The 72,089-nt window shown below is 47.0% G+C and overlaps 1 protein-coding gene across 1 annotated transcript; it reads right to left on the reverse strand.

Moving 5' to 3' along the window:
* Positions 1-18,972: 18,972 nt before the first annotated feature.
* LOC120998907 (vomeronasal type-2 receptor 26-like) lies at positions 18,973-36,393 on the reverse strand. The gene is made up of 3 exons (XM_040429786.1): positions 36,367-36,393; positions 35,602-35,725; positions 18,973-19,892 (listed from the first exon to the last, which is right to left on the reverse strand). Exons 1-3 carry the CDS (start codon positions 36,391-36,393, stop codon positions 18,973-18,975), a joined length of 1,071 nt encoding a protein of 356 aa, XP_040285720.1.
* Between the last annotated feature and the right edge of the window lie 35,696 nt (positions 36,394-72,089).

The following is a 72,089-nucleotide window of genomic DNA, read 5'->3' on the forward strand; positions in this document are numbered from 1 at the left end:
CTCCAAAAGACTTCATTCTGTGATCGATCTGCAGCTGTGGATCATTGAAGTGCTATTATTGACTTGCTCACTTTTTTGAGGCTGCCCAGAGCGTTTTTAGATCACTTTTTTTCTGGGGTGATCGGCGGCCATTTTGTGACTTGTGGTGCGCCAGCACGAGCTATCACCAAGTGTATTTAACCATCGATAGTGTGGTTATTTTGTGCTATATCCTACATCAGCTGCAGGCTGAGCCTGTGTCACCGAAGTGCATTTAACCATCAACAGTCTGGTTATTTTTTGGCCATATACTACATCAGCTACAGGCTGAGCCTGTGTCACCCAAGTGCATTTAACTATCAACAGTCTGATTATTTTTTGGCCATATACGACATCTGGTGCAGGCTGAGCCTGTGTCACCCAAGTGCATTTAACCATCAACAGTGTGGTTATTTTTTGGCCATATATTACATCAGGGGCAAGTTGAGCCTGTCACCCAGCGCCTAAAAAATAGACCTGACATTTCTATTCAACCAAATCTGTACTGTTTTAGCTGGTCAAGTTATTTGTATTGACCGTAAAAGCACACTTTTTTTTCTGGGTTGAAAAAGCATTCCCAAATTTGCCATTCTCAAAATAACTAGTTTCTGGTATTTGAGGCCTACTTGAAATCTATCCCAAAAAGAAAATCTTACATTGAAGGTATTGATAGTGTCATTCAGAAAAACCTAAGACACCACGCTAGCGTGCTGATAGAAGTGTGATTCTGTGATTAAACCTATACCTGTCACACAGCGCAAAAAAAAACAGGTCTCACATCTCTATTCAACCAAATCTGCAGTGTTTTAGCTGGTCAAGTTATTTGTAGTGACCGTAAAAGCAGACTTTTTGTTCTGGGTTGAAAAAGCATTCCCAAATTTGCCATTCTCAAAATTGTGGTGAACGGGAACAATGAGGAAAACATCTAATAAGGGACGCGGACGCGGACGTGGACATGGTCGTGGTGGTGTTAGTGGACCCTCTGGTGCTGGGAGAGGACGTGGCCATTCTTCCACAGCCACACGTCCTAGTGAACCAACTACCTCAGGTCCCAGTAGCCAGCAGAATTTACAGCGATATTTGGTGGGGCCCAATGCCGTTCTAAGGATGGTAAGGCCTGAGCAGGTACTGGCATTAGTCAATTGGGTGGCCGACAGTGGATCCAGCACGTTCACATTATCTCCCACCCAGTCTTCTGCAGAAAGCGCACAGATGGCGCATGAAAACCAAGCCCATCGGTCTGTCACATCACCCCCATGCATATCAGGGAAACTGTCTGAGCCTCAAGTTATGGAGCAGTCTCTTATGCTGTTTGAAGACTCTGCTGCCAGGGTTTCCCAAGGGCATCCACCTAGCCCTTCACCAGGGGTGGAAGAGATAGAATGTACTAACGCACAACCACATATTTTTCCTGATGATGAGGACATGGGAATACCACCTCAGCACGTCTCTGATGATGACGAAACACAGGTGCCAACTGCTGCGTCTTTCTGCAGTGTGCAGACTGAACAGCAGGTCAGGGATCAAGACTGGGTGGAAGACGATGCAGGGGACGATGAGGTCCTAGACCCCACATGGAATGAAGGTCGTGCCACTGACTTTCACAGTTCGGAGGAAGAGGCAGTGGTGAGACCGAGCCAACAGCGTAGCAAAAGAGGGAGCAGTGGGCAAAATCAGAACACCTGCCGCCAAGAGACTCCGCCTGCTACTGACCGCCGCCATCTGGGACCGAGCACCCCAAAGGCAGCTTCAAGGAGTTCCCTGGCATGGCACTTCTTCAAACAATGTGCTGACGACAAGACCCGAGTGGTTTGCACGCTGTGCCATCAGAGCCTGAAGCGAGGCATTAACGTTCTGAACCTTAGCACAACCTGCATGACCAGGCACCTGCATGCAAAGCATGAACTGCAGTGGAGTAAACACCTTAAAAACAAGGAAGTCACTCAGGCTCCCCCTGCTACCTCTTCTGCTGCTGCCGCCTCGGCCTCTTCTGCTGCTGCCGCCGCCTCGGCCTCTTCTGCTGCTGCTGCCGCCGCCTCGGCCTCTTCCTCTGCCTCTGGAGGAACGTTGGCACCTGCCGCCCAGCAAACATGGGATGTACCACCAACACCACCACCTGCGTCACCAATCATCTCAACCATGTCACACGGCAGCGTTCAGCTCTCCATCTCACAAACATTTGAGAGAAAGCGTAAATTCCCACCTAGCCACCCTCGATCCCTGGCCCTAAATGCCAGCATTTCTAAACTACTGGCCTATGAAATGCTGTCATTTAGGCTGGTTGACACAACACAGCTTCAAACAGCTCATGTCACTTGCTGTCCCACAGTATGTTGTTCCCAGCCGCCACTATTTCTCCAAGAGAGCCGTGCCTTCCCTGCACAAACAAGTGTCCGATAAAATCAAGTGTGCACTGCGCAACGCCATCTGTGGCAAGGTCCACCTAACCACAGATACGTGGACCAGTAAGCACGGCCAGGGACGCTATATCTCCCTAACTGCACACTGGGTAAATGTAGTGGCGGCTGGGCCCCAGGCGGAGAGCCGTTTGACGCACGTCCTTCCGCCGCCAAGGATCGCAGGGCAACATTCTTTGCCTCCTGTCTCCTCCTCCTCCTACTCAGCTTCCTCCTCCTCTTCTTCCACCTGCTCATCCAGTCAGCCACACACCTTCACCACCAACTTCAGCACAGCCCGGGGTAAACGTCAGCAGGCCATTCTGAAACTCATATGTTTGGGGGACAGGCCCCACACCGCACAGGAGTTGTGGCGGGGTATAGAACAACAGACCGACGAGTGGTTGCTGCCGGTGAGCCTCAAGCCCGGCCTGGTGGTGTGCGATAATGGGCTAAATCTCGTTGCAGCTCTGGCACTAGCCGGTTTGACGCACATCCCTTGCCTGGCGCATGTGCTGAATTTGGTGGTGCAGAAGTTCATTCGCAACTACCCCGACATGTCAGAGCTGCTGCATAAAGTGCGGGCCGTCTGTTCGCGCTTCCGGCGTTCACACCCTGCCGCTGCTCGCCTGTCTGCGCTACAGCGTAACTTCGGCCTTCCCGCTCACCGCCTCATATGCGACGTACCCACCAGGTCGAACTCTACCTTGCATATGCTGGACAGACTGTGCGAGCAGCAGCAGGCCATAGTGGAGTTTCAGCTGCAGCACACACGGGTCAGTCGCACTGCGGATCAGACACACTTCACCACCAATGACTGGGCCTCCATCCGAGACCTGTGTGCCCTGTTGCGTGGTTTTGAGTACTCCACCAACATGGCCAGTGGCGATGACGCCGTTATCAGCGTTACAATACCACTTCTATGTCTCCTTGAGAAAACACTTAGGGCGATGATGGAAGAGGAGGTGGCCCAGGAGGAAGAGGAGGAAGAGGGGTCATTTTTAGCACTTTCAGGCCAGTCTCTTCGAAGTGACTCAGAGGGAGGTTTTTTGCAACACCAGAGGCCAGGTACAAATGTGGCCAGACAGGGCCCACTACTGGAGGACGAGGAGGACGAGGATGAGGAGGAGGTGGAGGAGGATGAGGATGAAGCATGTTCACAGCGGGATGGCACCCAAAGCAGCTCGGGCCCATCACTGGTGCGTGGCTGGGGGGAAACACAGGACGATGACGATACGCCTCCCACAGAGGACAGCTTGTCCTTACCTCTGTTATTCTACAAAAAGGCAGCTCTGTCAACTAAGACAGCTATAATGACCACTTGTACCACATCCAGAGTAAACTAAAAACCAAACAAGTGGAGTGTTATATCAAAAAATGTTATTTATTATAAAATATAAAAATGGAGAACAACAGGATGTAATACAGTACACGGAGAAGCACAGGGTGAGTCAAATCAAAAGAACAACCATGAGACTGTGCAAAGTAATGCACAGATAGGTACGATCGAGAGTTAAAGCTAAAGCTAAGGCTCTGGGAAACCAGATAAATATCACATATAATAGTCTCCTCAATAGGGGTATGGTACACAACGCACCACAGACTAAATGTAAAAAAACCAAAGGTCGTAGCTAGCATACACGGAATAATATAGGCGTCACAATCAGCCAAATAAGGTAATATAATAATGAAAAATCACTTGGCTGGGATCCAAAATAATAAAACTGGTATACGCCTAAGTGCAAGGGACCCAGCGTGGATACATACAAGGGTGCCCCACACGCAGTATGAAACCGTGCTAAATACAGAACGTACCTGAAGACATGGTGGCAAAATGAATGACAGGCCCTGGGCGCGAGACCTCGACGCGCGTTTCACCTCAACGGCTTCGTCAGGAGGTGTCCTTACCTCTGGGCAGCCTGGCACACATGAGCGACTACATGCTGCAGTGCCTGCGCAACGACAGCAGAGTTGCCCACATTTTAACGTGTGCGGACTACTGGGTTGCCACCCTGCTGGATCCCCGGTACAAAGACAATGTGCCCACCTTACTTCCTACACTGGAGCGTGATAGGAAGATGCGCGAGTACAAGCCCACGTTGGTAGACGCGCTACTGAGAGCATTCCCAAATGTCACAGGGGAAGCAGTGGAAGCCCAAGGCGAAGGCAGAGGAGGAGCAAGAGGTCGCCAACGCAGCTGTGTCACGGCCAGCTCCTCTGAGGGCAGGGTTAGCATGGCAGAGATGTGGAAAAGTTTTGTCACCACGCCACAACTAACTGCACCACCAGCTGATACGGAACGTGTTAGCAGGAGGCAACATTTCACTAACATGGTGGAACAGTACCTGTGCACACCCCTCCACGTACTGACTGATGGTTCGGCCCCATTCAACTTCTGGGTCTCCAAATTGTCCACGTGGCCAGAGCTAGCCTTTTATGCCTTGGAGGTGCTGGCCTGCCCGGCGGCCAGCGTTTTGTCTGAACGTGTATTCAGCACGGCAGGGGGCGTCATTACAGACAAACGCAGCCGCCTGTCTACAGCCAATGTGGACAAGCTGACGTTAATAAAAATGAACCAGGCATGGATCCCACAGGACCTGTCCATCCCTTGTGCAGATTAGACATTAACTACCTCCCCTTAACAATATATTATTGTACTCAGGGGCACTTCCTCATTCAATCGTATTTTTAATTTCATTTTACCATTATATTGCGGGGCAACCCAAAGTTGAATGAACCTCTCCTCTGTCTGGGTGCCGGGGCCTAAATGTGTGACAGTGGCCTGTTCCAGTGGTGGGTGACGTGAAGCCTGATTCTCTGCTATGACATGAAGACTTATTCTGTGCTGACATGAAGCCAGATTCTCTGTTACGCGACCTCTCTCCTCTGCCTGGGTGCTTGGGCCTAAATATGTGACAGTGGCCTGTTCCAGTGGTGGGTGACGTGAAGCCTGATTCTCTGCTATGACATGAAGACAGATTCTGCGCTGACATAAGGCCAGATTCTCTGTTACGGGACCTCTCTCCTCTGCCTGGGTGCCTGGGCCTAAATGTGTGACAGTGGCCTGTTCCAGTGGTGGGTGACTTGAAGCCTGATTCTCTGCTATGACATGAAGACAGATTCTGCGCTGACATAAGGCCAGATTCTCTGTTACGGGACCTCTCTCCTCTGCCTGGGTGCCTGGGCCTAAATGTGTGACAGTGGCCTGTTCCAGTGGTGGGTGACGTGAAGCCTGATTCTCTGCTATGACATGAAGACAGATTCTGCGCTGACATAAGGCCAGATTCTCTGTTACGGGACCTCTCTCCTCTGCCTGGGCCTAAATGTGTGACAGTGGCCTGTTCCAGTGGTGGGTGACGTGAAGCCTGATTCTCTGCTATGACATGAAGACAGATTCTGCGCTGACATAAGGCCAGATTCTCTGTTACGGGACCTCTCTCCTCTGCCTTGGTGCCTGGGCCTAAATATGTGACAGTGGCCTGTTCCAGTGGTGGGTGACGTGAAGCCTGATTCTCTGCTATGACATGAAGACAGATTCTGCGCTGACATAAGGCCAGATTCTCTGTCACGGGACCTCTCTCCTCTGCCTGGGTGCCTGGGCCTAAATATGTGACAGTGGCCTGTTCCAGTGGTGGGTGACGTGAAGCCTGATTCTCTGCTATGACATGAAGACAGATTCTGCGCTGACATAAGGCCAGATTCTCTGTTACGGGACCTCTCTCCTCTGCCTGGGTGCCTGGGCCTAAATATGTGACAGTGGCCTGTTCCAGTGGTGGGTGACGTGAAGCCTGATTCTCTGCTATGACATGAAGACAGATTCTGCGCTGACATAAGGCCAGATTCTCTGTTACGGGACCTTTCTCCTCTGCCTGGGTGCCTGGGCCTAAATGTGTGACAGTGGCCTGTTCCAGTGGTGGGTGACGTGAAGCCTGATTCTCTGCTATGACATGAAGACAGATTCTGCGCTGACATAAGGCCAGATTCTCTGTTACGGGACCTCTCTCCTCTGCCTGGGTGCCTGGGCCTAAATGTGTGACAGTGGCCTGTTCCAGTGGTGGTTGACGTGAAGCCTGATTCTCTGCTATGACATGAAGACAGATTCTGCGCTGACATAAGGCCAGATTCTCTGTTACGGGACCTCTCTCCTCTGCCTGGGTGCCTGGGCCTAAATGTGTGACAGTGGCCTGTTCTAGTGGTGGGTGACGTGAAGCCTGATTCTCTGCTATGACATGAAGACAGATTCTGCGCTGACATAAGGCCAGATTCTCTGTTACGGGACCTCTCTCCTCTGCCTGGGTGCCTGGGCCTAAATATGTGACAGTGGCCTGTTCCAGTGGTGGGTGACGTGAAGCCTGATTCTCTGCTATGACATGAAGACAGATTCTGCGCTGACATAAGGCCAGATTCTCTGTTACGGGACCTCTCTCCTCTGCCTGGGTGCCTGGGCCTAAATGTGTGACAGTGGCCTGTTCCAGGGGTGGGTGACGTGAAGCCTGATTCTCTGCTATGACATGAAGACAGATTCTGCGCTGACATAAGGCCAGATTCTCTGTTACGGGACCTCTCTCCTCTGCCTGGGTGCCTGGGCCTAAATGTGTGACAGTGGCCTGTTCCAGTGGTGGGTGATGTGAAGCCTGATTCTCTGCTATGACATGAAGACAGATTCTGCGCTGACATAAGGCCAGATTCTCTGTTACGGGACCTCTCTCCTCTGCCTGGGTGCCTGGGCCTAAATGTGCGACAGTGGCCTGTTCCAGTGGTGGGTGACGTGAAGCCTGATTCTCTGCTATGACATGAAGACAGATTCTGTGCTGACATAAGGCCAGATTCTCTGTTACGGGACCTCTCTCCTCTGCCTGGGTGCCTGGGCCTAAATGTGTGACAGTGGCCTGTTCCAGTGGTGGGTGACGTGAAGCCTGATTCTCTGCTATCACATGAAAACAGATTCTGCGCTGACATAAGGCCAGATTCTCTGTTACGGGACCGCTCTCCTCTGTCTGGGTGTCAGGGCCTAAATATGTGACAGTGGCCTGTTCCAGTGGTGGGTGACGTGAAGCCTGATTCTCTGCTATGACATGAAGACAGATTCTGCGCTGACATAAGGCCAGATTCTCGGTTACGGGACCTCTTTCCTCTGCCTGGGTGCCTGGGCCTAAATATGTGACAGTGGCCTGTTTCAGTGGTGGGTGACGTGAAGCCTGATTCTCTGCTAAGAAATGAAGACAGATTCTGCGCTGACATAAGGCCAGATTCTCTGTTACGGGACCTCTCTCCTCTGCCTGGGTGCCTGGGCCTAAATATGTGACAGTGGCCTGTTCCAGTGGTGGGTGACGTGAAGCCTGATTCTCTGCTATGACATGAAGACAGATTCTGCGCTGACATAAGGCCAGATTCTCTGTTACGGGACCTCTCTCCTCTGCCTGGGTGCCTGGGCCTAAATGTGTGACAGTGGCCTGTTCCAGTGGTGGGTGACGTGAAGCCTGATTCTCTGCTATGACATGAAGACAGATTCTGCGCTGACATAAGGCCAGATTCTATGTTACGGGACCCCTCTCCTATGTCTGGGTGCCGGGGCCTAAATATGTGACAGTGGCCTGATCCAGTGGTGGGTGACGTGAAGCCTGATTCTCTGCTATGACATGAAGACAGATTCTGCGTTGACATAAGGCCAGATTCTCTGTTACGGGACCTCTCTCCTCTGCCTGGGTGCCTGGGCCTAAATATGTGACAGTGGCCTGTTCCAGTGGTGGGTGACGTGAAGCCTGATTCTCTGCTATGACATGAAGACAGATTCTGCGCTGACATAAGGCTAGATTCTCTGTTACGGGACCTCTCTCCTCTGCCTGGGTGCCTGGGCCTAAATATGTGACAGTGGCCTGTTCCAGTGGTGGGTGACGTGAAGCCTGATTCTCTGCTATGACATGAAGACAGATTCTGCGCTGACATAAGGCCAGATTCTCTGTTACGGGACCTCTCTCCTCTGCCTGGGTGCCTGGGCCTAAATGTGTGACAGTGGCCTGTTCCAGTGGTGGGTGACGTGAAGCCTGATTCTCTGCTATGACATGAAGACAGATTCTGCGCTGACATAAGGCCAGATTCTCTGTTACGGGACCTCTCTCCTCTGCCTGGGTGCCTGGGCCTAAATGTGTGACAGTGGCCTGTTCCAGTGGTGGGCGACGTGAACCCTGATTCTCTGCTATGACATGAAGACAGATTGTGTGCTGACATAAGGCCAGATTCTCTGTTACGGGACCTCTCTCCTCTGCCTGGGTGCCTGGGCCTAAATGTGTGACAGTGGCCTGTTCCAGTGGTGGGTGACGTGAAGCCTGATTCTTTGCTATGACATGAAGACAGATTCTGCGCTGACATAAGGCCAGATTCTCTGTTACGGGACCGCTCTCCTCTGTCTGGGTGCCGGGGCCTAAATATGTGACAGTGGCCTCTTCCAGTGGTGGGTGACGTGAAGCCTGATTCTCTGCTATGACATGAAGACTGATTCTGCGCTGACATAAGGCCAGATTCTCTGTTACGGGACCGCTCTCCTCTGTCTGGGTGCCGGGGCCTAAATATGTGACAGTGGCCTCTTCCAGTGGTGGGTGACATGAAGCCAGATTCTCTGCTATGGCATGAAGAGACTGATTCTCTGCTGACATGAAGCCAGATTCTTTGCTATGGCATGAAGAGACTGATTCTCTGCTGACGTGAAGCCAGATTCTCTGCTATGGGACCTCTGTCCAATTGATATTGGGTCATTTTTTTTTTAATTATTTTTTTTTAAATTCATTTCCCTATCCACATTTGTTTGCAGGGGATTTACCTACATGTTGCTGCCTTTTGCAGCCCTCTAGCTCTTTCCTGGGCTGTTTTACAGCCTTTTTAGTGCCCAAAAGTTCGGGTCCCCATTGACTCCAATGGGGTTCGGGTTCGGGACGAAGTTCGGTTCGGGTTCGGATCCCGAACCCGAACATTTCCGGGAAGTTCGGCCGAACTTCTCGAACCCGAACATCCAGGTGTTCGCTCAACTCTAGTCCTGAGCTGCCACTGTCATCCTGCGGTTGTTTTTTTACCATCAATCCAGCTGTACTGAAATGGTTGACTTGCTCTTCAACATCATCTTAAGTTACAACAGATACACAGAGCCAGCAATCAGTGGATTCCCCTGACACCATGCTTAGTTGGCATGGCCCAGAACTGCTTCTATGCACTCAACCTGTACTGAACCTGCCTCTTGCTTCTGCTCCATTTGTTAACTAAGTAATGTTTGCTGCTGGCTCTGCTTTTCATCGACGATGACCTTTGTGGGAACAGTCAGCAGATACAGGCCAGCACAGACTTGGAGGGGAGGTCCATTGTGGAATCATTTAGGCGTCCAACTACCGATAATGGAAGCATACAGTATATGAGACACATGTTGCGAATGGTCAAAGACAGATGAGGGTGACACATGTAATTTGCAAACATATGTAAATGATGATGTAGCTGATCGCAAGTGGAAGCCAGGTGAAGAGAGTGGGTGAGGATGGCAGCGTGCCCGTGAGTCAGCCGGGTGGATACACCATCTGCTACTAGGGAGACTGCCTGTGAGGAACATACTAGCAGTGCATGGGTTCATAAAAGTACCGGCAGGCAGGCATCACACAGTGGTGGAGGAAAAATACTATACTCGGCAGTGTGGGAATAATTTGCACAGTCACTGGGCGATGTTAGTAGAGCAGTATGCAGGATGTGTTGGCAGAAAGTGAGGCGTAGCCAGGGTGCTAATGTTTGCACAATGACTCTGCATCAACAAATGGAACATCACCATAAAGTGGCGTGGGAAAACCGCATCTTTCATTTAGTCTTACAGCCTGATGCAGCAACTGTTGCATCTCCCACTGGCCCGCACCCCCACTCCAGCAATCAGGGCTCATCAACATCAGCAGAATGAAGCTGTCATTCATTTCCATTGACTTAAATGTCGTCTATTGCTCCTGATGCTCATCTTTCTACTTCTCGTCACTTGTTTCGAGAGAAATCGATCACCAAGGCAATTGCAAAAAGAACAGTATTTTTGCAATAATCCAACGGCGCAGAAGCTGAACGTGCACCTGCCCAAATTGCTGGTACTACAGTCCTTCCTTTCCATGTAGTTGACTATGGATGTAGTATGGTATGTAGTAGAATAAGCAAATCATTTTTTGTTTATGCACCCGTTAGGGAGGCCAGGTCTTTATGGTGACCATCTTTGTCTTTTGCTGGCATTACTTTTTTAAATTATCCTTCGTCTTCATGTCCAAGAAAAGTCAGCAAGATGCAGAGAGAGGAGGAGCTGGATATTCCTGAAGACATTATCATCGGTATTAGATGATGTAGAAAAGGAGGAAAAGCAAATGGCAGAAGAAGCGTTCTTCGAACTGTAGGGCAGGGAGCGGTGAGGTTTGGAGAAGTAGGTTCACTACTAGGGGAGGGGAGGGGGGCTTTCTTCTTGTGTCACACTCACTCCGTGAATGCCCCATTACCATTTTTCTCTCCTCTTTTATCGATTTGTTGGATCTAACTGCTGGTCACCTGCTGCGCCACGAGGTACTCTTTATAGGTAGTTTCAGGATGCAAGGGTTGGAGGTCACCTGAGGGGGTAGGTCATGTGATATTTTTATGGAGATGCAGAAATATCTAATATCTATCTATATATATATATATATATATATATATTTTTTTTTTTTTTTTAAGGAATTATTAAAATTCGCTTGATGAAGGTAAAAAGCACTTTTTTACTGTAAACTTTGATTTTTTATTTTAATAAAACACTTCTTTTTTTTAAAACTTTTTTGTATTTTTGTCCAAGTACGGGGACTTCAACATTTCAGGGTCTGGTTCCTGTTTTAACGTAGTGCAATACATACTGTACTGTATCATACTACATTGACTGTCAGTGTAAAATACTGCCTTACAGGCTTCCAAACATGGCAGACCCTAAGGCCTTTGCGTTGCCTGGGGTTGCCATGGCAGCTATCGGCCCCCTTTCACAGCAGCGCGAGGGACTGATGGACAGACAGAGGGAGCCCCCTTTCTCTGCGGTCCTCCTATATGCCCGGTCAGCGCTGATCGCGGCATAGAAGTGTTACTCTGGCAGAATCAGCATTTACAGTGATGCTGGCAGATGCAGAAAGGGTCTCTGTAGTCATTCACAACCAGGCCCCTGCATTGATCGGGTGTGCACAGCTCCGGTGTCCGCTGAATCATCATGACGTACTAGTAAGTTAATTTGCAGGAAGTCAATTTCCGCTGTGACATGGTGGTACGTCAAATGTTGGGAAGGGGTTAAATAATTATATTTTTCATAATTTCTCCACCTTCAAAATTAAGGGAGCTTGACCTCCAAAACATCGCAAGTAGTGTTGAGCGAATCGATGTATCCAAAATGGACTTTGCTACAAATTTCAGGAATAGTTTTATTCGCCGAATTTCTTTGCGTTTTGTAGTAAAACTATTTTTTTCCTATTTTAAGTGGCATAAAAAAAAAAAAACAACAACACAGTCACCTCATCCACCTGTGTGCGAAGAGGCCGTCGTGGCCATCTTGATTGCAGAAACCATGCAAAATCTTACGTGGGGTGATTTGTACGTCACTGCGCTGGCCGTGTGCGGTGACATCATCACGTAAGGTGGCTGTGACGGCCTCTCCGCGATCAAATAGATGAGGTGAGTATGTTTTTTCTTTTATAACTAGATTAGCCCCTGAAAGATCTACATTTTAGGCCTCATGCACACGACCGTTGCGTGCATCCGTGTCCGTTGTTCCGTTTTCCGTGATTTTCTGCGGACCCATTGACTTTCAATGGGTCCGTTGAAAACTCGGAAAATGCACCGTTGTTCATCCGCGTCCGTGATCCATGTTTCCTGTCCGTCAAAAAAATATGACCTGTCCTATTTTTTTGACGGACAACGGTTCGCGGTCCCATTCAAGTCAATGGGTCCGTGAAAAAACACGGATGCACACAAGATTGTTATCCGCGTCCGTGATCCGTGTCCGTAGGCTACTTTCACACAGACGGATCACAGATCCGTCTGCATAAAAGCTTTTTCAGATCTGAGTTTTCACTTCGTGAAAACTCAGATCCGACAGTATATTCTAACACAGAGGCGTTCCCATAGTGATGGGGATGCTTCAATTTAGAATATGCTAAGAACTGTGTACATGACTGCCCCCTGCTGCCTGGCAGCACCCAATCTCTTACAGGGGGCTGTGATCCGCACAATTAACCCCTCAGGTGCCGCACCTGAGGGGTTAATTGTGCGTATCATAGCCCCCATGTAAGAGATCAGGTGCTGCCAGGCAGGAGAGGGCAGACCCCCCTCCCTCCCCTGTATTACATTCATTGGTGGCCAGTGCGGCCTCCCCTCTCCCCCCCTCCTAATTAAAATCCCCCCCATATACTATGGCCCCAGTTGTGCCCCCATCTTTATATTATGGCCCCAGTTGTGCCATCATACATATACTATGACCCCAGATGTGTCCCTATACATATATTATGGCCCCAGTTGTGCCCCCATACATATATTACGGTCCCAGTTGTGCCCCCATACACATACGATGGCCCCAGTTGTGCCCCTATAGATATATTATGGCCCCAGTTGGTGGCAGCGGAGAGTTCCGATCGGAGTTCCAGTTTAATCGCTGGGGCTCCGATCGGTAACCATGGCAACCAGGATGCTACTGGTCATGTACACAGTTCTTAGTATATTCTAACTTGAAGCGTCCCCATCACTATGGGAACGCCTCTGTGTTAGAATATACTGTCAAATCTGAGTTTTCACGATATAGCTCAAATCCGATGGTATATTTTAACATAGAGACGTTCCCATGGTGATGGGGACGCTTCAAGTTAAAATATACCATCGGATTGGAGAAAACTCCGATCCGATGGTATAATAGGGACTCCTGACTTTATATTGAAAGTCAATGGGGGACGGATCCGTTTGCAATTGCACCATATTGTGTCAACGTCAAACGGATCCGTCCCCATTGACTTGCATTGTAAGTCAGGACGGATCCGTTTGGCTCCGCCATGGCCAGGCGGACACCAAAACTACTTTTTTTTTTACTTTCCTTCATGTCTGGTGATCCTCCAAAAATCACGGATGACACACGGAAAAAAAAACGGACACGGATCACGGAACAACGGAACCCCGTTTTGCGGACCGTGAAAAAATACTGTCGTGTGCATGAGGCCTTAATCTCAGATGCTGCAAACAGCGATGAATTAGCGAAGAAGAAGTAATTTGTCACAAATTGAATTTCTTTGGGAGATTCAGCAAAGCACCCGAATCAAATGTTTCATAACTTCGCTCATCTCTGGTCATGTGGATGGGGCAGGAAACCTGGCGTTCTCTGTATGCTGTATGTAACTAAAGACTGAATATAGGAAATTACCAAAACCAGATAAAGAAAAAGACAGAACTGTGACGTTCCTCATGCTCGTGAGTCATGATTTTACTCTCACAGTGCATTGAAATAAGTTATTGCTGTGCCGCATTTCTTGGACTATAACGTTACTGCGTACAAGGTGACCCTTAAAGAATCAGCGCTCGAGAAACTAATCAGAAACCATCATCTAAGATCAATCTACAAGACCATAAAATAAAGCTGGAGACTCCTGTAGGTGAACATTTCTTCAGATAAGACCACAATAGGACACAAGTTCAATGCAAACAGGTAAAGTTCATAATTCCAAGATTAAAAATGGAAAATTTGAAGCAATGTAAAGTTTCAGTTTTTTATTAAAACCTTGCAGACTCCGCTATCATGGAGAAAATAGGTTATTTATATTGGATAGTTTTAGAAACAGTTAAAGGGATTATCCGAGTTATAGAGAAAGAAAAAAACTTATAGAACTTCTCAGGACTTACATATACAGTCGTGGCCAAAAGTTTTGAGAATTACATAAATATTGGAAATTGGAAAAGTTGCTGCTTAAGTTTTTATAATAGCAATTTGCATATACTCCAGAATGTTATGAAGAGTGATCAGATGAATTGCATACTACTTCTTTGCCATGAAAATTAACTTAATCCCAAAAAAAACCTTTCCACTGCATTTCATTGCTGTCATTAAAGGACCTGCTGAGATCATTTCTGTAATCGTCTTGTTAACACAGGTGAGAATGTTGACGAGCACAAGGCTGGAGATCATTATGTCAGGCTGAATGGGTTAAAATGGCAGACTTGACATGTTAAAAGGAGGGTGATGCTTGAAATCATTGTTCTTCCATTGTTAACCATGGTGACCTGCAAAGAAACATGTGCAGCCATCATTGCGTTGCATAAAAATGGCTTCACAGGCAAGGATATTGTGGCTCATCAAGAACTTCAAGAAAAGAGGTTCAATTCTTGTTAAGAAGGCTTCAGGGCGTCCAAGAAAGTCCAACAAGCGCCAGGATCATCTCTTAAAGAGGATTCAGCTGCGGGATCGGAGTGCCACCAGTGTAGAGCTTGCTCAGGAATGGCAGCAGGCAGGTGTGAGCGCATCTGCACGCACAGTAAGGCGAAGACTTTTGGAAGATGGCCTGGTGTCAAGAAGGGAAGCAAAGAAGCCACTTCTCTCCAAAAAAAAACATCAGGGACAGATTGATCTTCTGCAGAAAGTATGGTGAATGGACTGCTGGCATTCTCCGATAAAGCCTCTTTCCGATTGTTTGGGGCATCTGGAAAAAGGCTTGTCCGGAGAAGAAAAGGTGAGCGCTACCATCAGTCCTGAGCATCCTGGGACCATTCATGTGTGGGGTTGCTTCTCATCCAAGGGAGTGGGCTCACTCACAATTTTGCCCAAAAACACAGCCATGAATAAAGAATGCCACCAAAACACCCTCCAACAGCAACTTCTTTCAACAATCAAACAACAGTTTGGTGAAGAACAATGCATTTTCCAGCACGATGGAGCACCGTGCCATAAGGCAAAAGTGATAACTAAGTGGCTCGGGGACCAAAACGTTGACATTTTGGGTCCATGGCCTGGAAACTCCCCAGATCTTAATCACATTGAGAACTTGTGGTCAATCCTCAAGAGGCGGGTGGACAAACAAAAACCCACTAATTCTGACAAACTCCAAGAAGTGATTATAAAAGAATGGGTTGCTATCAGTCAGGAATTGGCCCAGAAGTTGATTGAGAGCATGCCCAGTCGAATTGCAGAGGTCCTGAAAAAGAAGGGCCAACACTGCAAATACTGACTCTTTGCATAAATGTCATGTAATTGTCGATAAAAGCCTTTGAAACGTATGAAGTGCGTGTAATTATATTTCACTACATCACAGAAACAACTGAAACAAAGATCTAAAGGCAGTTTAGCAGCAAACTTTGTGAAAACTAATATTTTGTCATTCTCAAAACTTTTGGCCACGGCTGTACATTGGTTAAGCTTGATTTCTTAAGAGAAAGCCCCCATACTTACAGCTTTTCCTGGTTGTGTTATTGCTGTGTTTACATGCTGAAGGACATGCTGAGGGGCGTGTACCAACAATTTCTGAGCTCTCCCTCATGAATATTTGTGGGCGTTAACAATCTGCCCTTCCCTGCCCCCTGCTCTGCACAGCCTAACTTTGCATGAAAAAACACAGTCACATGATCATTAGTGATGAGCGGGAGGTGCCATATTCGATTTCGCGATATTTCGCGAATATTCGAACGAATATTCGTATTATTTTCGTCGAAATCGAATATTCGTAATTATTTTATTTTTCGCGAATAATATGCGATTAAATTAATCGTACGATTTTTTTTTATTTTTTTTTCCTGTATAAGGCAACGTTCCTATGACTATGGCTAGGCTAATATGTGTATTTTACGAAATTTTTTAATATTGCTCTAACTTCGTCTTTTAGAATATTCGTAATATTCTAAAAGACGGAGTTAGAGCAGTATTACGAATATTCTAAAAGACGAAGTTAGAGCAATAATAAGAATATTCGTAAAATACACATATAGATTGTAATTTAGCTAATATACTGCTAAAGTAATTTTTTTAATAGTGTACATATTTTCCAAAACTGAAGTTCAGAAGAGGCAAAAAAAAATAGACAAAAAAAAAAGGATTATAGCACTATATTAGCTAAATTACAATCTATGTGTATTATATGAAATTTCTTAATATTGCTCTAACTTCGTCTTTTAGAATATTCGTAATATTGCTCTAACTCCGTCTTTTAGAATATTACGAATATTCTAAAAGACGAAGTTAGAGCAATATTACGAATATTCTAAAAGACGGAGTTAGAGCAATATTAAGAATATTCTAAAATACGAAGTTAGAGCAATAATATTCCACTTTGGCATACTGCTCCCCGACAAGCGTCCCCGTCACCATGGGAACGCCTGTGGGTTAGAATATACCATCGGATCTGAGGTTTTACGATCTCAGGGAAAACTCAAATCGGATGGTATTTTCTAACCCACAGGTGTTCCCATGGTGACGGGGACGCTTGTCGGGGTGTTTGTTGTATGCTGAAGTTAATTAAATAACGATTTTGTCATGCGCTCGGGCACACATATTAACCATTACGATTTTTCTGTTGTAATATTTGTGAACTCGAATATTATAACCGAGATTATTGGTTTTGATTAGAATAGGACGGATATTCTAAAATTGAATATACAGCAATATATTCTTTATTTCGAATATTCCGGTCCATCTTAAAACGTGATTCCTTCCAGCTTCAATGCAGTTGCTTGTGGGCCAATGGCTCATTGACCCACAAGCAAGAAGCAGGGAGGAATCATATATTTTTAGATGAAAAAAATAAATAAAAAATATACGAATATTCCATTTCGCGAATATATGGAACTATATTCTAAATATTCGCGAAATCTCGAAATTGCGATATTCAAAAAAAAAAATTCGAAATTCTAATATTCGCGCTCAACACTAATGATCATCTCCGAGCCCAGACAGGCAGAAGATCTGAGATCTAAGCTCTATGACACCTATATGTATCTAAGCTCTATGACACCTATATGTATCTAAGCTATATGACTGCTATATTTATCTAAACTCTGTGACACCTATATGTATCTAATCTATATGACAGCTATATGTATCTAAGTTCCATGACACCTATACGTATCTAAGCTCTATGGCACCTATATGTATCTAAGCTCTATGACACCTACATATATCTAAGCCACATAGCAGCTATATGTATCTAAGCTATGTGACACATATATGCATCTACGCTATATGACACCTATATGTATCTAAGCTATATGACACCTATATATATCTACGCTATATGACAGCTATATGTATCTAAGCTATATGACACCTATATGTATCTAAGCTCTATGACAGCTATATGTTTCTAAGCTATAAGGCAGCTATATGTATCTAAGCTATATGACACCTATATGTATCTAAGCTATATGACTGCTATATGTATCTAAGCTATATGACTGCTATATGTATCTAAGCTATATGACTGCTATATGTATCTAAACTATATGACTGCTATATGTATCTAAGCTCTATGACAGCTGTATGTATCTAAGCTATATAGCAGCTATATGTATCTAAGCTCTATGGCAGCTATATGTATCTAATCTCTATGACACCTATATGTATCTAAGCTCTATGACGGCTACGGTATATGTATCTAAGCTATATGACCGCTATATGTATCTAAGCTCTTTGGCACCTATATGTATCTAATCTCTATGACACCTATATGTATCTAAGCTCTATGACAGCTATATGTATCTAAGCTCTGTGACACCTATATGTATCTAAGCTCTGTGACACCTATATGTATCTAAGTTATATCACACCTATATGTATCTAAGCTATATCACAGCAATATCTATATTATGGACAATGATTTCCTCTGTGATGTTCCTGGGGGTGGTTTTGAGCTACCAGCTGGGGCTAGTAAAGATCGCCAGACGCAGGGCAGCGGGCACACTGGTGGACCGGAGGGAGGGAGCTTTGGAATCCATGGAATCTTTCTTCACGGCTCCCGGCACTGATAAGGATCGCGCATGAGCGATACCTCACAGGAGCCGCGGCAGCCAGATACAGAGAGACACGGGGCGGGCACCAAAGGCTCTGACGTTTCGTTTACAGAGTCGGAGCCCTACCTCAAGCAGGGAGAAGCCTGTAAACGAGACGTCACCGCCGGAGCCTGGAGAGTGACGTCAGGGGTCACGTGACCGGCATCGGGCGTGTGGAAACACAGCAGAATAAATAATGAATGTACATTAGAAATGTGTTTTTAATAATGTTTTAAGCCACCTTAACATATATTGATTTAACTCGGATAACCCCTTTAATTAAAAAACAGATTGAGGAAGATCCAGACCGATACGAGAGTAGATATATAACTAAATAATACAAATTTAAAAGAGTAATAAATACAGATGCAGCCGAGCTAAACTTGATGGTTAACGCATTAAGTAAATAATATGAAGAAAAAGGTAACTAACATTTAAATGGATTTCAATGGCTTTTGTCACGAGAAAACCAAGATAAGACTGTGCCATGTGTTATCAGAGTCAAGTTTAGCTCGGCTACAACTGTACATTGAAACACAAATCAAAATTCTCCTGTATAATGTCTTCTTATGACCCTTATTTTGGACTTTGTGTTGAGTTCTGGTCTCAGTAGGATAATGTAACATTTGGGAATTAAGATACAGCCCAGAAGTCCAGCACTGGAACATGAAATGGCAAAAACTTCCACAGCCACCATGTATTTCCCCTTGGTGCTGAGGTAGGGTGGGATGAAGGAGATCCACACACTGCAGAACACCAGCATGCTGAAGGTGATGTACTGAGCCTCATTGAAGGTGTCTGGAAGTCTTCTGGCCAAGAAAGCTACAATAAAGCTCATCATTGCCAGAAATCCAATGTAGCCGATGGACAAGTAGAAAGCAATGGCAGATCCCTCAATACATTGTAAGATTATCTTTCCAACCTCTAGTCCAGTGTTATAATCTGCGAATGGTGGAGAATAAAACAACCAGAAGACACAGATCAAAACTTCTCCAGATGAACATATAACAAGTAAGGATGTGGAGAGGTGTCTCTTCATCCACTGCCTCAGTGTCCTGCCTGGTTTAATGGCTTGAAAAGCTAAGACTACAGTCACTGTTTTAGCTAAGACTGAAGAAATTGCAAGGCTAAAAATGATTCCAAAAGCCACTTGTCTGAGGAGACATGATATATCTGAGGGACGTCCAATGAATAAGAGAGGACATAAAAATGAGAAGATGAGTGAGAGGAGAAGTATGAAACTGAGATTCTGGTTATTGGCTTTCACAATCGGAGAATCTTTATTTTTTATAAATATCCCCAGCACAACTATAGTCACAAGGCAAAATGTAAGATTTATAATAATTAGAGATGACCCCAGTGTGTCTCCATAAGACAGGAATTCAATCGGTCTTGGGACGCAGGAATCTCTTCTTCCATTTGACCAGTGATCGTTAGGACACACTAAGCATGTTTCCATATCTGCAATCAAGAAATGATTATATTTTACCATTGTAAATTTGGCGGAAATGTCAATTTATAGTAGTAGTCATGACATCACTGGCCTGCGGGAAACAGCAAGAAGGCCGCGGTGCTACATCCAGCGCCACTGCCTTCTCAAACAGCTGATCGGCAATATTCCCGGGTGTCGGACCCCCACCGATCAGATGCTGATGATCTCTGCAAAGGATACATGACCAGTAATAAAAAGCTACAGAACCCCTTTAATGACCCACATTTTGTGTCCTTTGAGGATGTAGCCAGGTTTTCTCATTTTGCCTCTTTGCATTGGGGCTCCCAGATTCTTTGAACCTTTACCCTTATAAAGCTTCATGAGGTTTTGTTTTTTAATAGGATTAGATGAACTTTCCCATGGTGCTGAGCTGGATTAAATATCCTTTCATTACCTGTATTTTTATTTATCTCAAAAGGAGATTTTTATTGTGATACTTATTTTATGACTATAATGAAATATACAAGTGTTCTGATAGTATGTAATTGGTTGTTGGGATATTTGGAGAGGACATCTGGACACTGCACTGCGGACCTTCAATAGCTATACATAATTTTTACTAAACCTAATTATATGATAATTCCCCTATTACACGGGCGGCTCAAGCTCACTGCTGCTGCTTTACATCCTAATCTTCACCAACCAATGACTAGCAACCAGTAGATATTTAAGGCATCTTCCCTGGTAGTGGTGCCTACCTCTGACTGTTTCTTGATTGTTTCTCTGTTGCCTAACCTGACCTGTGCAGGATTTTTCATATTGATCCAGAGCCGCTTGCCGTGACCTTGGTTATGGTTCTCAGATTTGCATGTATTCTGACTGTCCTGACCTTGGCCTGTCACTGACTATGAGTTTGATTGATCTCTCGGTGCCCTGCACCAGTGTCTCTGACTCCCAAAAGTCAGCTACCCAACCACATTGGGATTATTCCAGAAGGTAGCGGCCTCGTGGTTCCCTGCAGTGAAGTCTAAATCCCTGTTTGGGGATAAGTGTAAATACCTGCAGACTGGCTGGATAACACCCTTAGATCTAGCCCAAAGTCAAACCGGTTGGTTGGTACAGTGTTTCCACACCAACTGCCATAACATTCCCTTGATTACAATTTCTTTGTATTTCATGGGCAGTTTTTATACTGACATGTTATGGTGTTAGAACAACTGGCCCATTTACTCACATTTATCTTAGGATACATATACATTTATCAGCAGTTGCTTCATTAGGTTGGTGATAAACATCTACTGTCAACAATAGCAGATCTATTCATTGTCATCATGGTAAAATGTGTGCAAATCCTCATGCACTTATGTGTTTCATTTTGATAAAGGTAATGTTTTCGACAATGGTGCAGGACAATGTTGCCTATTTGGGTGTAATAACGGCACCTGCTGAGCTGAAACCTCTCTCTGAAATCACAGTGAAGTATTGACAAGACAATTCAGCAATAGCAAAGTGGGCAACTTCTAGTCACTGTTTCAATTTTTCTCCCCAGAAGTCCATGTGGTCAGAAAATAGTGTTGTACTGATATCCTTCACCCACCGCTGCCTCACTCCTTCCTGTAGGCCCAGACACTGCACTACTCGCAGTGGCCCCACTCCTCTTCCTTCCACAGCTCTGGTTCCACCCACCCTGGTCTTCTGTGAGCCAATCCCATTTTAAAGGCTTCCAGGCCTGCTCTGTAGTGCACATGCATGCTTACTCTCAGCCCCTTGAAAGGTCAGCATGCGCACGTCCAAATCCTTTCCCACCCTCTCCCTAGGTATTTAAGTTGCCCTCCCCTCTGAAAGGGAGCTTGAGTTTTAGGTTTTCTAGTCTCTAGTAAAACGCAAAAGTGTATTTTATGTCTGACTACCCATTTACCTTACTCCAGCCTGACTACCGACTCTGACTTCTAGTTGCCTTCCCTGACCTAAACCTGTTTCTTGGATTACCCTACTGCCACCTGTCCTGATCTCAGCCTTGTCTCACGGATATCCTTGTATGCTGCCTGCTCTAACCTCGGCCCATGTCCTCAGTACACATATTACCTGATCCTTCAGTGCTTTTCACTGGTGTGTCCGACCCTGTTGGTCAGCCATCAAATGCACTAGAACTATCTCAATTGGTAGTAGTTTGGTGACTCCTCCTTAGTCCTTAGCAAAGTCCGGATCCAGAGGTTAAAGAGTGAATACCACAGGACTAACAGGATCATGCCCTTAGGCCTCTTTCACGCGGGTGAGATTTCCGCGTGGGTGCAATGCCTGAGGTGAACGCATTGCACCCACACTGAATCCGGACCCATTCATTTCTATGGGGCCGTAATTTTCACGCATCACTTTTGCGTTACGTGAAAATCGTAGGATGTTCTATATTGTGCATTTTTCACGCAACGCAGGCCCCGTAGAAGTGAATAGGGCTGTGTGAAAATCGCAAGCATCCGCAAGCAAGAGCGGATGCTGTGCGATTTTCATCACGGTTGCTAGGTGACGATCGGAATGGGGACCCAATCTTTATTATTTTCCCTTATAACATGGTTATAAGGGAAAATAATAGCATTCTGAATACAGAATGCATAGTACAATAGGGCTGGAGGGGTTAAAGAAATAATAATAATTTACCCAACCTTAATCCACTTGTTCGCGCAGCCGACATCTCTTCTGTCTTCTTCTTTGAGCAATAGGACCTTTGATGACGTCACTACACTCATCACATGGTCCATCACATGATCCACCACCATGGTAAAAGATCATGTGATGGACCATGTGATGAGCACAGTGACGTCATCTAAGGTCCTATTCCTTTAAAGAAGAAGACAGAAGAGATGCCGGCTGCGCGAACAAGTGGATTAAGGTGAGGTAAGTTATTATTTATTTATTTTTTAACCCCTCCAGCCCTATTGTACTATGCATTCTGTATTCAGAATGCTATTATTTTCCCTTATAACCATGTTATAAGGGGAAATAATACAATCTACACAACCTTGAACCCAAACCTGAACTTCTGTGAAGAAGTTCGGGTGGGGGTACCACATTCAGTTTTTTATCACGTGCGTGCAAAACGCATTGCACTCACGTGATAAAAACTGAACAACGGAACGCAATCGCAGTCAAAACTGACTGCAATTGGGTACCCACTTACGTGGGTTTGCCGCAACGCATCCGGGCCTTATCCGGACACGCTCGTGTGAAAGAGGCCTTAGTGTTACTCCTAACCAAACCGGTTCATTGGTAAAATGGATTTACACCCACTGTATGTTACCAGGAAGAAGGGCACACACAGTCATGTAGACAATGAGACAATTTTAAACAATTTTAATGTACATAAAAATGTACAGATGGCTAGAAGTTACATAGTTACATAGTTAAGGCTACTTTCACACTAGCGTTCAGGTGTCCGCTTGTGAGCTCCGTTTGAAGGGGCTCACAAGCGGCCCCGAACGCATCCGTACTGCCCTAATGCATTCTGAGTGGACGCGGATCCGCTCAGAATGCATCAGTCTGGCAGCGTTCAGCCTCCGCTCCGCTCAGCAAGCGGACACCTGAACGCTGCTTACAGCGTTCGGGTGTCCACCTGGCCGTGCGGAGGCAAGCGGATCCGTCCAGACTTACAATGTAAGTCAATGGGGACGGATCCGTTTGAAGATGACACAATATGGCTCAATCTTCAAACGGATCCGTCCCCCATTGACTTTCAATGTAAAGTCTGGACGGATCCGTCTGAAGCTACTTTTACACTTAGAAATTTTTCTACAATATAATGCAGATGGATCTGTTCTGAATGGATCCCAAGTCTGCATTATATGAGCGGATCCGTCTGAGCAGACATCAGACGGACCCGCTCTGAACGGTAGTGTGAAAGTAGCTTAATACAGTTGGAAAAAGACATAAGTCCATCAAGTTCAACCAAGTGTGAATGTCATCATTAAATATGAGTAAAGATGTGGAACTGTGCGACATTTTGAAAATGAAACTGTTTTTACAGACATATGGCCAAAAGTACCAATGCCATAGAGAAGAATTACATTTCTGTGAAGGTGCAGAACTGTGCAACATTTTCAAAACGACAAATTTTACAGAGAGCTGACAAGAAATACTGCTGCCTGTCACAGATGGTGTTGCAGAAAGCTGGAACTTATAAATAAACATCCGACTGGCTTGATCCCAAACTAAGAAGCATATGGGTGAGCCCTATAAAACCCCTAGAGCTCTCCCTGACTGCTATGCCCATGCAACGGTCTTAATGGTAGATAATTGCATGCCCTCGTACCTTTTACTATGTGACACCTGAAAACCCTATAATAGTGAGGGGACACGACCACCGGCTCCCTGCACTTAATACGGACGGAGTCAGGGTCACCTACAATCAAGCCAGGAAGGAAACACAAATAAAGGAAACAGACTTATCTGAGAAATCAGGCGAAGCAGCCTCCAGCAGTGAACACAATCCAGGAAGAAGTATAAACCGCAAAGTGAGGCAGTATGGGAGGGAATATAAAAGGGAGACAATCAGTGCAAATAGGTGACAGCTGGGAGAAGAGATTAGAAAGTGAAACCAAAACAAAGAACATCATACAACAGGTAGAAGAACGTCTGCCAGATCTTCTCACAGAGCTGTTGGTGGCAGTACCCCTCCCTCTACGGGTGGACTTCGGACACTCAGAGCCCACCTTCTCAGGATGAGACCTATGGAAAGCCCTGAGGAGACGAGTGGCCTTAATGTCCACCACTGGGACCCACATCCTCTCCTCAGGACCATAACCCTCCCAATGAACGAGGTACTGGAGAGAACCGCGGATGTGAGATGATGTGAGAATCCACAATCCTAGAGACCTGAAATTCAAGATTACCATCAACAATCGGAGGAGGAGGCAAAGAGGAGGGTACAGTGGGTTGGATATCGTAAGAGGTGTGAAGTTTGAGGAGAATGGTGTTGTGAGATGTCTCCCTGGTGCTACCGGTAGCAGGGATAGACGACGGATCCTTAATATTGTTAGGCAAGCAAAGCAGGAAAGGGAAGTGGATGTTATTGTCCATCTTGGGACAAACGATCTGGCTTGTAATGAGGTTTCAAAGGTGAAAGAAGCTTTTCACACACTTGGAAAGGATATACGGGAGGTTGCATCAACTGTTTCATTCTCTGCAGTTTTGCCTGTGCATAACCTTCAGCATGACAGGAAGATGCGCATTAAGGAATTCAATGTATGGCTTGGTGAATGGTGTCGGAACCAAGGGTTTGGCTTTGTGTCTCATGTTAGCTCTTGTTGGAATGGAAAAGAACTGTACAAGAAAGATGGTTTGCATCTTTCTCTCAAAGGAACGAATGTCCTCAGTGAACAGTTCCAAGTATTTGCTAAGGAGCATTTAAACTAGGAAAGGGGGGCAAAAGAGTGATAATCCAGCAGTCCGACTGCCCCCCGGAAAAATGCCAGAAGATACCAGTAGCACAAAGGTTAAGAAATGACAAGCTCAGATTCCTATCTACAAATGCTCGCAGTTTAGGGAATAAGATAAATGAACTTGAGGCTATAATGGCATCTGAGAATATAGATGTAGTGGCTGTTACTGAGATCTGGTTCAAGGGGAGTAATGACTGGGATATATCAATACCAGGGTTCTCTCTATACAGGAAAGACAGAGAAGGCAAGAAGGGGGAGGGGTGGCCCTGTATGTGAAAGACAGCATAAAATCGAATTTGATACAAGTTAGCGAGAACAATTTAGAGTCAGTTTGGGTTACCTTGCAGCTAGATAATCATAAGGTAACTCGTGTAGGTGTGATATATAGACCACCTAGCCAAGTCAAAGAATTAGATGATCTACTAGTTGAGGAAATAGCTAAAATGACATTGAAGGGGGAAGTTATCATTATGGGAGACTTCAATCTTCCAGATGTAAACTGGAAAACCAAAATAGCTAGTTCTGCCAGGAGTACAGATATTCTAAATTCCCTACTGGGATTATCTCTACAGCAAGTAGTTGAGAAGCCAACCCGGAAGGAGGCCATTTTAGATTTAGTATTCACAAATGGGAATTTGGTATATGATATTACTGTAAGGGAAAGCTTGGGATCTAGTGATCACCAGTCAGTGTGGTTTACTATAAGTACAGTGACTGAGTCACACCACACAAAAACAAATGTTTTAGATTTTAGAAAAACAGACTTTTCTAAAATTAGATTAGTGGTATACGAGTCCCTATCAGATTGGAACAGTTTCATTAAAGTCCAGGAGAAATGGGACTACTTAAAAGAGGCACTATTGAAGGCAACAGAAAATTGCATTAGGCTTGTCAGTAAAAGCAAAAAAAGGAAGAGACCACTGTGGTACTCAGCAGAAGTGGCCAAAATCATTAAAAACAAAAAGATAGCATTTAGGAATTATAAAAAAAAAATAAACGAGGATGACAGGCAAATTTATAAGATTAGGCAGAGAGAGGCCAAACAAGTTATAAGAGCTTCTAAAGCACAGGCAGAAGAGAAATTAGCTCAGTCAGGGAAAAAAGGCGATAATGCATTCTTCAGATACATAAATGAAAAAAGGAAACTAAAACAAGGAATTACAAAATTAAAAACAAAAGAAGGAAGGTATATGGAAGAAGATAAAGAACTAGCTGACTGCCTCAATTAATACTTCTGTTCAGTCTTTACAAAGGAAAATGAAGGAAAAGGACCTCAGTTAGGAAAGAAGACTAATGAATCTTTTGATGCATGTGTCTTTACAGAGGAAGAGGTTCTAAGTCAGCTGTCTAAAATCAATACAAATAAGTCACAGGGGCCTGATGGGATACACCCAAAGCTATTAAAAGAGCTCAGCGGTGAACTAGCAAAACCATTTACAGATTTATTTAACCAATCACTGGCAACAGGAGTCGTCCCAGAAGATTGGAAATTAGCAAATGTTGTGGCCATTCACAAGAAAGGTAGTAGGGAGGAATCGGGCAAATATAGGCCAGTAAGCCTGACATCAATAGTGGGGAAATTAATGGAAACCATACTTAAGGAGAGGATTGTGGAACATCTAAAATCCCATGGATTGAAAGATGAAAAACAGCATGGGTTTACTTCAGGGAGATCATGTCAAACTAATCTTATAGATTTTTTTGATGGGGTGACTAAAATAATAGATGGAGGAGGTGCAGTAGACATCACTTATCTAGACTTCAGTAAGGCTTTTGATACTGTCCCACACAGAAGGCTTATCAATAAATTGCAGTCTTTAGGCTTGGACTCCCATATTGTTGAATGGATTAGGCAGTGGCTGAGGGACAGGCAACAGAGGGTTGTAGTCAATGGAGTATATTCAGACAAAGGTCTTGTTACCAGTGGGGTACCTCAGGGATCTGTTCTGGGACCCATATTGTTTAATATCTTTATTAGCAAAATTGCAGAAGGCCTCGCTGGTAAGGTGTGTCTTTTTGCTGATGACACAAAGATTTGTAACAGGGTTGATGTTCCTGGAGGGATACACCAAATGGAAAAGGATTTAGGAAAACTAGAGGAATGGTCCAAAATCTGGCAACTAAAATTTAATGTTGATAAGTGCAAGATAATGCACCTGGGGCGTAAAAACCCAAGAGCAGAATATAAAATCAGTGGTACAGTCCTAACCTCAGTATCTGAGGAAAGGGATTTAGAGGTCATTATTTCAGAAGACTTAAAGGTAGGCAGACAATGTCATAGAGCAGCAGGAAATGCTAGCAGAATGCTTGGGTGCATAGGGAGAGGAATTACCAGTAGAAAGAGGGAGGTGCTCATGCCGCTCTACAGAGCACTAGCGAGACCTCATTTGGAGTATTGTGCGCAGTACTGGAGACCATATCTCCAGAAGGATATTGATACTTTGGAGAGAGTTCAGAGAAGAGCTACTAAACTGGTATATGGATTGCAGGATAAAACTTACCAGGCAAGATTAAAGGACCTTAACATGTATAGCTTGGAAGAAAGACGAGACAGAGGGGATATGATAGAAACTTTTAAATACATAAAGGGAATCAACAAGGTAAAAGAGGAGAGAATATTTAAAAGAAGAAAAACTGCTACAAGAGGACATAGTTTTAAATTAGAGGGGCAAAGGTTTAAAAAGTAATATCAGGAAGTATTACTTTACTTAGAGAGTAGTGGATGTATGGAATAGCCTTCCTGCAGAAGTGGTAGCTGCAAATACAGTGAAGGAGTTTAAGCATGCATGGGATAGGCATAAGGCCATCCTTCATATAAGATAGGGCAGGGGCTATCCATAGTACTCAGTATATTGGGCAGACTAGATGGGCCAAATGGTTCTTATCTGCCGACACATTCTATGTTTCTATGGACATAAGGTTTTAATAGGGACCTGTGAAAAACATTATGGATCTTCCAAGTCTGAGGAAGATCAAGACGGAAGGCAACGGGATTGATGACGGACAAGATCTTGTAAGGCCCAATAAACTTAGGACTCAACTTCCAGGAGGGAACCTTCAGTTTGATATTCTTTGTAGACAACCAAACCAGATCACCCACATTCAGGTCCGGACCAGGCACACGTCTCTTATCCGCCACACGCTTATATCTCTCACTCATCCTCTTCAGATTACCCTGAATCTTTTGCCAAATAAATGACAAAGACGAGTAAAATCTCTCCTCATCAGGTAAACCAGAAGACCCCTATCCAGAGAATGTCCCAAACTGCGGATGAAACCCATATGCACCAAAAAATGGTGACTTATCAGAGGACTCCTGGTGACGGTTATTTAAAGCAAACTCAGCAAGGGACAAAAAAGAAACACCAATCCTCCTGATTCTCCGCCACAAAACAGCGCAGATATGTCTCCAGATTCTGATTGACGCGTTCGGTCTGACCATTTGACTGCGGGTGAAAAGCAGAAGAGAACGACAACCGAACCACCAAGCGAGAACAGAAGGCCTTCCAGAATCTGGAAACAAATTGCGTGCCCCTATCAGAAACGATGTCTGAAGGAATGCCATGCAATTTAACAATGTGATCAACAAACACTTGCGCCAGCGTCTTAGCATTAGGTAACCCAGGAAGAGGAAAGAAATGTGCCATTTTGCTAAAACGGTCCACTACTATCAGAATCACAGTCTTCCCCGAGGAACGAGGCAGGTCAGTAATGAAGTCCATGGACAGATGAGTCCAAGGACGGGAAGGAATGGGTAACGGGAGGAGAGAACCCGATGGCCGTGAATGAGGGACCTTGGCACGAGCGCAGGTCTCGCAGGCTGCTACAAAACCCTCAACCGTCTTACGAAGAGCCGGCCACCAGAATCTCCGAGCAATGAGATCCACTGTGGCTCTGCTCCCCGGGTGCCCAGCAAGGACAGTATCGTGGTGCTCCTTAAAAACCTTGTGTCGTAAAGCGAGAGGCACAAACAACCTCCCAGGGGGACAAAGATCAGGAGCCTCTGCCTGGGCTGTCTGAACTTCTGTCTCCAAATTAGGATAATTAGCATAGACAACCACCCCTTCAGTCAAAATGGGACCTGGGTCGGTCTTCAAAGTATCCCCCTCCCGGAAAACAACGTGACAGGGCATCTGCCTTCACATTTTTAACCCAAGGGTGGAACGTAACAACAAAATTAAAAATAGAAAAGAACAAAGACCATCTGGCCTGTCTCGGGTTCAGAAGCTTGGCCGATTCCAAGTAGACCAGATTCTTATGGTGTGTAAACACGGTAATAGGGTGTCTTGCTCCCTCTAACCAATGGCGCCATTCCTCAAAAGCTAATTTGATGGCCAACAACTCCCTATCTCCCACATCGTAATTTCTCTTTGCAGAGGAGAGTTTTCTTGAGAAAAAGGCACACGGTCGCCATTTGGCAGGAGAGGGACCCTGAGATAAGATCGCACCCACACCCACCTCAGAAGCGTCCACCTCAACAATAAAAGGTAGAGAGACATCAGGTTGCACCAAAATGGGAGCGGAAGCAAAACTCTCTTTGATACTAGAAAAGGCTTTAAGCGCATCTACCGACCACAAAGAAAAATCTACCCCTTTTTTAGTCATATCAGTGAGTGGCTTAACAACAGAGGACTAATTCAAAATGAACTTTCTGTAATAATTGGCAAAACCCAAAAACCGCATCAGCACCTTCTGATTCTCAGGAAGCTCCCAATCAAGCACAGCGCGGACCTTCTCAGGGTCCATGCGAAAACCAGAAGCGGAGAGAAGAAATCCAAGAAATGGAATCTCCGGAGCCGCAAACACACATTTTTCCAGTTTAACGTACAATTTATTATCCCGCAGAATCAGCAAGACCTGACGTAGGTGGTCCGGATGAGTCTTGAAATCAGGAGAAACAAATCAAAATGTCATCCAGATTAGTGATGATCACGAATATTTGAATTTAAAATTTTTATCGCGAATATAGGTACTTCGAAAATTCGCAAATATTTCGAATATAGTGATATATATTCGTAATTTCGAACATAATTTTTTTTTATTTTTTATATTCGATTTTTTTTTTTGATATTCGATTGCTTCTAGCTTGTGGGCCAATAAGAAGGCTGCAATATACTTGACTTTAGGAGTAGTGTTTGCGAATTTTGCTCTATATTCTTTTTTTTTCAAATATTCGCTATATATTCTTGTTTTAGCAATATAGTGAATATTCGGAAAAAAAACGAATATAGAGCAATTTAGATAATATAGTGCTATAATATTCTGTCTAAAAGTTGAAAAATTCACAATAAAAATTTGAAAAATTCGAAAATTCGAATACGAAAATTCGCATATTACACGATCATTACCTTACCGATTTTTTGAGTAAAAAAATCGTAGAATATAACGAATATTCGAATTTGCGAATATTCAACGAATATTCTACGAAATATTCGCGAAATATTGCGAATTTGAATATGACCCCTGCCGCTCATAACTAATCCAGATACACCAGTACAAATTTCCCCATTAAATGATGAAAAATGCTGTTCATAAAATGTTGGAAGACGGCCGGAGCATTCATCAAACCAAAGGGCATAACTAAATTCTCGAAATGACCCTCAGGGGTATTGAAGGCCGTCTTCCATTCGTCCCCTTCTCTGACCCTGACTAGGTTGTATGCCCCTCTTAAATCCAACTTAGAAAAAACTTTAACTCCAACAATCTGGTTAAACAGGTCCGGGATCAGAGGAAGCGGATATGGGTCACGAACCGTGATACGGTTCAGCTCCCTAAAATCCAGACATGGTCTTAAAGAACCATCTTTTTTCTTAAAAAAAAAACAGCGGCAACAGGCGATTTCGAGGGTCAGATGAGTCCCTTTTTCAGGCTCTCAGAGATATATGTACGCATAGCGACTCTTTCAGGTTGGGAGACATTGTATAAATGTGATTTTGCCAGTTTGGCGCCTGGGATGAGATTAATAGGCCAGTCGTACTCCCGGTGCGGAGAAAAGAGAGAAAAGATGGCACAGTCTTGGTAGAAATCTCAGAAAGAGACACCGTGAGGCAATTCTCTCTGCAAAACTCACTCCAACCATTTATTTGCCTTGCTTGCCAATCAAAACTGGGGTTATGTTTAGTGAGCCAGGGAAGCCCCAACACTAGAGGAGTAGGTAATCCGCTTAAGACGAAACATGACATATCCTCAACATGAGCGTCACCCACAGTCAAACGGATATTGTGAACTATGCCCTTTAACGATCTTTGAGAAAGTGGAGCGGAATCGATAGCAAAAACAGGTACTGTATATCCTTCTCTAAAGTGCATACCTGGAAACCATGCGTTATTGCAAATTGATTATCAATGAGATTGACAGATGCTCCACTATCTACAAAAATCTCACAAACAATGTTTTTGCTGTCTAGCGCCACCCTGGCAGGTAGGAGAAAACGGGAACTACAAGTAAATGGCAAACCTTCAATTTCCACATCAACCTTGCCAATAGTAGCAAATGGAAAGTTTTTAGAGTTTTTTTTTTCTTTTATTACCCTCAGAAAACACCATAAATCTCCTAGAGGGGTAAACATTAGCCAAATGATTTATACCCCCACAACAGAAACAAATCCTCTACTATCAGAGGCAAGCAAACCCAGCTGCATGGCCTCCTCCTCAGAGGGGATTGAGAGAGACTGAGACCCCTGTGCACTGAATGAGACAGCCCCACTGTCCTTGGACTGAATATGACAGGAAGCAGTAGTCTCCTCTCTCTCTCTCTAAGACGCCTGTCAATACGAACAGCTAGAGACATGGCAGATTCTAACGAGGCTGGTCTCTCATGAAAAGCAAATACATCTTTCAATCTTTCCGAAAGACCATGGCAAAATTGACTTCGGAGTGCAGCATCATTCCAACCATTATCAGCTGCCCATCTCCGAAATTCTGAACAATATATTTCTGCGGACTGTTTACCCTGGCATAAAAGACGCAGTTTAGATTCAGCCAGAGCAATACGATCCGGGTCATCATATATCTGTCCCAGGGCTACAAAAAATTCATCCATCGATCGGAGGGGCCGTGCCCCGACCGGCAGCGAAAAGGCCCAAGACTGAGCGTTATCCCTGAGCAGCGAGATGATGATCCCCACACTCTGCTCCTCATCACCAGAGGAATTGAGAAGTAGGCGAAAATGGAGTTTGCAAGCCTCTCTAAAGCGAACAAAATTCTCACTACCATCGGAGAACGTATCCGGAAGCGAGATTTTAGGCTCGGAACAAACTCCATGAACGCAAGCAGAACCGGTCACCTGAAACTGAGACACACTTTTACGGAGATCTGCTACCTCCAGTGAAAGACCTTGCATGCGGTCAATCAAGGCTGAAACCGGATCCATGCTTAAGACGGTTATGGTGGTTTATAATGTCACGGAACTTATAAATAAACATCCGACTGGCTTGATCCTAAACTAAAGAGCATATGGGTGAGCCCTATAAAACCCCTAGAGCTCTCCCTGACTGCTATGCCCATGCAAAGGTCTTAATGGTAGACGATTGCATGCCCTCGTACCTTTTACTATGTGACACCTGAAAACCCTATAATAGTGAGGGGACACGACCACCGGCTCCCTGCACTTAATACGGACGGAGTCAGGGTCTCCTACAATCAAGCCAGGAAGGAAACACAAATAAAGAATACAGACTTATCTGAGGAATCAGGAGAAGCAGCCTCCAGCAGTGAACACAATCCAGGAAGAAGTATAAACCGCAAAGTGAGGCAGTATGAGGTGGAATATAAAGGGAGACAATCAGTGCAAATAGGTGACAGCTGGGAGAAGGAAAAGAGATGAGAAAGTGAAACCAAAACAAAGAACACCATACAACAGGTAGAGAAGAACGTCTGCCAGAGCTTCTCACAGAGTTGGCGGTGACACTGCCATAAAGGACAATAACATTTTAGACAAATCACACAACTGTGCAACCTGTTTGAGAAGAGGACAGAAAGCAGACCATAAGTATTATTGTCATATAGCAGAATTACATTTGAGTGAAGGCATGGAACTGCGTGAAATTTTAAAAACTAGACAATTTTTATATACAGCTATTAATTCCACATTTATAGCAGAATTACATTTGGGTGGTGGCGCCACTTGCCTCACTGAATACCCGTTATAACAGTATACTGGAGGCTGGACAAGATATGGTACAATGATAGCACACCGGGCCATTTCCAGCCACTGTCCCAATCTGCCTCCCAGAAGTCCACAGGAAGGGCTCAGTCATTTTGAAAAGGAGATAAATTTAAAGGGAGTCTATAAGAAACGTACCTGTCCGGGTTTCAGCGGTGCTGGAGCCACGCCCCCTGGTGACAGGACAGCATCCTTAGCAACAGGATGCAATACTCTGTTTCTTCTTGCAGCTGGCGTGTGCTGGGGGATATTAGCAATGGGCTGAATGCTCAGCTGCTCTATTACTGTGTGCTAGTGTTTCTGACTAATGGAGCTCCGAGTAATGGACCTATCAGGTTCTGATCCAGGGACTTGTGCTCTATTTAAACCTGTTCCTGGCCATACACCAGTGCAGTGATGGTCTCTGACTCACTAGCTGTGTTCCTGGTTCCTTGTTTCTGTGCTTATTGGATTGCTCGTTCCTCTGACTCTTCTGACCACTCTCTGTATCTGGTTTGGTACTCCATAGCTTGTCTGGTTCTGACCCATCTATGTACGACTCTGGTATTTTGTTTGTCTGTCTTGGTTGTTAGTGCATCTCTGCACTTAAATAGCGTAGGGACTGTCGACCCGTTGCGGTCTAGCTATATAGGGCTTCTACTGCACGTAGGTAGGGACAGCGGGCTGGGTTCTAGACTAAGGACTCACTGTCCATGTTTGTCCCCACCTACTAACTGAGTCTGTCATGTAAATGTCACTAATATAGCTACCAGCAATGGCCATCAGAACATTGCAAAAGCATTATAACCATACCTTTATGTCATCTGGATGTGTTTTCATGTCCAGGAAAAGCACTTTTATTCCTATGAAAAACAGCTTCCAAGTTCCCATTGGGCAGGCTTTCCTTTTGAAAGTGCCTAAGTCCGCCACATTTCCCCGCTGTCTGCTATTCCCCTAACTTCCCAAGGCTGCCTCCCCCGACATCACAGTGATGCAGGGAAGAAGCCTTGGATGGGTGGGGAGAAGGCCTTTCTATAAACACACTGATATTGATGCACTGAAATGTGCTGAACAGGAGCAAAGTTGCAACTAGTTTGTAAAAAATAAAAAAGTGCAACTGCACAGAATATCCAGCAAAATGTGTGCTGCTGGAGGTACTGTGCATATGCCTATAAAACACTAACTATTGATGGTGAGGTTTTATGAATAAAGATAAAAAGGCTAGCTACTCATGCACAGAATAAACATATCTTTTTGGAGACTCTGCAAGATTTTTGTGATTGCAGTGCATTACATGAACAGCTCTAGATGCCCTCACTGTAAGGTAATCACACAGAACAATGCCCCTATGTTCTCCTCCTCTACTGATAAAACCCTGACATTTCTACCTATTAGTTCAATCTACCAAACTAAGTATGTCCCTATACTATCCCTGCAATACCCTAAGATGGCTGGCTTGAGTTTGTAATTGGGGTCTGCCGAGTCAGACAGACTCATGTGACACAAGTTCACAATGGCATCTGTGCTTCAGACAGACCGCAGAGCCTGATGGGACAATATCTATCCAGCCACATGATAGGCTGTCTGCAAAGCCCGCCAGCCAGGGTTTCCCCCAGAGTCATGTGATCTGTCTTCCCCATCTTCCCCGCTCTATTTCTCTTGCATTTTAACAGTAAAATTTCAATCACTGTTTTGGCAATTCCTAAAAAGCAAATTGCCTGAACTACAGATTTGTTTGGCAGAAGAATTTTTGTGAAATTTATATAGAATATTTTACAATCAATTCCATCTTCACTTCTTTTATCCCTTTTACAAAAAACCTTCTATGGAGAATGATAAAAATATGGATTCCTCTATATGATATTCATATTAAACACCTGGAGGAATGGAAACTAGCAAAATGGCACCTTCCAAAATATGACTGATCTACCCGACATACAGATGTAGCCAATGTTATCTTGACTGGCTTAACGCGTAAATGCAACAAAATGATATTACAGTGATCATGTTACAGTGACCCTCCTGGCATGCCTGGAGCCAGGATAATGTTGGCTACATCTGAACACATCTTTTTTTGCAATAGAGCTCAAAATGAATGTTGTCTGATCGGTGCTAATGCCCATCTTGTAGATTTGTATTTTCATATGAAATTGTCCCTACTCACCAGTCTGGTTGGAGATTTCGCCTTCTGCACAGGGGGCACAGTAGTAGCAGCATTTCTGTTTTCCTTCCAGTAGGACTTTCCGGTATCCATGGAGGCAACTCTCACTACAGGTGGAGCGCGGTGTCTGGAAAAGTCATATACACATGTACATATACGTATTTAATGCTTGCCTTTTGAGACATAAAGGTGCTCTCCCTTTTATAATATATAAACTCCAGATATTGGGACCTGTAGAGGAATCCATACTCATCCAGTCCCTGCTACTCAATTATGGCCCTCTGACATCCAAGCTGTCTGCACTGCACTTCTGGTCCCAGCCAATGACTGGTCTCAACAGTGATATGTCCCAAAGTGGGACATCACTGCTGGGTGATGTACTGCTTGGAGATATGTCACCTTTGAGGCCACTCAGTGGAAGCAGAGGATAAAGTGACCCTGTCCATGCAGGAAGTTGACATATAGAGACCAGAAGTCCAATGAAGAGCCCTGGAGAGAGGGAGTCAGAACCGAGCAATGGGGACTAGATGAGTATAGATTTCTAAGCAGGTCCCAATTTCTGTGAGTTACATAAATACACAACTGACAATACTAGCTAATTCCTCAGGCCGATGTTAAAAGCTGAGAACTTTGCCAATATCTTCCAGTCAGGAACATATCGGAGCCCCTCATGTATCACATCACGGTGTCTCAGCAAGCATGGGGTCCTACCACTAAACTACCTGTGGTGTCTGAACAAGGTCTGTACAGTGCTAAAAACCAACTCACAGCACAGTGCATTGGTGATACCACCATGGAGGCATGTGAGAGTCTGGCTGTGAGTTGGTTTTTAGCATTGTTCAGACAAACACTGCATGTATATGTGCTGGGAAGCAGTCAGATCCCCATTGGATACCATTGTAGTTAATGGGACTGTCAATCTGTTTTCTGACGGATCAGCCTGCCGGACACTGGTAAAGGAGATGTGCAAGAGGCCTTAGACTACAAAATGTACAGTATGCAGCAGGTATTCAGTTTTCAAAGTTCTTGACTTAGTCCTCATGCACATGACCATGTGTTTTGTGGTCCACAAACTATGGATCCTCAAAACATGCATAACGGCAGTGTACTGTACATGTCATCATGTTCTTTCTCCCTTTTATAGGAGTGTCCTATCCTTTTCTACATGTAGTGTCCCACTAGGTAAAGGTGGGCACTACACAAGGGTCGATTGGTTCACGTGTTTACTTCTACTCACAAGGGACAGTAATATTATATTTAACTATGCATTTTATTAAAAGCAACGGAGCGGGGGCGCAGCCTTAGCGCAGGGCGAGCTGACTTAGGGGGAAGACCATAGGCTAGGAGAGGGTTAAAATGGCCGGGTGTATGTTTAGGGGCTGGGTTGAGTGAGGTGGGGTGGAGTTGGTTTTAAGGCGGGAAGATATAAGACTGGGAGGTGGAGCTTTGGGTCAGTTGCAGCCTTCCAGCGTGGAATTTAGTCGACATGGCCTCCCTGGACGAGTTGCTGGCGGCAGTGAGGGACGCGGTGCAGGTACATGGAGTGGATTTCATGCAGCAATCCATCCAGTCTGCCCTCCTCCCTCCCGCCCCTCCGGTTGCTGTAGCTCGCGCTGTCAGGGCCAGGAGATCTGTCCCCCCTGAGCGCTTGAGCCCAGAAGCTACCCCCCGGGTCCGCCAACGCATTAGAAGCCCCGCCAGGGACCCTCCGCTGAGGTCTGAGGTGTCTGTGGCCAACCGGACCCCCAGATGCAGCGGGAGGAATTCAGTATCGCGTGGCGGGCCGGCGGGAGAGGGTCAGGCTTCCCCTAGACCCGTCTCCCTTTCAGCACGGGGGAGGGATCGTTCGCAGGCGGCGACGTCCCCGCGAGATGCTCCACGTCGGGGTCGAGCCAGGAGGACATCACCTGTGGAGAGAAGAAGTGTCGCGGCTGGGCTGTCGGCTGGCTTGGGCCTACCTGTGAGTGAAGAGCTGGCGTCTCCGGCGCTGCGGCGGAGGGTTTATGGCCGGCAGCTTCAGTGTGAGGAGGATCGGTGCGCAGCGGCGGGATGTGATGCAGGTACGTCGCGACCCCGTGCGGTGGGTCGGCGGCATAGCAGCCAGATGAATGTCAGGGAGGAAGCTGGGGCCCTATACACGGAACGGCGGCTTGGTGTGGCGGCTGGCTGCAGGATCGCAGCTGAGTCGGTAACTAGTGGAGCAGGAGCGATTTTGGAACCGCGGCCAGAGGATGAGGCCTGCCCGGCTGGGGTGCGGACGGTTACCCTCCCCTCACGTCGGCGTCCTGAGGGGGAGGCTGCGCTTTTGGAGGAAGGAGATCTGGAGTTGGGAGAGGATGTCGCGGCAGGCGGAAGGGATGAAGCAACTCTGGAACTGGCCGTGCCATGTGGAGCGAGCTCGCCGGCGAGGACATCTACGAGGGAAGAGGCGGCTGCCGGAGGATCTGTCCGGGGACGGCCAGGTGAGATGATGACGGGGCAGATGTTAGCTGGGAGTGATGTTCAGTATAGTGGGGGGGGTTCAGATAATTTGGCGCGGGAGGTTCTGTCAGGGATGTTGTCTTTGTTGTCACGGTTGGGGTCAGGAGCGCCTTCATCTCCGGCGTCGGTCTGGGCGCCGGTGCAGGCGGGCGGGACCCTAGAGCAAGGTACGGCGGGTGTTGGGGATAGCGTGGGCACCGGTGGTGTGCAGGCCTCTGCGGCGGGGGGTAGAAGTGAAGTGGGGGATGGCGTTCGGTTGTCGGATGCAGCAAAAGGTGAAATTTATGTGTGCTTTGAAGGGCCACTGGGGTCTCATTTAAAGCAAGAAATCAGGGAGAAGATATGGAGGGATGAATATGTAGAAATATTTTCCTTGCTTCCTTTAGAAAAATTTAATTTGGATCGTGGAAGGCCAGATGACAGTAAAAAGGAGGATGAGGAAAGCATTTGCGATTGTGGCCAGCGTGGTTGGGGAAAAATCGCCTGAACATTGCTCTGCACTGTTCTGTTATATGGATGCGATAGGGAAGGCTCATCGGACGTATGGGGGTGTGGCGTGGCTCAGGTATGATGAGCAGTTCCGGCAACGGAAGGCGGTCAGGCCTAATATACGGTGGGACCATAAGGACATCGGTCTCTGGATGCGATTGATGGCGGCACCTAGGAGTGGCCCTCAGCCTTTTCGGGGATCGGCCGGGGGTTCCTCGGCTTCTGAATCACAGGGAGGAGGTAGAAAAGGCTGTTGTTGGCAATACAATGAGGGACATTGTAGGTTCTTGTCAGATTGCCGGTACAAGCACGAGTGTTCCGGTTGCAGCGGTTCCCATAGTTTGTCGCGCTGCTTCAAGCGAGGGAAGGGTAAGGGACCCGAGGTTGTGCAGAAGAGGGGGGACTCCGGTGAGGGTGGGAGAGATGGAGCCCTATTTAAAGAGTTATCCAAATAAGGAGGTTGGGCGGTTTTTGCTGGCGGGGTTTACTAAGGGTTTTGTGATCCCGTGTAGTTCAGTTGTGCTGTGTTTGTCGGTGCGGAATTTGCCATCAGCATTGCGTCATCCGGATGTGGTGAGGCATAAGATTGAGAAGGAGGTAGCTGTGGGCAGGGTGGTAGGCCCCTTTAGTGAGCTCCCCTTGCCCGACTTGTGGGTGTCCCCGTTGGGGTTGGTGCCCAAGAAGGAACCCAATAAGTTTAGACTTATTCATCATTTGTCCTATCCACAAGGGGGGGTCTGTGAATGATGGAATAGCGGATGAGTTGTGCTTTGTGTCTTATACGTCCTTTGATGCGGCGGTGCGATGGGTCAGGCGTTTTGGGCAGGGCGCCTTGCTTGCTAAGACGGACATTGAGGCTGCTTTTCGGTTGTTGCCCATTCACCCGGATAGTTTGCATTTGCTGGGATTTCAATGGGATGGTTGTTATTATGTGGATTGTTGTTTGCCTATGGGCTGCGCGATTTCTTGTTCACTGTTTGAATCGTTTAGTTCTTTTCTGGAGTGGGTGGTGAAACAGGAGTCTGGATGGAACTCGGTGCTGCATTATTTGGACGATTTCTTGTTCTTAGGTCCGGCTGGATCCAGGGTGTGTCCGGTGTTGTTGCGCACGATGGAGCGAGTTGCAGCGAGGTTTGGTATTCCTTTAGCCGGGGAAAAAATGGAAGGGCCTTCCACGGTCATTACGTTTTTGGGGATAGAAATCGACAGCATGGCCATGGAATGTCGGTTACCGGACAATAAGGTGTCTGATTTGTTAGAGGAGGTTGTTTTTCTGAGGAAAGCTAAGAAGGTTCAGCTTAAGCGGGTTCAGTCTGTATTGGGAAAATTGAATTTCGCTTGTCGTATTTTGCCAATGGGTAGGGTTTTTTGTCGGCGTTTAGCGTTAGCTACGGCTGGGGTGGTCGCCCCCTTTTCATTATTTGCGATTGCCTGTTGCGGTAAAGGAGGATTTGGCGGTGTGGGAGAATTTTCTGGGGGAATATAATGGGCGGTCAATGTGGATGGAGGACGCGATTAGTAGTGTGGATTTGGAGTTGTTTTCTGATGCCGCGGGTTCGTGTGGATATGTTTTTTTTTTGCCTGGGGCAATGGAGTGCGGGTGCGTGGCCTGTGGAGTGGGAACAGGCTGGTTTCCTTAGCAACTTGGTTCTGTTGGAGCTTTTTCCCATAGTTTTGGCTACTGAGTTGTGGGGGGATTGGCTCAGGAATCGGCGAGTTCGGTTTTATTGTGACAACATGGGGGTAGTGCAGGCGATTAATAGCCAGACGGCTAATTCTCCGCCGATGTTAAATTTACTCAGGCATTTGGTGTTGCGGGGGCTGCGTTTGAATGCATGTTTTGTCGCGGTACATGTTCCAGGTGTAGATAACTCACTCGCAGATTCCCTTTCTCGTTTTCAGTGGGATCGTTTCCGCAGTCTGGCGCCAGGCGCCAAAGTTCAGGGCTTGTCCTGTCCCCAGTGGCTCTGGAGCGTGGCCTTGGGGTGTCAGCGGGCTTGATTGGTCAGTCACTCAGTAGAGGTACGTGGTCGGCATATTCGTCAGTGTGGTTGTTGTGGGAGGAGCTGATAGAGCGGGTTGGGGGGTATAGTTCGGTTGCGGAGCTTAAGACTTTATTGTTTTTTTGGGTAGGTTCATGTTATGCTGAAGGTTTGTCTTTTTCTGTGGTGTCTAAGAGGGTGGCGGCTGTTGCCTTCTGGTTGCGTGTGCGGGGAATTACGGATGTGTCTCGGTGTTTTATGGTTCGGCAGGCGCTGAAAGGTTATAGGCGGGGTACGATTCGTAAGGACGGTAGACGGCCGGTTTCTTTTGATGTGTTACAAGTCTTGTGGGAGAAAGCAGGTGTGGTTTGTGTGTCTGAATTTGAAGCGCTTTTGTTTAGGGCGGCGTTTTCGTTGGCCTTTTTCGGAGCCTTTTGGATTTCGGAATTGGTTTCTGCCAGTCGTTCGGGTGATGGTGGTTTGTTGAGGGAGGATGTTTGGTTGGGAGATGGCGGTTTACGGTGTGTGATACGCAGGTCAAAAACGGATCAGTTCGGTAAGGGTGCAGTTTTGTGGCTCAGGCCTTTGGTTGGGTCTGCGCTTTGTCCGGTGCGTTGTGTGGATGAGTATTTGGAGGTGCGGCCTGATGGTAGGGGTTCTTTGTTGGTTCACCGGGACGGTTCGCGGTTGTCGCGTTTTCAATTTATTGCGGTATTTAAAAAATGTCTGGGCGCAGCGGGGCTCCCAGTTAATGATTATGCGTCTCATTCTTTTAGGATAGGGGCTGCGACGGAGGCGGCCAAGTGGGGGCTCGGGGAAGAAGTTATTAAACGTATTGGGCGTTGGGAGTCGGATTGTTTTCACTCTTATATTCGGCCTCATTTGTTGTGATTGTTGGGTGGGTGGCGTTGGTTAACGGGATTCAGTGTGTTGGATCTGTTGTCAACTATGTTATTTTGTTTTAGGGGCAGCGCCGTGTCTCGCATGGATCTTCGGGCATTCCTACGTCTACTGAGGGGCCTTACGCGCCGATGTTAGAAGGAATGGACGCCAGTTGGGTTTCCCGGTGGAGGAATTGCTAGTTCGTTGGATTGGTTTGAGGGGGCTACTTTGGGGGCGGGTTCTGCCTGAAATTCACATGAATGCCACTTTAGATCGGCCACCTGATATATTGGTGCTTCACGTTGGAGGCAACGATTTGGGAGTGCGGCGTTCCCGGGATGTTATTCGGGATATCAAATTGGATGTGCTACGCTTATTGTCGGAGTTTCCGGATCTGTTGCTGGTGTGGTCAGAGGTGGTGGCGTGGCGTTGCTGGCGGTTTGCTAGGTCGGTGAAGCGGATTAACAAAGCCCGGGCAAAATTGAATAAAGAGGTGGGGCGGTTTGTGCGCAGGCAAGGTGGGATTGTTGTTCGTCATCGGGAATTGGAGGCGGCGTCGCCTCAATTCTTAAGAGATGATGGTGTACATCTGAATGATGTGGGCATAGATATGTGGGCTTTGGGTATCCAGAAGGGTTTGGAGACGGCCATTAGGGTTTGGCGGGACGCCCACAGGTGAGGTGTCACCGGTGGTTATCGGTGGCTGATGGAAATAGGATCCTGGGGAGCAATTCAATGGTTAAGAGGTGCAGGACATGTTGGAGCCTGCATCTCAGATGGTTTGTTAATGCCAAGGATGGGTCCCCTGTTTGGGCTACAAGGCCTACAGGGGGGGATACTAGTATACTTCAAGGAGTTGGTGCCCTTGGGTCGGTGAGTGCGGCCAAGGGTAAGTCTTGAAGTGAGGTGGTGAAGGAGGATACGGCTCGTTTGGGTTGCCCTCCAGGATCCTTGTTATGTGTGTAAAATGCCGGATGTTATTATGGTTATTGTTATTATTATTGATATTATTATTATTATTATTAATGTTATATGGTGTACAATGTGGTTTTGTTATGCGTGGAATAATAAAGTTGGCCACCATGGTCATTATACCAAGCAAGTAAGTGTTGGTGTGGTTTATTTAAAGGGGGAACAGGGTAGGTTTTGTAGCCGGAGGAGATTCTTCCATCCTATTAAGTCATAACAGCAACGGAGCGGGGGCGCAGCCTTAGTGCAGGGCGAGCTGACTTAGGGGGAAGACCGTAGGCTAGGAGAGGGTTAAAATGGCCGGGTGTATGTTTAGGGGCTGGGTTGAGTGAGGTGGGGTGGAGTTGGTTTTAAGGCGGGAAGATATAAGACTGGGAGGTGGAGCTTTGGGTCAGTTGCAGCCTTCCAGCGTGGAATTTCCCTCCCTCCCACCCTTTTTATTGCTATTATTTTGAGATTGGTGATAGTAGTAGGGCTAATGGAAATAGGATCCTGGGGAGCAATTCAATGGTTAAGAGGTGCAGGACATGTTGGAGCCTGCATCTCAGATGGTTTGTTAATGCCAAGGATGGGTCCCCTGTTTGGGCTACAAGGCCTACAGGGGGGGATAATAGTATACTTCAAGGAGTTGGTGCCCTTGGGTCGGTGAGTGCGGCCAAGGGTAAGTCTTGAAGGGAGGCGGTGAAGGAGGATACGGCTCGTTTGGGTTGCCCTCCAGGATCCTTGTTATGTGTGTAAAATGCCGGATGTTATGATGGTTATTGTTATTATTATTGTTATTATTATTATTATTATTAATGTTATATGGTGTACGATGTGGTTTTGTTATGCGTAGAATAATAAAGTTGGCCACCATGGTCATTAAACCAAGCAAGTAAGTGTTGGTGTGGTTTATTTAAAGGGGGAACAGGGTAGGTTTTGTAGCCGGAGGAGATTCTTCCATCCTATTAAGTCAGTATTTTTCTATGTGTTTTTACATGCAATGTTTCCCCTGTGTTATGCATTGCAGGACTATTAGGGTGTAGTTAGGCATCCTAGACACTAGAGGGAGATAGGGAGCCCCTAGTATAAATGTCCAGGCCCAGATAGGGAGGAGTTAGTTCATAGTCAGGAGTCTGTGGACACAGAAGTGAGAAGGCACCAGCCCGAGATATGCTGAGAGCCTCCTCCTGAAATGCAGCTAGACAGTCCTGGTCTCTAGTTGCACTAGGAGGCTAGGAAGAGTACAGCCTGCCTGGAGACCAATCATCCAGCCAACTCAGATGAGATACCCCAGTAGTAGGACAGCACCTCCTGGGAGAAACCTGCAGCCACCTTTCAAATCCAGCAGTGAAGACAGCTAGGAAAAGAAGGTATTGTAACCTTAAGCAAGTGCCAATACTGGAGGAAGGATTTTATACCAAGGATTTAAGCCAGCACTTAGGCATCCGGGCCTTGGGATCCAGCCAGCTAGAATAGCTGTGGGGATAGAGCAGCATTGTACTGCAAAGCATTAACTGTTTACCCTCCAAGTATCTTGCAAGATTATACCTGCCATATTGTGAAGTAAACCTGCTGTGCATTTGTACTGTCAAGGACTGCATTATCATCTACTGCAACTGATTGTAAAAAGTTGGACTGTTTCACCAAGTAAAGCAACGTTTGGTTTACCAACTGCGTACTCTATTAATCCTCCTACAAATCGGTGTGCCACCCTTACAGGCACTGGCATCACGATCCTTAAAGGGACCTTACCTAAGGCACTCAAAACACCTACAACATCCAGGGCACCTCACATACCATCAGGCCTGGTCCCTATCTACAGAGTGTGCCCCAGAGGAACTAGTGTCTGCCTCTCCTTTCACTGTTGCATGCCTGCCCAGGGTTCTCCTCTGAAAAGTGAGTAACTCTCGATTGCCCATACCGTGACCTCACTGTCGCTGTACCCTGCAGGTATGGCGTGCTGCATAAATTGGCGTCACGAACAGGATACGATCATTCCTGCGCCATTGCGGATACAAAAACTGTGTGCCGTTATTTGCCTTAAAGTGACTAAGCCCTATTGCTTTGTTGAAAAATTGCTGGGCCAAAGAACTGTAATAATTTGCGGTGTGAAACTGTGCTTTTTATGAACTGTTTGCTGTTGTAAAGCCACCGCTTGCTGTCAGTGAATAGACAGCGTTTTGCTCAAGATGGCCGCTTAGCTTGCTTGGATTTATTGCTGCGTCATCTTCATACTTTGTTTGGCGGGAAAAATTGGCGCCTTCCGCTGAAAAGTGCGGGAAGGCTATATGACCGCGCCACCGCCCTGTCTGGACATTTTCATGTCTGCAATGATGGACTCTGCCTCCCCCATACTGGAGTACCTGGGGGGCGGCCTCCCAGAGCAATGGGAGGATCTGTCTACAATTGTAGGTGCCGCCCTGTCACTCTCCAGAGAAGGATCGAGCATGTTGAAGAGTGAGGACTGCTCTAATATTATGTCGGCACCCACTGGATTACAAATGGACTGTACTGGTGTAGAGCAAGAGGACGCTCCACCGGCCTACTCTCCGGGACCGGAGAGACCCACCTGCCTGCCACCGAGGACGCAGCCGGAGACCTATTATGGCTCCTGGAGAGACTTTTTCCAGCCCTCGTTTAAATGGTCGGCGCTGATGGAAGAGATCCAGGAGGCCGCAATAAAGAAGACGACTAAAACTAAAATCTATTATGAGGAACTGGCAAAGACCGTTTATGAGCGCCACACTGACACCCAACCCCGCCTGGAAAGGAGAATGGGGTTGGTTGTGGCATTTGACAAGGACCGTGGCTACGGTTTTATCCAAGATTATACCACCGGCAGAGACTTGTACGTGAATCGGAGGTCCGTCAAGTGGAGCTACCTCTCGGAGTACATGCATAACCTCCGTGAGGGAGAGGAAGTGGAGTTCACCCCTGCCGAGGGCCTGCGAGGCCCATATACCACTGCTGTGACCCGTCCCAGAAATGAACCGGAGAACTGGGAATCTGATGAGGACTACACTGGCTGCGAGCGTGAACCAGCGCGCTCTCCAGAACCGGCCCATCATGCCTTTCAAGAGCGGGGCTCTTTCATTGGCCCGAACGTATTTTGGCAACCAACAGTAGTGGAGAAGTGGGGGAGCCCATATCCGTCCCCTGAGCTGCCTCGCCGGGAGAAAACTATAAAAGAACTAGAAAACCTGGAGCGATTCCATGCGACTCTGGACAGCATTCGCAAAGGGAAAAGACCAGATGCGTCACCTGAACCTGCAGCGGCTGCGCAGGATGCGATTCCCCTACCTGTACCAGTAGAAGCTCCGGAAGACAGCGATCCTGAAACCGAGAGTCTGGATGACCAGATCGTCCGTCTGGAGGAAAAGCTGCGTGAACTGCGCCGGATTGCTACTGTCAGAATCCGGACGCCACCTAGTAAAGAAGAAATTAGACTCCAGTACTCGGACATCGCCGGGTCAGAGGTAAGGGTACCTGTCCCTACCAGCCGGCCACCTACTGCGGCTGCGGCTGCGTTGAGGCCCCCAAGGAGGCCCTCGTACACTATACCCCGCTGCGCAGAGCCAGTTGTCCCGGAACCCACCGAGACCGCTTGCAGCAGCGGTACCCAGGCCAGTGCAGCAGCCCACAATTGTCATGCCTGCACCGGTGCGGTCAGCAACCGTGATCACCCCTAGGCCTATGGGGCCAATACCAATTAGGGGTCCTTTCATGCTGCAGTTGCCCCCAATACTGTGTTGTGGGCACATCCGCCTGTCGACGCTCACTACAGGCCCAATCTACAAATGGAGCCAGGGAGCACCACTGTGATGCCAAGTGGATTTGATACGCCCCTGTGAATTGGCCTGCTAGGCCATTGATTTGTTTTTCTTTCATCAAGGGACCTTACTAAAAGAGGAATTAACCCTTCCAGGACAGGAGTCCTTTGTTTTGGTCCTCTGTTGCTGCTGCTTGTTACCCATGGCTCAGTGGAGGCGGTAAACCACTGAAATACAAAATGCAGCAAGGCCATATTGTTTACAGGACCTCCTGCCTGCTTCAAGTATTCTGCAAGCCAAGTTGTGCTCATTTTTGTTTGCACCTTTAACCCTTTTTAACCCCCTTTTCAGGTTGATTAAGGGATCTTGCAGCACTTATTTTTATACGCCATTGTGAATAATGTGGATTATTTTTATTGTGCTGTAACTTTTATTGTGCAACAAGTTCCAAGGAAATGCGCCCAGGGATAGACTCTAATGCACATGAGCCTCTGAGATATTGCTATTTAAAAGAAATGTGCCCAGAGATGGACTCCACTGTATGCGAGCCTCTGATCTTATACCTTTGCCTCTGCTGGATTGAAACACTTGCTATGAATAATTAAGGAAACCTGGGTACGGACTCATGTTTGTTCTTTGAGCCTCCAAGAATTGTTATTGGATGTTTTACATGTTTCTATGGACTACTACTGTTCATTATGGACAATTTGCTTAATTTGGACTATCCTGGTATTATTGATACACTGCACCAGGTCAGCGCCCCTGTTCCCTTACATTATCCTGAGAGAAGAGAACGACGCCCCTTTTCACCGTATAAGCTCCTAAGCCAGTGGAACTGCCTGATGTATACATATAATTTATTTTGCAAATGTAGATGTATTTTCCTGCTTTGCATTGTTATTGTCTTTCAGGTGCAGTATCCAGCTGGGCAGGGCCCCTTCATGTTGCGCCGAGGACGGGCAACGTCATAGCGTGGGGGTATGTAGTGTCCCACTAGGTAAAGGTGGGCACTACACAAGGGTCGATTGGTTCACGTGTTTACTTCTACTCACAAGGGACAGTAATATTATATTTAACTATGCATTTTATGTATTTTTCTATGTGTTTCTACATGCAATGTTTCCCCTGTGTTATGCATTGCAGGCCTATTAGGGTGTAGTTAGGCATCCTAGACACTAGAGGGAGATAGGGAGCCCCTAGTATAAATGTCCAGGCCCAGATAGGGAGGAGTTAGGTCATAGTCAGGAGTCTGTGGACACAGAAGTGAGAAGGCACCAGCCCGAGATATGCTGAGAACCTCCTCCTGACATGCAGTTAGATAGTCCTGGTTTCTCGTTGCACTAGGAGGCTAGGAAGAGTACAGCCTGCCTGGAGACCAATCATCCAGCCAACTCAGATGAGATACCCCAGTAGTAGGACAGCACCTCCTGGGAGAAACCTGCAGCCACCTTTCAAATCCAGCAGTGAAGACAGCTAGGAAAAGAAGTTATTGTAACCTTAAGCAAGTGCCAATACTGGAGGAAGGATTTTATACCAAGGATTTAAGCCAACACTTAGGCATCCGGGCCTTGGGATCCAGCCAGCTAGAATAGCTGTGGGGATTGAGCAGCATTGCACTGCAAAGCATTAACTGTTTGCCCTCCAAGTATCTTGCAAGATTGAAACCTGCTGTGAAGTAAACCTGCTGTGCATTTTGTATTGTAAAGGACTGCATTATATACCACTGCAACTGATTGTAAAAAGTTGGACTGTTTCACCAAGTAAAGCAACGTTTGGTTTACCAACTGCGTACTCTATTAATCCTCCTACAAATCGGTGTGCCACCCTTACAGGCACTGGCGTCACAATCCTTAAAGGGACCTTACCTAAGGCACTCAAAAGACCTACAACATCCAGGGCACCTCACACACCATCAGGCCTGGTCCCCATCTACAGAGTGTGCCCCAGAGGAACTAGTGTCTGCCTCTCCTTTCACTGTTGCATGCCTGCCCAGGGTTCTCCTCAGAAAAGTGAGTAACCCTCGATTGCCCATACCGTGACCTCACTGTCGCTGTACCCTGCAGGTCTGGCGTGCTGCATACATAACGGACAAGTGTAACACTTTTTTTTTTACTATTATTTTTTTTGCAGGACTGCAGCACTGAAGTACAGTGGGTTGCCTACATGTTTTGAAGACTATTGTACGGTGGGGAGTTTCCCCCACTCCCCACCATGACAGTGTCGCCATGTACTAAGCCATAGGCAGGGAAAAGGGAGCTGGTCACCTCCCAAAGCTTCCCTAGTCTCCTGGCTGTATGAGCCGCCTTCAATGGTAAGGGGGCTCATACCCACGAACCTAGAAGTCTAGGAATCCCTGTATCGCCCTCAACATCGTGACAGGGCAGAGACCTCCTGTTCATCCATCACCACGGATGAAAGGCGTCTCCAGCGGGCCAGTAGCTGACAGGGAGAAAGACAATGCAGCAACTGCACGGCAGGTAAGAACACAATGTAACAACGGAACATCAAACACTTACCTGCCGCAGCAAAGATGGAATAACCACCCCAAAACAACCTGGACCCCCATGCGGACACCGAAGCAAGGTGGCTCCAGGCAAGGCTGCTAATGTCTTTAGGTTCACCCCTCCGGGAAACCAATGGGACCCCCTTTCAGAGGTAACACACACAAGGGAGACGTCTTGCACACATGCAGGGAAAAACACCAACAACATCCCAGACATGCAACCACAAACAAGACGTACACCAAATCTCCAACTAAGGCTACTTTCACACTGGCGTTCGGAGCGGATCTGTCTGGTATCTGCACAGACGGATCCGCACCTATAATGCAAACGATGGTATTCGTTCAGAACAGATCCGTCTGCATTATATTTCTGAAAAAAATCTAAAAAGTCTAATTGTTAGTCAGACGGATCAGACCTGACTTTACATTGAAAGTCAATGGGGGACGGATCCGTTTGAAATTGCACCATATTGTGTCAACGTCAAACGGATCCGTCCCCGTTGACTTACATTGTATGTCTGGACGGATCCGTTTGGCTCAGAATGCATTGGGGATGTACAGATCCGTTCGGGGCCGCTTGTGAGAGCCTTCAAACGGAACTCACAAGCGGAACCCCGAACGCAAGTGTGAAAGTAGCCTTAAACTCAGACAGTAAATGACGCACCAGGAGGGGAAGGAAGACAAGGAGGAAACACTCAGGGTGACATCGCTAATAAACTTGATGTCAAACTTGGATGGTCCACAGATCTCATCCAAGTACAGATCAAGCATCTCACATGCAAGGCAGACAAACCAAAACTGATCTCAGTCTCCAAGCAAGAGTATATAAGGAGACCTGAGAAACACACCCAACTCACCACCTTGCTCCAGCCAGCGTATTAACCCCACACACACCACACAGCAGGGAGACACTACTTAAAGGGGTATTGCACACAAAGGCAAAAGGCAACAGGTTGCCGCAGACAACAGCATGCGTGGCCAGCAAGTCACTGTGCACACAACAAAACCCATGACACTGCCACAACATGCCAAAACAGCAACATGTTACCACCGACAACAGCGAGCGTGGCAACAGTGTCACGGCGTACACCATAGGCCGTGACAGGCTAATAGGACGTACGTATATTTCCTATTAATACACCCCGTAAATGGTTGTATCACCCACCACTTGCACCCCAATAACAAGCAGGGTTTGCTGGAATTACTGAGCTATTATTTGGTGCAATTTGGATCCCTAATTAGTGCAGCAAGGTGGGATAGAATCGCTCCTATTACCCAGGCTGTACACTCCCCATTGCACCCTGTTCTCCTTTTATAGTGTAGATTATTCCTCCCCATCCTTTCTCCACACCTTGAATAATCTTTCCCTGAGCTTCTAAATCGTTTTTCCAGCACAATAAAGTATTTCCTAGCACTGTCCCTAGCGCCTGTCACATCTATCCCTGCACTAAGTACGCTGGAAAATTGCAGAATCCGAGGCTATTTATAGGGCACAGGGGCTGACTGGCTGCTGATTGGCTGCATGCATGGCATTGTGGGTTTCCCTCGTTCCCAGAGTTCTTTGCTCCATGTCCTAACACGTGCAGCAGCCATTTTAGAAAAAAATAATGCGATTCGTTACCATGAAGCGCGAGGAAATTAGGGTTCGGTGTGAATCAAATTTTTCCTGAAATTCGGATTGAATTCCACTTCATCAACCTCGATTCGCTCATCTCTAATTATATCAAATTGATTCTTCATTCGAAATATAGCTCTAGACCTACGGGAAAACTTTGATGACATCTACATCCTCTTGAGATATCCCTTTTTTACAGGAATATGGACATCATGAATATAGTTTTTGGTGTAAATTAGTTTTAAGCATCTTTTCATTGTTATCTGACGAGCTACGAGGTGTTCGTAGTCATAATGAGATTTCATTATGTTTTTTTCACTATGATGAATTGATTGCTTTTTATTTATTTTTTATTATATATTGTTAATTACAAAATAAGGGGATGCTAAAAAGACAAAACAAAAATATTTTTTGAACAGTAATCAATATAGGAATACGTGAATAAAAACCCAATTGTTTGTTCACACCAAATAATCTTGTTCATATATTAACTCAAACCGGGGATCCATTTATTCAAAGCCCAGAGGTTGAAAGTAAATGACCCTCTAAGCAACTACCCCTCAGACTAAATGAGCCAAGAATGCTGCAATGATTCTGGTAAGCGGACGTAAACAGCAACTCTTAGGCCCCTTTCACACGGGCGAGTATTCCGCGTGGATGCAATGCGTGAGTTGAACGCATTGCACCCGCACTGAATACCGACCCATTCATTTCTATGGGGCTGTGCACATGAGCGGTGATTTTCACGCATCACTTATACGTTGCGTGAAAATCACAGCATGCTCTATATTCTGCGTTATTCACGCAACGCAGGCCCCATAGAAGTGAATGGGGTTGCGTGAAAATCGCAAGCATCCGCAAGCAAGTGCGGATGCAGTGCGATTTTCACGCATGGTTGCTAGGTGACAGTCTATTCACTGTATTATTTTCCCTTATGTGGCGAAACCGACCTCGCCACTGGGTTTTGGAGAGGACTGGCTGCTGGCCTCTTGCCCCTGGATTATGGGCCATATACTAACTTTTAAACCCCTGAACCGATTCAAGTGAATTTTGGATAGGTTTGTCCCCAAGTTATACTGTTTAAATTGATGTAAGTTATATGTATGGCCAATGTAAACTCACAAAGTTGTAACAATTTATAATAAGTGTAACTTGTCAGCTTGGGAGGAAAATGCTGGGTGTGTTTCTATTGTGCCATTGTCCCATTGTGTGTTTAAAGGGTGATGTCTGTCCTGTTGTCTGCGCATGTGTATTGGTGACTTCTCTTTGTCTTGAGAGATAATTGGATTACACCTCGGTTGTCTCCGGGACAGAGAGGAGGAGACCATGATGCATTGTGGGGATATGTTGTATTTGTCCTATGTCACAGTCTTCATTCTGGTCCTCTGGGGGCGTGAATGATTGGTTGCTGTAGTTACATTGTATGTGTTGTAAATTACTGATTGGTTGTATTTCAAACCCCTGTGGGCAGTACTATGTTTGTGGTTTATGAATAAAAGAGGCTGTACGTGAAGTACAGTCAGACCACTGCTTGACCCTCAACACGGAGCCTTGTCTCGTTATTGGGGGGATTCACTGTATGCTGTTAGAGGACCGATTGCCAGAAGTGTAAGCTGATCCCTGTTCGTCTGCTAGCAGCTATTCGTGAGGTTCCAGTTTGGAGTGCTACTTTGTATCCAGTTCGGGAATTTGGTGTATCCTGCAGTAGCTGTGCCTGTCTCTCAGAAAGGGGCTTATCGCCTAAACGGATTTTAACCCCTTGTCTGCTGAAACGGTCCGTTACATTGGTGGCAAGCAGCGGGATCGTTCCTACAGCCAGAAGGACAGCTACAGGAGACACCATTTTTGTGGATTCTACAATTTAAGGACAACGCATGTCCCAGTACAGCGTCCCTGACAGCAGCAGAATGGAACCAGCAGTGTTATACGAGGAGGAGGACCTGGATGGCCGGGATGCATTAAGGAAAGGCATCTGGTACCAGGCCCTATAATCTACAATACCAGCGGGGTGAGAGTCTCCCCAGTGAAGAGCAGCGGTTGCAGAAGCAAGTGGCCCTGCGGATGCCCTTCCTGGGAGAGCAGCCCCTGGAGGAATGGGTGAAGGAACTAGAGCACCGGGTATGGCAGGAGCTATGGCTGGAGGATGCCTACCAGGCGCTTTGGTGGTATATGGCACAGTATATACCCTGGACAGCCGAACATGACAAGCCAGAGGGAGAGGAGTTTTATGGTCCTGGCTTGTTATGGGAGTCCTTTGCAGAGCCTGACTTCGGGAGCCCTGCACAGTCCAGACTTCAGGACATTTTCTATGAGAGGGAGGCTAGGCATGAGTGGGATGACCCCCATGAGGTAGAGCAAGACCTGGCTCACCTAGCAACCCTGGAGTGGGAACTGGAGCAGGACTACCGAGATCTCTTCCACTCCATTGAGAAGGCTCAGCAGGACGGTAAGGTGACAGACCCAGATCCAGACCCATTCAGCTGGGCAGATATTGTAGAGTGTTACTGGGAAGGACCCCAGGTGGCCGGTAGAGATGGGACCGAGGTCTCTCCACCGGTCCTGCAGGGAATTGGGAGCCCAGTCTCCATTCCCCAGCGGCAGTGTGAAGTGCAGGGAGAGGAGAGCAGCGCCCTCCCTCCCCAGCGGCAGGCTGAGTTACAGTGGGCAGAGGTAGTTGTTCCTGCCCCCCAGCAGCAGAGTGATATGCCGGGAAGGCAGTGTGAAGTGCAGGGAGAGGAGAGCAGCGTCCTCCCTCCCCAGCGGCAGACTGAGGTACAGGGGGCAGAGGTAGTTGTTCCTGCCCCCCAGCAGCAGAGTGATATGCCGGGAAGGCAGTGTGAAATGCAGGGAGAGGAGAGCAGCGTCCTCCCTCCCCAGCGGCAGGCGGAGTTACAGGGGGCAGAGACAGTCGGTCCTGTCCCCCAGCGGCAGAGTGTCCAGCAGGGAATAGAGAGCCCAGTCTCCTTTCCCCAGCAGCAGGACACTGTATTGGGAGCGGAGACGGTCGGTCGCCCTCCCCAGCAGCTGGAAGTATGTATGGGAGAGGAGCTCGTTACCCCCTCTCCCCAGCGGCAGCTTAACGCACCAGGGGGAGACAGTAAGCCCCACAACAGTGCAGATGGGACCGTGGTCTCTGCACTTACAGCACAGGGGGTATAGACAGTCGGTCTCCCCCTCCAACAACCAGGCTCCAACCAGGCTTCTTCCGTGGTAGCGCTGGCACCAGGGCAGAGTACCGCTGATACTGCCCACAAAGCAACCTCCACTCCAAGCCAGGGAGCAACACAGCGACCGGGAGTACCAGCTTCCAACATAACCTTGGTGGACTCACTGGACAGAGACAGGCTACTAAAGTCAACAGGTCCAGTATTTGGTTGTGGGTGGGCTGCCAGACTAACTCAGGTACCGACCGGCGTGAGGTCAGGTATCTGGTTAGTCTTCCCTGGGGGGGGGGGAGATGTGTGGCGAAACCGACCTCGCCACTGGGTTTTGGAGAGGACTGGCTGCTGGCCTCTTGCCCCTGGATTATGGGCCATATACTAACTTTTAAACCCCTGAACCGATTCAAGTGAATTTTGGATAGGTTTGTCCCCAAGTTATACTGTTTAAATTGATGTAAGTTATATGTATGGCCAATGTAAACTCACAAAGTTGTAACAATTTATAATAAGTGTAACTTGTCAGCTTGGGAGGAAAATGCTGGGTGTGTTTCTATTGTGCCATTGTCCCATTGTGTGTTTAAATGGTGATGTCTGTCCTGTTGTCTGCGCATGTGTATTGGTGACTTCTCTTTGTCTTGAGAGATAATTGGATTACGCCTCGGTTGTCTCCGGGACAGAGAGGAGGAGACCATGATGCATTGTGGGGATATGTTGTATTTGTCCTATGTCACAGTCTTCATTCTGGTCCTCTGGGGGCGTGAATGATTGGTTGCTGTAGTTACATTGTATGTGTTGTAAATTACTGATTGGTTGTATTTCAAACCCCTGTGGGCAGTACTATGTTTGTGGTTTATGAATAAAAGAGGCTGTACGTGAAGTACAGTCAGACCACTGCTTGACCCTCAACACGGAGCCTTGTCTCGTTATTGGGGGGATTCACTGTATGCTGTTAGAGGACCGATTGCCAGAAGTGTAAGCTGATCCCTGTTCGTCTGCTAGCAGCTATTCGTGAGGTTCCAGTTTGGAGTGCTACTTTGTATCCAGTTCGGGAGTTTGGTGTTCTGCAGTAGCTGTGCCTGTCTCTCAGAAAGGGGCTTATCGCCTAAACGGATTTTAAGCCCTTGTCTGCTGAAACGGTCCGTTACACCTTATAACATGGTTATAAGGGAAAATAATAGCATTCTGAATACAGACTGCTTAGTAGGTGATCAATTGAGGGTTAAAAAAAAATAAAAAAATTAACTCACCTTCTCCTCTTGTTCGCGTAGCTCCCGGTCTCTTTACTTCTTAAAAGATGAAAATACCGGCTAGGACCTGTGGTGACGTCAGATCACATGCTCCAATCATATGGTCCATCACCACGGTGATGTACCATGTGATTGGAGCATGTGATCTGACGTCACCAAAGGTCCTTTAGCCCACAGCTCATCATTAAAGAAGTAAAGAAGAGACCGGGAACAAGAGGAGAAGGTGAGTTAATTTTTTTTTTTTTTTTAACCCTCAATTGATCACCTACTAATCATTCTGTATTCAGAATGCTATTATTTTCCCTTATAACTATGTTATAAGGGAAAATAATAACATCTACACAACACCGATCCCAAGCCCGAACTTCTGTGAAGAAGTTCGGGTTTGGGTACCAAACATGCGTGATTTTTCTCACGTGAGTGCAAAACGCATTACAATGTTTTGCACTCGCGCGGAAAAATCGTGGGTGTTCCCGCAACGCACCCGCACATTTTCCCGCAACGCCCGTGTGAAAGAGGCCTTAGGCCTCTTTCACACAAGCATGTCCGGATAAGGTCCGGATAAGGTCCGGATGCGTTGCGGTAAACCCGCGCGAGTAGGTACGCAATTGCAGTCAGTTTTGACTGCGATTGCATTCCGTTGTTCAGTTTTTATCGCGCGGGTGCAATGCGTTTTGCACGCGCGTGATAAAAAACTGAATATGGTACCCAGACCCGAACTTCTTCACAGAAGTTCAGGTTTGGGTTCAAGGTTGTGTAGATTGTATTATTTCCCCTTATAACATGGTTATAAGGGAAAATAATAGCATTCTGGATACAGAATGCATAGTACAATAGGGCTGGAGGGGTTAAAAAAATTGAAATAAATTTTTACTCACCTTAATCCACTTGTTAGCGCAGCCCAACTTCTCTTCTGTCTTCTTTCTTCAGGACCTGGGTAAAGGACCTGTGATGACGTCACTGCGCTCATCACATGGTCCATCACATGATCCATCACCATGGTGATAGCTAGTGTACATCCATACACATGACAGCTTCCCCAGCGCACTCAGCCTGCTATATATCTATATATGATAGCTGCCCAGCACACCCATCTCTGCTACATCTATACACATGACAGCTGCCCCAGCACACTCAGCTCTGCTATATCTCTATATATCTATCTACTGTATAGTAATATTTAGAGATATATAGATATAGAAGAGCTGAGTGTGCAGGGACAGCTGTCATGTGTATAGATGTAGCAGAGATGGGTGTGCTAGGGCAGCTATCATATAAAGAGATATAGTAGAGCTGAGTGTGCTGGGGCAGCTGTCATGTGTATACACTAGCTATCAAAGCTATAAACGAGTCTACAGTAGAAGTCTCATATTTTTTCAGTCAGTGGCTATGCAGCTCTTATAGCTGTGTGGTTAAGCGCCTTGCCTCTGATACAGAAGGTCGTGAGTTCGAGTCTCTGCAGAAACTTTTCTGAAATACAGGCAAAATTAGAATACACAAGCACTGACTCCATATATGGACATACAGGGCGGGACACAGGCCGGAAGAGGCTGCATCGGATCGCTGACATGGAGGTAAGTAGAAGTGCTTTTTTTTTTTTTAAATACCCGACTGTTACTGCCAGATGGGGGGAGCGGGAGGCACTTGATACTGGCACATGGGGGGAGGGGGGTCGGCACCTGATACTGGCACATGGGGGGTTGACACTATGATACTGGCACATAGGGGGGAAGGAGGGAGGCACTTTATACTGGCATTGGGGGGCGGGGTTGGCACTATGATATTGGCACATGGGGGGGTGGGAAGGAGAGAGGCACTTGATACTGGCACATTGGGAGGGGGGAGATGGCACTATGATACTTGCACATGGGGAGTGGGAAGGAGAGAGGCACGATACTGGCACATGGGGGGTGGGAAGGAGAGAGGCACTTGATACTGGCACATGGGGGGTGGGAGATGGAACTATTATACTGGCACATGGGGAGAAGGAGAGAGGCACTTGATACTGGCACTTGGGGGGGTTGGCACTATGATACTGGCACATGGGGGGGAGGAGAGAGGCACTTGATACTGGCACATTAGGAGGGGGGAGATGGCACTATGATACTGGCACATGGGGGGGTGGGAAGGAGAGAGGCACTTGATACTGGCACATGGGGGGTTTGGCACTTTGATACAGGCACATGGGGGGTGGGAAGAAGAGAGGCACTTGATACCGGCACATTGGGGGGGAGATGGCACTATGATACTGGCACATTGGGGGATAAGGCCCTTAATCATACCCCTTGTCTCCTATAGCCAGTCTCCTGCCCCACTTAATCATACCCTGTCACCTTTGCCAGTCCCCTGCCCCCCTTAATCATACCCAGTGTCACCCAGAGCAGTCCCCTGCCCCTTAATCATACCCAGTGTCACCCTAATCCAGTCCCCTGCGCCCTTAATCATACCCAGTGTCTGTCACCCTTAATTTAAGGGGGCAGGGTCTAATTGAGGGGGCAGGGGACTGGGTATGATTATGAAGAGCAGGGGACTGGATAAAGGTGACAGGGTATGATTAAGGGGCAGGAGACTGGCTACGGGTGACACTGGGTATGATTAAGGGGGGCAGGAGATTGGGCAAAGGTGACAGGGTATGATTAAGGGGGGCAGGAGACTGGCTATGGGTGACACTGGGTATGATTGTACTTGTTTGCACTTGCACTTAGCTCACACAGGGCGCCTGAACACCTAAGGCCAGCCCTGCTAGTGCTGACTGATACTATTGTAAAGCTGATCCGTCATGTCATTTTTGTTTATGTGTGAATAAACACTGCACTGTTTAAGTTAAAGACTTTGTTTTTGCCTCTGTATTGCGTTCGCTAATCTGCCTGCCAGAGCGAATCCCCACATTTGGTGGAGGATGCGTGCATGATGCAGTGAGGCAGGTCTGAAGGCCGAAAAGTTTTTGTTTTTCCGGGCACAAGTGCATGCCTTACGTTAAGCTGGCAAAGTTGTGATCCGAGGCCCCTGACAAAATGGAGGCGGTTGTAAATGCCCTCATGAAGGCTAACTTGCAGCAGGGGGAGGCTAACAAGCAGCAACAAGAAACTAACTAGCTGCTATTACAACATATAATGGCATTGCAAGCGGCAGGAGCGCCCCAGAACATCCACGATGCCCGGAAAGCTGTCCACGCGGCGATTCCTAAGATGACCCCCTATCTGGTGATCCACCAAAAGGTGGCCGTAAGGGAAAAGTTTCCCCGAGACCAGTGGGCTGGGGTCGTCGCTCCATTCCTGGCATCTGGACCCCAGCAAGTTTTTATTAATCTCCCTGATAATCAAGTGGCCTACTACCTGACCGTAAAAGGTGAGATCCTGGCGAGACTGGGGGGGAATGTGTTGGTCCGGGCCCAGCGAATGCATCAGTGGGAATTTAACCCAGTTGAACCCGCCAGACCGCAGTGTTATGACCGGTTACACTTTTTGCAAAAATGGCTGCAGCCTGACATACTGACCCCCACTGCTATGCTGGACTGTCTCTTGGCGGATGTGTTCTGGAGGGCTTTGCCATACCCCCTCCAGCACTGTATCGGCCAGGTGTCTCCGGGTAATGCCTTGGAGCTGGTCGATATGGTGGAGCGCTACAAGGACACCAGAAATCTACAGAGGGGTTCTTTTGGGAGTCAAACCTTGGAAATATCCACTCCAGACCCGGTGGCCAGTGCCAGCCAAACCTGCCCGGGATGTACCCACTGTAGACCCAGCCCCGGTGGTCTGCTGGCGATGTCAGGAGCCTGGACACATAAGGGCCGATTGTCCACATTGGGTTGAACCCATGGACACCAACTATAGCTACCGCCACTCATTATACAGTATGCCAGGAAGTTGTGTGCCACTGGAACCTCCGAGACTATAGACAATAGCCACTTGTGTCAGATGGAAGTGGGGGACACTCTGGCGGTGGCTCTGCTGGATTCAGGGAGCCGAAAGGTTGGCGTAGTGTGTATTCATCCCACCGCACTGGTCTCTCTAGCAACTGTGGCCAGCAGGTGGACTCATGAGGATTCTGTCACCACAAAATTACAGTATGAACTCATAATTGGGAGAGACTTACCCGGTTTCCCGGCACTATGGCCGGATACGAAAGTTATCGGTACCCGGGAGACAGATGTAAACCTAGCAGAGTAGCGCGGCTAAGGGGGGAGACCAGAACCCTGGGAACCTAAGTCCGAAGGGCCAGCGGTAGGGGTGACCACCACTTTGGTGGAAGAGGGGGAGACAACCCTCCTAAATGTGATGGTGGGAGACGTGGAGGACTTGCCACCGGGTCCGGAGTTGGCAGACCTCAATGTCTCCGGAGATAATTTTGAAACAGCACAGCACCAGGACCCGACTCTATCCCGAGCCTGGGAGAATGTGGTAGTAGTTGAGGGTGAGACACAACAACCGGGGACCGAGTCTATGTTCTCCCGTTTTGTGGTTCAACAGGAGATGCTGTACCAGTTAAATCAACTACGGGGTGAGCATATTGTACAGCTGGTGGTTCAGAAGGCGTATCGCAAGCTCGTGTTGGAGTTAGCCCACCAACATGTTCTTGGGGGACACCTGGCCCAGCAGAAAACGCAGGACCGGATTCTATAGCAGTTCTACTGGCCCAGTGTGTTCAGAGAGGTGAAAGAGTATTGCAAGTCTTGCCCAACCTGCCAGATAACCAGCCACATTTCCGTAGTCTTCTGGTCCCTCTCCTGATTATTGAGGTTCCATTCGAGCGGAACGCTATGGATCTCATAGGCCCAGTACCGAATCTGCTAGAGGGCATCAACACATCTTGGTCATCCTCGACTACGCCACTCGGTACCCGTAGGCGGTGCCACTGCATCATACATCAGCCAAACTCATAGCTAAGGAGTTAATGGAGATGTTTTCTCGAGTGGGTCTGCCTAAGGAGGTTCTGACTGACCAAGGGACCCCGTTTATGTCCAAGGTTATGAGGGAACTCTGTAAGTTGCTCCACATAAAACAGTTACGGACATCCGTGTATCATATGCAAACGGATGGCCTGGTAGAAAGGTTTAATCAAACATTAACCCCTTAATGACCAAGCCAAATTTTGGAAATCTGACGTGTCATTTTAGCTTAGAATAACTTTGTAACGGTTTTGCACATCAAAGTAATTCTGACATTGTTTTCTCGTCACATATTGTACTTTACTTAGGTGGTAAAATTCTACTGATAAAATATGCATATCTTTATTAAAAAAGTGAAAATTTATAAATTTGCATATTTTCCTATTTTCAACTGCAATATTTCACAGTACAGACCAAAAGTTTGAACACACCTTCTCATTCAAAGAGTTTTCTTTATTTTCATGACTATGAAGGCATCAAAACTATGAATTAACACATGTGGAATTATATACATAACAAACAAGTGTGAAACAACTGAAAATATGTCATATTCTAGGTTCTTCAAAGTAGCCACCTTTTGCTTTGATTACTGCTTTGCACACTCTTGGCATTCTCTTGATGAGCTTCAAGAGGTAGTCCCCTGAAATGGTCTTCCAACAGTCTTGAAGGAGTTCCCTGAGATGCTTAGCACTTGTTGACCCTTTTGCCTTCACTCTGCGGTCCAGCTCACCCCAAACCAGTCCGGTGACTGTGGAAGCCAGGTCATCTGGTGCAGCACCCCATCACTCTCCTTCATGGTCAAATAGCCCTTACTTTCAAAGTTTTCCCAATTTTTCGGCTGACTGACTGACCTTAATTTCTTAAACTAATGAAACCACTAGTTTTTCTTTACTTAGCTGCTTTTTTCTTGCCATAATACAAATTCTAACAGTCTATTCAGTAGGACTATCAACTGTGTATCCACCTGACTTCTCAACGCAACTGATGGTCCCAACCCCATTTATAAGGCAAGAAATCCCACTTATTAAACCTGACAGGGCACACCTGTGAAGTGAAAACCATTTCAGGGGACTACCTCTTGAAGCTCATCAAGAGAATGCCAAGAGTGTGCAAAGCAGTAATCAAAGCAAAAAGGTGTCTACTTTGAAGATCCTAGAATATGACATATTTTCAGTTGTTTCACACTTGTTTGTTATGTATATAATTCCACATGTGTTAATTCATAGTTTTGATGCCTTCAGTGTGAATCTACAATTTTCATAGTCATGAAAATAAAGAAAACTCTTTGAATGAGAAAGTGTGTCCAAACTTTTGGTCTGTACTGTACATACATAAATACTATTCAATATTTTTATCAGGAATATATTTCCATATCTTTACTTTATTTTGGCTGCACTTACAAATTTTTTTAACTTTTTATTTTTTATTTAGATGTGGGGGGGCGCCCTAATAACTTTATTTAACACATCTGGGGGCCATATTGCCCCCAGATGTGTTGGGGGCTGATGTTGATGTGCTGGGGGACCCGATCGGGGCATAATTTGAACTTTTCTCTCTTCTCCTGAGGAGAGAGACCTTACTGAGAGCAGCGGTGAGCGGCGGCGGACGGCTTTCAGTCTGTGCATGCGCCAGGCCACCGCCGCCATCTTTCTTGAGGGTAAGGGGGGGTGGGGGGTGAGGATCGGGACCCAGCTTAGGGCCAGAAGCGCTGGGGGACCCGATCGCTGCACCGGAGACTTTCTCCCTCCTCTCTTACATGAGAGGAGGGAGAAAGTTTAGTGCGGGCAGCTCCGCTGCCGGCATTTTCTGTGATCGCCGTGATAAAGTGTATAACGGCGATCACATGATCAGAGACCGCTTGTCACGGTCTCTGATCACTGCCCCGAGCCCTCAGCTACCTCTGGTAGCTGCGGGCATGGAGCTACAGTGCTTGATTTTATCGCTTACTTGGGCTGAAGTGCCGCCGTAAAAAGGCGGCGCTCCAGCCCAAGGCCCCTTAGTGACCGCCGTAAAAACACGTATGGGTGGTCACTAAGGGGTTCAAAAATATGTTAAAAAGAGCGGTGTCTAAGGATGGGAGGGACTGGGACCTTCTTCTGCCCTATCTAATGTTCACAGTGCGAGAAGTGCCCCAGGCCTCTACTGGGTTCTCCTCCTTCGAACTGCTATACATTAGACACCCTTCCGGTCTGTTGTACGTCGCCAAAGAGGCGTATGAACACCAACCCACACCGCACAAAAGTGTTGTCGAGTACGTCCCCCAGATGCAAGGATGGATGGAAACTGTTACCATTGGTGAGGAAGCATATGGAGGCAGCGCAGCTAGCCCAGAGTAGGGTCTATAATCGGCAGGCTCGGGTCCGGAACTTTAACCTCGATGATCATGGGTTGGTTCTGGTACCGACTGTAGACAGTAAGTTCCTAGCTAGGTGGCAGGGGACCTACGAGGTACTTGAAAAAAATCGGAGAGGTAGATTACAAGGTACACCAGCCAGGGAGGCGAAAGCCGGAGCAGGTTTATCATGTGAATCTGCTCAAACCATGGAGAGATAGGGAAACCTGTTCGGAAGACAGCCCACGACCAGGGTTCCTAGGGGAAGCGGTTTCGGCCCCTCTGTCTGTAGCAAGGGAATAGGCTGCCACAGTGAAAATTGCTGACAGCCTCTCCTGTAAACAGGCTCAGGAAGCCAGGGAGTTCATTAACCGGAACACAGATGTGTTCTTGGACCTCCCTGGACGCACATCCATAATCCAGCATGACATAGCTGGCTTAACCGCTAATCCAAAAAAGTGCGCAATAGGGTTAGAAGAGACCAAGTACCTGGGGTATGTAATTGGGCGCGGAATGATCAAACCTCAGGTGAACAAAATTGAGGCAACTAGGAATTGGCCCCGACCTGTCACTACTTGGCAAGTAAAGTTGTTCCTGGGTATGGTGGGGTACTATATGAGGTTTGTCCCCAATTTTGCTACAGTCGCCGCACCATTAACAGGCCTTTTGAAGGGACGCAGGTCAGTGACGGTTCAGTGAAATGAACAGGCGGAAAAGGCTTTCTCCGCTTTGAAGTCTACACTGTGTGGGCCCATGGTATTGGTGACACCTGACTTCAAGAGCGAATTTGTGGTACAGACCGATGCCTCTGAAGTAGGCTTGAGTTGTACTCTCTCAGGACATCAATGTGGAGGAACATCCTGTTTTCCTGAGCTGAAAGCTTACTCCAGCCGATACTAGGTAGAGTATAGTGAAGAGAGAGTGCCTGGCCATCAAATGGGCACTAGAGTCTCTTCGCTATTATCTGTTGGGGAGAAAGTTCTGGTGACCGACCACTCCCCTCTCAAGTGGATGAGCCAAGCCAAAGAGAGGAATACTCGGGTCACCAGATGGTTCTTATCATTACAGAACTTCAAGTTCTCAGGAAACAGAGAACGCAAATTTTCGCAAATGTTCATGAACGGGCAAACCGGGCGAACCGCCATTGACTTCAATGGGCAGGCGAATTTTAAAACCCACAGGGACTCTTTCTGCCCACAATAGTGATGGAAAAGTTGTTTCAATGGGACTAACACCTGGACTGTGGCATGCCGGAGGGTGATCTATGGCAAAACTCCCATGGAAAATTACGTACGTTTTAATCCATAAAGGGCATAAATCACCTAACATTCCTAAATTGTTTGGAATAACGTGCTTTAAAACATTACGTATGATGTTGTATCGATCAGGTAGTGTAAGTGTTACGCCCGCTTCACAGTGACAGTCCAAACTCCCTGTTTAAAACAGCGCAAACAACCGCAAACAGTCCATTTGCACAACCGCAAACTCCCCATTTGCACAAGGTTGGATGCCAAGCTAGCCATGTCCCGTTCCTTGTACTCACTGATGTCATTGAAGGTCTCTTCCTCCACCCAGCCACGTACAACACCAAGGGTCCCCGAAAGGTGACAACAAGCCCCCTGGGACGCCTGCTGTGTTTGGTCTTCCACCTCCTCAAAGCCACCTTCCTCCTCTGACTCCTCTTCTTCAGACTCCTCTCTCTGCATTGCCTCTCTCTTTATTATTATAAGGTGTGTTAAGTAGTACTATTCCTATCAGTTTAATCCCTATTACGTCCCCTATCAGGGGACGTGTATATGGAATCGATTTTAGGAACCGGGAGATGGAAAAAGATGCTTGGTCGGTCCTCCTACTTCAAATTTGGGGCACTGCGCGTGCAATCTAATGTGCCACCAGATATGAGTGGTGTGTTATGTAGTACTATTATTATCAGTTTAATCCCTGTTACGTCCCCTATCTGGGGACGTGTATATGGAATCGATTTTAGGAACCGGGAGATGAAAAAAGATGCTTGGTCGGTCCTCCTACTTCAAATTTGGGGCACTGCGCGTGTAATGTACTGTGCCACCAGATATGAGTGGTGTGTTAAGTAGTACTATTCTTATCAGTTTAATCCTTGTTACGTCCCCTATCAAGGGACGTGTATGGAATAGATTTTAGACAACCGCAAAGAGTTGTCAATAGTTGACACACTCATGACATAAATTTTAATTCTCTATGCGTCAGTCTTGGTGTAGTTATGACTGTGCTCGTGCTCACGTTCGGGAGATTGCAGGCGATGGGGGTTTTACAAAGCCTATGGTCGTGCTGAGGTAGTTCAGTGACAGTTAAGTGACCCAGAAAACAATGATTCTGCAGTGTGGGCCCATTGTTGGCCTAGTATGCTTTAATGATCACCTTAGATGATCACAAAGAAAATTAATGTTTTTTCTATGCAAAATTATCCAGCCGATCGCTTTTGGTCTGTTCACAATGAAGTAACGACCTTATCATCTGGGGTGTGCCAACATTGCCATTGCCAACACACTCATAGAGGTGGTCGCTTCATTGTGATAAGCAAGCCCCTTCACCACGACAAGGTAACGATCACGAAAGGCCAGAAAAATTGATGTTTTCCAGGCAGAAAGTACCCTAAAACATTGTGGCTTGAACCCTAGTTGGTGGCGGATAAGTCACGCAAGTCATCCGGCATTCAGAGATAAAATACAGCAGCGTGTGGACCATTTTTAGCCCAAGGCAGCTCATCTCATCAGGCCTTTTTTAGTTGAATGTATTGCCCACTGTCAGTCCCTTCAGGATCCATCCCTCATTCATCTTACTAAAGGTGAGGTAATCTAGACTTTTTTGACCTAGGCGACTTCTCTTCTCAGTGACAATACCTCCTGCTGCACTGAAGGTCCTTTCTGACAGGACACTTGAAGCAGGGCAGGCCAGAAGTTCTATCGCAAATTGGGATAGCTCAGGCCACAGGTCAAGCCTGCACACCCAGTATTCAAGGGGTTCATCACTCCTCAGAGTGTCAGAGTGTCTATATCTGCAGTTAAGGCAAGATAGTCTGCTACCTGTCGGTCGAGTCATTCTCTGAGGGTGGACCCCGAAGGGCTGTGGCGATGCGTAGGACTTAAAAAGCTCTGCATGTCCTCCATCAACAACACGTCTGTAAAGCGTCCTGTCCTTGCCGCCGTGGTCGTGGGAGGAGGAGGATTACTTTCACCTCTTCCCCTGTTAGATTCCCGTTGTGCTGTGACATCACCCTTATACGATGTGTAAAGCATACTTTTTAATTTATTTTGGAACTGCTGCATCCTTTCCGACTTGCGGTAATTTGGTAACATTTCAGGCACTTTCTGCTTATACCGGGGGTCTAGTAGTGTGGACACCCAGTACAGGTCGTTCTCCTTCAGCCTTTTTATACGAGGGTCCCTCAACAGGCACGACAGCATGAAAGACCCCATTTGCACAAGGTTGGGTGCCGAGCTATTCATGTCCCGTTCCTCGTCCACAGTGATCTCACTGAAGGTATGTTCTTCCCCCCAGCCACGTACAACACCACGGGTACCAGATAGGTGACAACGAGCACCCTGGGATGCCTGTTGTGATTGGTCTTCCTCCTCCTTCTCAATGCCACATTCCTCCTCTGACTCCTCTTCCCCAGAATCCTCTTCCAGCGTTGCCACAGGTCCAGCAAGTGATGCTGATAAGGCTGTTTCTGGTGGTGATGGTGACCACAACTCTTCCTCTTCACACTCATCTACGGCCTGATCCAGCACTCTTCGCAGGGCACGCTCCAGGAAGAAAACAAATGGTATGATGTCGCTGATGGTGCCTTTGGTTCGACTGACTAGGTTTGTCACCTCCTCAAAAGGAAGCATGAGCCTACAAGCATTGCGCATGAGCGTCCTGTAATGTGGCAAAAAAATTCCCAGCTCCGCAGAGGCTGTCCTAGCACCCCGGTCATACAAATACTCGTTGACGGCTTTTTCTTGTTGGAGCAGGCGTTCGAACATTAGGAGTGTTGAATTCCAACGTGTTGGGCTGTCGCAAATCAAGCGCCTTACTGGCATGTTGTTTCGCCGCTAGATATCTGAAAAGTGCGCCACGGCCATGTAGGAACGCCTGAAATGACCACACACCTTCCTGGCCTGCTTTAGGACGTCCTGTAAGCCTGGGTACTTATGCACAAAGCGTTGTATGATCAGATTACACACATGTGCCATGCACGGCACATGTGGCAACTTGCCCAAATTCAATGCCGCCAACAAATTGCTTCCGTTGACACACACCACTTTGCCGATCTCCAGGTGATGCGGAGTCAGCCACTGATCCACCTGTGCATTCAGGGCGGACAGGAGTGCTGGTCTGGTGTGACTCTCTGCTTTCAGGCAAGTCAACCCCAAGACGGCGTGACACTGTCGTATCCGGGATGTGGAATAGCCCCTGGGGAGCTGGGGGTTGCCGTTGATGTGGAGCAAGACGCAGCAGCATAAGAGGACTCAGCCGAGGAGGTTATGGAAGAGGATGGAGGAGGAGGAGTAGAGGAGGTGGCAGCAGGCCTGCCTGCAAGTCATGGCGGTGTCACTAACTCCTCTGCAGAGCCACGCATTCCATGCTTGGCAGCCGTCAGCAGGTTTACCCAATGCGCGGTGTAGGTGATATACCTGCCCTGACCGTGCTTTGCAGACCTGGTATCAGTGGTCAGATGGACCCTTGCCCCAACACTGTGTGCCAGACATGCCATTACTTCCTTTTGCACAATCAAGTACAGGTTGGGGATTGCCTTTTGTGCAAAGAAATTTCGGCCGAGTACCTTCCAGTGCGTTCTCCCAATAGCTAAAAAATGTTTGAATGCCTCAGACTCCACCAGATTGTATGGTAAAAGCTGGCGGGCTAAGATTTTAGACAAACAAGCTGTCAGACGCCGAGCAAGGAGGTGACTTTGTGACATTGGCTTCTTAAGCTCAAACATGTCCTTGACAGACACCTGACTGTAAGCAGATGAGCAGGAACTGCTCAAGGCGAGAGACGGAGTGGCGGATGGTTGAGAGGGGGCAAGGAGGACAGCAGTGGTTGACGTGGCTGAAGATGCTGGACCAGGAGGAGGATGGCGGCTTTGAGTTTGTGTGCTGCTTGTACTCATGTGTTGATCCCATAGGCGTTTGTGATGTGCGATCATGTGCCTTCGCAAAGCAGTTGTACCTAGGTGCGTGTTGGACTTCCCACGACTCAGTTTCTTTTGGCACAGGTTGCAAATGGCATCGCTGTTGTCAGAGGCAGACACACAAAAAAAATGCCAGTCTGCTGAGCTCTGCAATGACGGCATTCTGGTGGTGGCAACAGCATGCGTTGATTGGCGTGCTGTCTGGCTGACCCCTGTTGCCGATGCATACTGTCTGACTGTGCCACTAGCTCCTTGCGACGACCTCCCCCTGCTTCCAACTCGTCTCCTCCTCCTCTCTGTCTCCCCATCAGAACTTTCCCCCTGTTCTTTTTCTCTTCGAGCGGGCACCCACATGACATCCACGGACACATCGTCATCATCAACCGCTTCACTCACAAAAGAAGCAATAGCGGGTACAACATCATCATCATCACACCGTACATCCATGTGTGTAATGCTGCCTGACTGAGACATATCCCTGTTATCTCCATCCTCTGGCAATAATGGTTGCGCATCACTCATTTCTTCCAACTGATGTGTAAATAACTCCTCTGACGGATCAAGTGAAGCAGCTGTGGTGCTAGTGTTGGTGGTGGCGGCAGGCGGGCGAGTGGTAATTTGAGAGGTTCCCGAAGCTGAGCTGGAGGAGGATGGTGCGTCAAGGTTCCGAGTGGAAGCTGTAGATGATTGGGTGTCCTGTGTTAGCCAGTCAACTATGTCCTCAGAACTTTTCGAGTTCAGGGTACGTGGCCTCTGAACACTGGGCATTATTCTAGGGCCAAAGGGTATCACAGCACCACGACCACGACGGCCCCTACGGGGTGGCCTGCACTGCCTGTCATTTTTTTTAGATTAGTTGTACTATGCGTGCAAGCTACTGTGACACCAGATATGAATGGCGCTGAAGTGACATGATGCACTGGCAGCTGGGCCTTAAACACACAAACACGTGTGTGCAACTGACTGCTATTTATTCACAGTCAAAAGTGTTGTTTTTTTTTAACCCCTTGCCATCTGGGCCATTTGCCCCCTTCCTGACCAGGCCTAATTTTGCAAAACTGACATATCTTACTTTATGTGGTAATAACTTTGGAACGCCTTTACTTATCCAAGCCATTCAGAGATTGTTTTCTCGTGACACATTGTACTTCATGATAGTCATAAATTTGAGTCAATATATTTCACCTTTATTTATGAAAAAATCCCAAATTTACCAAAAATTTTGAAAAAAATCGCAATTTTCTAAATTTCAATTTCTCTGCTTTTAAAACAGAAAGTGATACCTCATAAAATATTTATTACTTAACATTCCCCATATGTCTACTTCATGTTTGGATCATTTTGGAAATGTCATTTTATTTTTTTAGGACGTTAGAAGGCTTAGAAGTTTAGAAGCAATTCTTCAAATTTTTAAGAAAATTGTCAAAACCCTTTTTAAGGACCAGTTCAGGTCTGAAGTCCATTTGTGGGGCCTACATAGTGGATACCCCCATAAATGACCCCATTGTAGAAACTACACCCCTCAAGTTACTTAAAACCGATTTTACTAACTTTTTTAACCCTTTAGGCGTTCCCCAAGAATTAAAGGAAAATGGAGATCAAATTTTTAAATTTCACTTTTTTGGCAGATTTTCCATTTTAATCCAATTTTTTCTTTAACACATCGATGGTTAACAGCCAAACAAAATCAATATATATTTCCCAGATTCTGCGGTTTACAGAAACACCCCACATGTGGTCATAAACTGCTGTATGGGTTCACGGCAGGGCGCAGAAGAAAATGAACTCCACATGGTTTTTAGATGCCATGTCCCATTTGAAGCCCCCCTGATGCACCCTTACAGTAGAAACTCCCAAGAAGTGACCCCATTTTGGAAACTAGGGGATAAGGTGCCAGTTTAATTGCTACTATTTTTGGGTACATATGATTTTTTGATCATTCATTATAACACTTTATGGGGCAAGGTGACCAAAAAATATGTTGTTTTAGCACAGTTTCTATTTATTTATTTTTACAGCGTTCACCTGAGGGGTTCAGTCAAGTGACATTTTTATAGAGCAGATTGTTACGGACGTGGCGATACCTAATATGTATACTTTTTCTTATTTATTAAATTTTTACACAATAATAGCATTTTTGAAACAAAAAAATTGTTTTAATGTGTCCATGTTCTGAGAGCTATAGTTTTTTTAATTTTTGAGAGATTTTCTTATGTAGGGGCTCATTTCTTGAGGGATGAGGTGACGGTTTTATTGGCACCATTTTCTGGGACATACGCATTTTTGATCACTTGGTGTTGCACTTTTTGTGATGTAAGGTGACAAAAATTGCTTGTGTTGACACAGTTATTATTTTTTTTTTTACGGTTTTCTCCCGAGGGGTTAGGTCATGTGATTTTTTTATAGAGCTGTTTTTTACGGACGTGGCAATACCTAATATGTATACTTTTTTAAATTTGTTTCACTTTAACACAATAATAGCATTTTTGAAACAAAAAAAATGATGTTTTAGTGTCTCCATGTTCTAAGAGCTATAAAATTTATATTTTTTGAGATATTTTCTTATGTAGGGGCTCATTTTTGGCGGGATGAGGTGACGGTTTTATTGGTACCTTTTTGTGGGACATACGCATTTTTGATCAATTGGTGTTGCACTTTTTGTGATGTAAGGTGACAAAAATTGCTCGTTTTGACACAGTTTTTTATTTTTATTTTTACGGTGTTCACCCGAGGGGTTAGGTCATGTGATATTTTTATAGAGCTGGTTTTTACCTCACACAGCTCCTGCACTCTCCGGTCCCGGCGGTCGCTTCCTGCTCTGCATACACAGCGCTGAGTATGCAGCGATCCAGAAGGCAGGGACACCTGGGCACTGTCCCTGTGTCATGGTCTTACCTTCTTGCTGTTCTCCCTCGTTTGACATGTGCTGGCGGCCATCTTGGTTTCTGGGTTTCTTGTAGCCTTCCACCCCGCGGCTCCTCCTTCCCACTGGGAGGAGCTGGATGCCTAGCTCATATATATAGGAGGTCTGTGGCGTCAGTTCCTTGCTTGGTCCTCTTGTGTTCACATGCTTCTAAGACTGCTGCTGCTTCTGGTTCCTAATCCTGGCTTCGTCTGACTTCCCTGCTGGTCCCTGATCCTGGCTTCGTCTGACTACCCTTCCGGTTTCCTGACCTCTGGCTACGCAAAGACTCTGCTTCGGTTTCACCATCCGTTTGGACTTTTGCTTTATAGCTTGATTTGCAATAAAGCCTTCTTATTTTCACTTATCTCTTGTTGTACGTCTGGTTCATGGTTCCGTGACATTAGGACCAAGCCATGAATTCTGACGGTACAGGGCCATCCTCGCTACCCACGCTGGTTGCCAGACTTGATCAGCATGATCACCTGTTGGGTCGGTTCGCTGTGGCGTTGCAAACCCTGCTTGAACACACGGCTCATTTCGCTCCTACTGCCGCTCCGGTTGTTGCGCCAGAGTCTACCCCGACACCTGTTGTTGCGCCTGCGGTGTTTCGGGGTATGTCCGGTTCTGCCCCTCTTCCACAGCGCTTTGGGGGAGAGCCAACTCAGTGCCGAGGTTTCCTTAACCAGGTGGGCATTTATTTCGAGTTGCTGCCACATGCCTTTCCTACTGAGAGATCAAAGGTGGGCTTCTTGATCTCGCTGCTCGCAGACAAGGCCTTGGCCTGGGCCAGCCCTTTATGGGAGAACAACGATCCGGTGGTTGCCGAGTTTTCCGGTTTCATTGCTTCTCTTCGGAAGGTATTCGATGTGCCGGCTCGTGCTGCCTCTGCTGCGAAGCTCCTTATGTCCATCTCACAGGGTTCACGATCCGTAGCCGAATACGCCATTGAGTTTCGTACCCTGGCAGCAGAGGTGGGCTGGAATAATGAGGCTCTGGTCGCTGCTTTCTCTCATGGTCTCTCGGATGCCTTGAAGGATGAGGTTGCAGCTAAGGACCTACCAGTGGAGCTCGAGGCTCTTATTTCTTTCCTGATTTTGATTGACACCAGACTCAGGGAGAGACCTTCCTTTAAGGAGAGCCTGCGGAGGTCTTCTAACAGATTGGCGCCTACGTTTGCTATCCCACCCGTGCCTCCCTCTCCTCCCACGCCTCCTGGGGATGACTTGTCTGGGGGTGAACCCATGCAGCTGGGGTTTGCTCGCCTGTCCGAGGGGGAGAGGGCACTCCGGAGACGCGAGGGCCGATGCATGTACTGTGGTCTCGGTGGGCATTTTTGGTTGGCATGTCCGAACCGTCCGGGAAAACGCTCGTACCTGAGATCCTGTGGGGGGCAGATCTTGGGTGGAGTCTCCTCGTCCCCGGTTTCCCGTGTTGACAAACCACTGATCACTGTTGTCCTCTCCTGGGTCGGGGGCTCGGTGACGACCCAGGCGTTGGTGGACTCTGGTGCTGGTGGTTTGTTCATTGATAGTATGTTCGCTGCCGCCAATTCCATTCCTCTGCAAGCTCGAGGTTCCCCACTGGCTCTTGAGGCGATAGACGGCAGACCCCTTCTGCCGCCACACGTGACTCATGAGACCCTTCCAGTGGGGATAGCCATTGGTGCCGTTCACAGAGAGTCGGTCTGCCTCCAGGTTATTTCGTCTCCACACTACTCGGTGGTCTTGGGGTACCCCTGGCTCCAGAAGCATAATCCGACTTTCGATTGGAGATCGGCCGAGATCCTCTCGTGGTCACCGCAGTGTGGGGCTAGTTGCATCCATGGGCCTGCCAAGTTGCTGTGTACTTCCTCGGACTCTCTGTTGCCTCCTGAATACGAGGAGTACCGGGATGTATTCGATAAGGTGCGTGCGGTTGCCCTACCTCCGCACCGCCCATACGATTGTGCCATAGAGTTACAATCTGGTGCCGTTCCTCCCCGTTGCAAGGTCTATCCACTGTCGGTAGCGGAGAATGAGGCCATGGAGGAGTACGTGAGGGAGGCGCTTTCACGCGGACACATTCGCAAATCCTCGTCCCCGGCAGGGGCTGGATTTTTCTTTGTGAAAAAGAAGGGCGGTGAGTTGA

This window comes from Bufo bufo, chromosome 4 (genome assembly GCF_905171765.1).
Source record: "Bufo bufo chromosome 4, aBufBuf1.1, whole genome shotgun sequence".
In the NCBI taxonomy this organism is placed as follows: Eukaryota; Metazoa; Chordata; class Amphibia; order Anura; family Bufonidae; genus Bufo; species Bufo bufo.

Excerpts from the sequence above, each read along its gene's own strand:
- LOC120998907 (XM_040429786.1), bottom strand. The coding sequence starts at position 36,393 with ATGGTGGTATCACCAATGCACTGTGCT. Across the intron at positions 35,726-36,366 it reads TATCACCAATGCACTGTGCT|ACACCGCGCTCCACCTGTAG; the intron begins GTGAGTTGGTTT and ends TGACTTTTCCAG. Across the intron at positions 19,893-35,601 it reads CGAAATCTCCAACCAGACTG|ATATGGAAACATGCTTAGTG; the intron begins GTGAGTAGGGAC and ends TCTTGATTGCAG.